This window comes from Arachis hypogaea, chromosome 4 (genome assembly GCF_003086295.3).
Source record: "Arachis hypogaea cultivar Tifrunner chromosome 4, arahy.Tifrunner.gnm2.J5K5, whole genome shotgun sequence".
Lineage (NCBI taxonomy): Eukaryota > Viridiplantae > Streptophyta > Magnoliopsida > Fabales > Fabaceae > Arachis > Arachis hypogaea.
The window spans coordinates 3,405,535-3,466,482 of NC_092039.1; the positions used below are offsets into that span (position 1 = coordinate 3,405,535).

A 60,948-nucleotide genomic window follows, 5' to 3' on the forward strand; every position below is an offset into this window, starting at 1 on the left:
CCTGCTTTGCATCTTCTGTTCTGCAAGAACCTTGGCCCTTAAGGCCTCTTCTTTATTGCAATCCATCAAAAGTTCAGATTTAAAACCCGACGTTAGTGGTATGGATAGGCGATCTGACAAACAGGCTACATTGATTAATTGATTACAGTCCTTGCATTCAGATTGACCCTGCAGATGATTTTCTACAGTTAGATCCAATATCATTATATCAACCAAAATTTTCTACAAGATGAAGAACTGCACAACAAACAGATTTCCAAAGAAATATTGCTTCTCCGGTCAACACTACATGTATCCACTTTTTGCTAGGAGAAAACGAACCATGTATGAAACAAGCAACAAAAATATTAAACAATTCCAGTGAAATTTGACACCTTTCTACCTCAATCCCACACAAAGTAGCTAAATTCCTCGTCCCCAATACAAAATAAATAACAGTAATAAACAAACAAACAAATAAGACCCAGAAATTAGTCACCATTAAAATTAAGCAATCCACAAATGAACTAAGAAACCGACTTGTATTCAAGTCAAGGTCAACAAATGCAAAAGAAGAAAATAAATTAATATAAATTAAGTAATCTTGAAGGAGTAAGACTGGGCAAAATTAATATAAACCCTAGAATTGGGAACCGTGAAGAAGAAAATAAACTAAGCATATTGGAAGAAAAAGAAGAAGATAGTAAACGAACTTGCAGTGTGATGAAGAATTGAAGTGAGTGAGTATAGCTACCAAAAAGAAGAGAGGGAGAAAATCTGCAAAACCATGCGACTGCGGTGTTATTTTCTTCCTAAGCCTTATTTTCTTCTTCCCAACTGTGTTGAACTGTCTTTTTTTTTTATCCCTTAAATGTAATTTATATTTATTCAATTAGTCTAGGGTTCATTTTCTAATGGTATTTGATGTGAAAAATTTTGATCCAAGGGTCCATAATTAGTTATGATGTACGGACACGCATACGGAATATAGAATATGTGAATACACACGGTATATATATAAAATATAAAATATTTTTTAAATAATTATAATAATATCTTAATATTTATTAATATTAAATATAAATTAATTTTTTAATTTTTTTAATTATATAAAATATTTAAAATATTTTTTGTTTTAATAATATATAATATTTTAAAACTCATTTTAAAAATATATATTAAAATTATAAAAATAAAACTGAATATATTAACACATGATAATATTTAAATATGTCCAAACATATTTTAAAAAAAATTATTTTTTAATAAGACACAATATTTTACCACTAAATTAAAAAAATATCCAAAATATATCCAATATCTAAATAAAGTAATTAAAAAAATATTCATACTCCATAAATAATTAGTATTTTAGAAAAGCAATTTAATTTTCTCTAATTTTTACTTCTCAACCCAATCATTTCTGTCACAAATTAGGGCTGTAAGACATATCAGTAATCAAGAAAAATAACTATGACTATGATATACTTTATTATTTATAAATACAAATTTTAATATCATAAAAGTCATTAATTTTATGAAAATATTTGATGATAGTGTAATGCCCTTAATATTTCTCATTGGAATACAAGTTTTCATCAACATAAAAGTCTAACCTGGCATTATATATATATATATATATATATATATATATATATATATATATATATATATATATATATAAACTCAATATTCTTATTATATGTAATTTAAACTATTTTATAATATGGTCTTTAATCTAATTTGATTTCAATGTCTTAATTAAAATTGTTTATTGTTTATCCTTTCTTTTTCTATCTATTATATCAATAGTAGGGATGATAATAAATGGAGTTAGATAAAAATTGTATCCAACTCTAATTCTACATATAAATTAAGATTTTTATATAAATTTAATTCTATTTTGTTTGCAGATCGAGAATATCTCAACCTATGATGCACTGACACATATATAAGAATACAACATGACACAAAACACACAGATACACGAATTTAAAATTTTAAAAGATATAAAGTTATATATATATATAATATAAAAAATTTTTAGATAAATTATAATGATATTTTAGTATTTTATTTATATTAATTATATAAAATATTTTAAATATTTTTTATTTTAATAATTAATAATATATATTATTTCTAAACTCATTTCAAGAATACATGTTAAGAATAAGGTTGGACACGCCGACATATGAGGTATTTAAACGTGTCCGAAGAATATTTTTTATTTTTTATTAAGAGACAGTTGGACACAGAAAATACGTGTGTCAAACGAGTGTCGAAAAATGTCGTGTCTAAAATGTGTCTGATACGCTGACATGTCAAATAAAAAAAGTGTCTGTGCTTCATAGAACCTAACCCTAACTCTACTGTTCTTAACCAGCGGGTTACCAAAAATATGTAACATTATTATATAACTTGATGATAATTTAAAATATAACTGATTTTTATGTAAAAAAAAAGTATTAAATTATCAATTAATAATCTTTTCTTAGTGGCTATGGATCTTTTGCATTTAGTGAGAGGTCATTGGTTCAACGTTCATTCCTACCCACACGCTACCCTACCTGCTGCGGATCGGGATGGGTACGGGTATATGTTGTCACCCCTATAAATAGAACATTTAGGAAATAATCCTGCTAGGTGGATAATGAGAACAACGGTCGCGTTTTCAAGCCCAATATTCAGTCAAAATATCCCAAATCCAAAATTCACTTTCACCTTTGAACTACTGCATAACCCAATTTCACCCACACCAAACCCTAAACCTTATTTTTTTTAACCGCAGCCTCCTAAAACGCAGAAAAAATCGAACTACATTCCACCGTTGCTACGCTGTCGTATCTCCACTGCGTCGCCGCCTCTTCATCGCCGTCGTCGGGATGTATCATCTCCATCCCCTCGCTGACTCTTTGTCTGCCTCGCGCCCTCGTTATCGCAGTTGAAAATAGACGTCAGTACAGCCACGGTCGGCCACTGGAATAACCCATCTCATGCCATCGCTTTCTTCGTAAAACTAGATTCGTCTCGCCATTAGTCCTAAGCCGTCCCCGACATCCCTGATAACTATTCTTTCTACCGTTTCTTTTGAACTTTTGCTTGAATTCTTCAATTGCTTGAACTTGATTTCTGAGTATTCCTTAGCTTGAATTCTATTTTCAGTTAGTTACTAGATGTTTATTTTATAAATTAGTGGATGTTACTTTTAGTTTGAATTATTGGATTTTACTTCTGGTAAATTATTGTAGATGTTTGAACAATTTGTTGTAACCGGAAAAAAACATGTGACTATTGCTGATTTGCTTAGTTTCATTTTTTTTGCGATGCTATATGTTTCTTATTTTGGATGGGTAGTTTTTAAAAGAAAAGATAAAAAAGTTACTGCTCAACTTGATCTTGGTTGAATTGATGTTGAAAAGTTACTGCTCAACTTGATATTATTTCTTATTTTTTAATGGAGTAAACACTTAATCTGATCCCTGTCCATTTTAAATTAGGACAAGGCGATCCCTCACAAAAAAAGTCATCAATGCCGGTCTCTGTCCATCCATAAAATAACCCATTGTGCCCCTCCCTTGTATCCCATGTCCATACTTGATAGAAAAATCTAATCTGTCAGTTATCGATGCTGATCTGGACGTTATTTCAAAGTTAAGTGCCAATGTGGATCAGGAGAAATGGATAGGGATTTATTTATCCCCCTGTCACATTCAAAAATCGCAACGTTTTTGGGTTAAAGAAGGAGGAAACATCGTTCTCACCCACATAACCCCCCAAATCCTAACCCGTATTTACAGAATAACCAAAACCCTTGTAACCTTCTTCACGCAAAAGGACAGATAGTGGTGGAAGTAGCTAGTGTTGGTGCTGACAAGGCCGCTAAGAAGGACTCGGACGATGCTTCTAACTGCGCAATGGACGGAGTCACTAACGTCGTGGAGTGGAGGTAGCTTTTGTCGCCGTTCAAGTTAGTAACGAATTTGACCATCCCAAAAATTAGCAATATCCAATCTCTATTCTTAAATTGCATGTTGATGCTGGAGTATTCAATGATGTTGAAATGGTTTTCCTGGTTATGCTTTTTTAAAAATGTTTTCGTGAATAGAATTTGAAGTTTTTAACTAATTTGTTAAATAAATAATGTTTCTTGTCAGTAGTTTAGATCACTGACATAGTGAGATAAAATGTCATGAACTGAATTTTGGTTAGTAGTAGTAATTTGCAGATGGATGAGTTTGAAGTAGTTCCTGTTTTTCATCATAGAGGATATTTTAAGAGGAATTCACGGGGTAAATTGAATTATGTTGATGAAAAAGAGAAGAAATGACCACCTTTAGACATTGATTTGGTGAACTTCTTTGATTTTGAAGCGTTACTGAAGGAGTTGGGTTACACAGAGTACAAGACTATGTTTTGTTTTGATAGTATAGCACATGACTTAAAGACTGGCTTACATGTAATGAGGGGTGATGTTGAGATAAATGACATGAGGAATAATAAGAGTAAAAATAAGGAGACAAATGAAATTTACATCTACTTTGATCATCCGGTTAGTGTGCCTGAAGTTGTGGATGAGGAGTTTGAGTGACTCATCATCCTCAAGTGAAGGGTATGAAACAACTAAAGACGAGTCATACAAGTTACCTCCTCTGGGATGTGAAGATACAAATAGCAGTGAAGATAGTGAGGAATAGAGAAGGAATGAGAGATTGAAGAAAAAGAAAAAAAATGGTATCACCAAAGAAGAGAGCTAGTCAGGACCCAGCCGGCGAGGTGAATTCTGGCTCAGATAGTGAGATGAAGTTTGGCCCAAATAGGAAATTAATTAGGTGGTCCATATAGTAGGGATAAGGTTGGATCAAGTAAAAGTGGTCCCTCTTTAACCCAAAAACAACGCCGTTTTTTAATGTGACAGGGGGACAAATCGAACCCTGTCCATTTCTCCTAATCCACGTTGACACTTAACTTTGAACTAACGTCCATATTAGCACCGATAACTGTTAGATCAGATTTTTTCATCAACTATGGATGGGGGATACAAGAGAGGGGGTAATGGGTTATTTTATGGATGGATAGAGACCAGCTTGGGTGATTTTCTTTTGTGAGGGGTCACCTTATCCTAATTTGAAATGGACGGGACCAGTTGGATGTTTACTCTTTTTTAAAGAGATGTTATTTGAATTTGTTGAAATAGTGGTTGTTTATTCTTCTTTTAAACTATTTTACATGCGTGGATATGTGGTTTCAACTGATTTACACCATGCTACTGCGTATGATTTGATTGGTTTTTCTAAGCAGAATATTCATTTTAGCATATATATAGATAATTATTGCAATTCAAAAAAGAGAATGTTTATTCAGGTAATACCAATAGTGTCTGACTTAATTTTCTATGTAGCTTGGGAGTTAATTAAACAATTAGTTCAGACTTAATTTAGTTGTTCCTGATTTCACCTAATTAAATCAGTTTTAATAGTATGCATTCATTATATTTTTCTAATTAAAATGTATTGTTGTTCTATTACTCGTTGGATGTTTGTTTTTAAATTAGATTGTAAAGTTTGGATTGTATGAAATCTAACCCTTTGTTAGTTCTTAACAATTTATAAATCTACCTGATTTATGTTCCGTGCAATACACATTTGACTGACGCTACTAATCTCTCACTCGCAACCAAATTTACCATATAGGATATCTTAAAGTCATTCAGATTGGAATTAATGTTAGACATCGTTTTGGGTCCTAAAAATTCATTGGTTGATCAAATGCAAAAGGTGTTGGAAGACCAAATTGAACCTTTGCACCGCAACCATCTAAGAAACAAGTATAAAGAGGTGAGAACACCATTCATACCACTAAGCACGAAGACCATGATACAATGAACTGAAGGATTACCCATGAAAAAGGTTGTTAAGGGAGAAAAACAACAGTCGAAAAAATTTGAATAGTAGAAACCTCTTTGATATGTTTTATTTGTTGAATAATTGGAATTTCTTTATGAGACACACTGTGATATTTTTCAGGCACAAACGTATGGATGTATCTTTTTTTTTTTCAACTTGAATGATTCTATTATTGCAAAATCAAGCAAAATTATATTAAATTCAATCCAAATCAAATAAACATCCAAATTAAAATGAAAATAACTATCTGTCTATCTAGTAAAATGAACATCTAGTCTATTTTAGATTGATCACAACTCACAAGTTCTAACATACTCATTAATTTTCTCATTTATTAGACACTTAATTTAATAGTGATATATATTTTATAATTTATTAATTTATATTTTAAGAAAATGACAAACTTAAACAAAATTAAGCGTGTTAGTAAAATTTTAGTTTATAATAAGCACCATACTCACAATGTTTTTGAACAAAATCTTATAACTTAATCACTTATATCTAAATGACATAATTCGAACACAACTTGAATTCAAGCAACATTAAATTAAATCAAATCCAAATCACATAATAAGAAAAATATGCAGAGCATGTGTATGTAACACGAAGCAAATTAATAAAAATATCAACATATACCTAAATAAACATTCACATTAAAATGAAAAACATTCATCTACATATATAGTAAATGAACATCCGACTTAATTAATAAGAAACAACTAATAAATTGACAAAAAAATATTTTACATAAAAACAAAATTTTAATCACCAATACAAAATAAACGCGTGAAATTCATATTTAACACAAATTAGCTATTCCTAAAAGAATTTAACAAAAATATAAACCCACCTGTTCCTACCCTGACCCAACGGTATGGCCCAGATCCAAACACACCAAAAGGCCCAATCCAAAGATTGGCCTTCGTTATTCACCGACCTCTTCAAAAGAGGTCGGACTCAACACAGACTTCTTTCCAAAGAAGTCGGGCTCAAGAAATAGCTGGCAGATAACACTTATTCAAATAAGTAACTGCCCATAAAATCTCTCTAACCACTTCTAGAAGCCATATCCCAACAATCCCTAGATAAAGGGACGGTTATCCACCTAAAAAGGTGGCACTACTCCAACGGTGGTTATTGGATCACCACTATAAATACCCTGACACTCCTCAGGTATAACCAAGTTCTAATACATTCTAAACCTGCTTAACCCCATGCTGACTTAGGCATCGGAGTGTCTTTGCAGGTACCACCCCCCATCTCTTGGAACACACAACTCGGAGGCGGCTCCCAGACGTAAACCAAGTCGGAGACCACACTCCTCCAGCGCTTGGGCCTCAAACAAGTCCAACCGCCGTCCGGTTCTAGGTAAGCCCCGAAACATTGGCGCCGTTGCCGGGGACCTGGAGCTCAACTCTTGATAATGGCGGATGATCAATAACATAGTCAGACAACCACTCGACATGAATAAGATGCAAGCATGTTAAAAAGAAGTTGGAATACAGTTTCTATGGATACCAGAAATCCCGTAAAAACTTCTCCCAATGGGCAGAGGATATCAAATAGGGATGATGATTCTACTTCTACAGTTAAATTGGATTAAAAGAGAAGAAAGCACTGTCCCAAGGCCATTGTAGAAAGCAAACCAAGATGAACTCGAAAGCCAATTGAATAAAAGAATTTTCAATTCAGAAAATTCAATTGGCAAAAGAAGTTACGTGAAAAAAAAAGACGAACTCGAAAGCCAATTGAATAAAAGAATTTTCAATTCAAAAAATTCAATTGGCAAAAGAAGTTACGTGAAAAAAAAAGGGACGAACTCAAGCCAATTGAATAAAAGAATTTTCAATTTAGAAAATTCAATTGGCGAAAGAAGTTACGTGAAAAAAAAAGACAAACTCAAAAGCCAATTGAATAAAAGAATTTTCAATTCAGAAAATTTAATTGGCAAAAGAAGTTACGTATAAAAAAAGAAGGGGAGAAAAGGGAACGTGACTAATCCCAACCTCTTCGTGAAATAGGATGGACAATGACATCTGTGCCGACTTACAATCTCGGAAAAGTCCATGATACCCACTCATGGAATGGAGCAGTTGCATGTTCCAAATTCACAGGTTTTATAAATAAATAAAATATCCCATATTAGTCAGTAATTGAAGAAAGAAGGGAAAACGTTGTTGATAAAAACAATGAAACCTCTCTTTTCAACTTATGCCAAAAAGTGCAGCATCAATCCATTTGAATGCAACCCAATCTGACAATGAAGTGATGAATCCAGTTTTCTCTTCATTGGATTCACATATCAATTACAACAGAGCAGTGAATAACACGAAAAATTCACATGGTACATCTTTCGTTGGTTGCTCACAAATTACATCACTGCCAATGAATATGGAAAGAAATATTCCTGCGGTAGAATTTGATGTTGTTTGCACACCAATAAAGATGGATGTCTTCCAGGAAGAAAACTGGAATCCGATCCAAAGAAAAAAGAAAGTCAGAGTGACAAAGGCCCAGTCTTCATTGGAGAGAATGATGGTCAGACTTTTCTTCAAAGGTCAGATGAGCCGGGAGCTCACAAAGAAAATTCGACCTCTTTTAGAGAGCTCACGAATAAAAGTCCGACCTCTTTTAAAGGTCAGACTTTACAATAAAGTCGGATGAGTTGGGAGCTCACCAAAGAAAATCCGACCTCTTTTAGAGAGCTCATGAAGAAAAGTCCGACCTCTTTTTAAAGGCCAGACTTTACAACAAGGTCGGATGAGTTGAGAGCTCACCAAAGAAAATCCGACCTCTTTTAGAGAGCTCAAGAAGAAAAGTCCGACCTCTTTTAAAGGCCAGACTTTATAACAAGGTCGGATGAGCTGGAGCTCACAAAAAAAAATCCGACCTCTTTTAGATCCCACGAAGAAAGTCCGACCTCTTTTAAAGGTTAGACTCTACAATGAGGTCTAAAACCTCATTGCTCAGAAGAATCCGACCTCTTTAGATCCGACAAGGAAAAAATCCGACCTCTTTCACGATCAACTCTACAATGAGGTCAAAAACCTCGAAGAATATCAGAAAGAGATTCCGACTTCTTTTAAAGATCAGGGTCTACAATGAGGTCGAAAACCTCCAAGCTTAGAAAGAAATTCCGACCTCTTTCCAAGCTTAGAAAGAAAAATCCGATCTCTTCTAAAGATCCAAGCTTATGAAGATAATTTGACCTCCTCTGAGGATTCAAGTCTACAAATAAAAATCCGACTTCCTTTTAGAGCTTACAAAGAAAAGTCCGACTTCTTTCTTGAGGTACAACTTCGAGAACCAGATCCCAAGCATAAATGACCACGAGAAGGTCATACGAAGAAATTTCTCAACTGATAACCTCGTCTTGATCCAAAATGACATCGGGCCAAAAGCGGACGAAGAAAAGCCAACACCAAAATAAAAAGATCCAACAAAGTCACTTAAGACTTGAAAAAGAACTACTACAACATACTCAACTTACTCGAAAACAATCTACCTAGATTGTGCCATGTTTACAACAAAAGGGATACTACAGCTAGAAAGCGCACCTTACTCCTTAATGCACACTTTTTCTGACTTGAAGTGATGAGATCCAAAGTGGCGCAAGAAGTTATAAATGCAAATCGTGGTCCGACCTCATTAAGCCACTTGTACTAAATCAAACTGGCAAGGGGCAAAGCCTAAAACGAATTGCACAAATAACTTAAGGACAACGTGATCATAATCAAACATCAACACGAAGAGGATGTAAACTCGACGTCACAACAATTTGTTTAAAACAAATTGAGAAAGGACGGCGATTTATAAGAATGCCTCCTCAAGCCAAGAGATAAGTATCCAACCTTACTAAGTTGACACAACAAGTATAAAACAAGTTATCCGACCTCCCAAAAAGAGAGTCCAAAATAACTTGTAAAAGTCACATAGCAACAAATAGTAAGATTCAAGAATGGCATGACTGAATACTCGAGTCCGACTTTATGAAGCTCGACCTCGAGTAGGGGCACTGGCTTATCATGAAAGCTAAGTCCAAAATTATTAAAAACTAAAGACAACATTCTACAATGATGCTAGAGCACAAAAGAAGAACGTGACCCCCTTCCAGAAACCTGAGTTGATGGCTACGAGATTCGCCGCAAAAGACCTCATCTTGATAAGAAAAAATATCAGGCTACTGAGTTCGGGCGAATGAAAGCTGACAACAAAAAGGATAGGACCCTACAAGATTACTGAGATCTTAGGAAAAGGTTATTACAAGGTGACTGACTTAAACAACACCGAGCTACCAAGGTCGTGGCATGCTTGTAACATGAAAAGGTACTAAAAACGAACTCTACTCCCTGATGTACTCTTTTTCCAACTTCATGATTTATTCCCAAAAATTAAAGGATTTTTTCTGAAGAAGAGTTTTTAACGAGGCATCGTAGTAGAGACTAAGGGATCATAGATAGTGAAAAACCCTTAGTAGCAATAAAAGTACCTTCGCAAATAAATAAAGATCTTTTATCTCTTATAAATTCCTTCTCGTTTTTCTTTCTTTCTACGAAACGCACCGACTTAAGCTCGACAAAGCGTGAAAATCCCATGAACCGACCTAGATGGTCGTCAGGATAAAACGACGAGGTACAAGTCGGTGTAAAGAGGTTATAAAAGTCGATCGTAATAAACTCGGAAATTACCTGACTTACAAGTCGGAAAAATCGAGAAAAAAGGAAACGCATCGCAAAAATAACCTAAATCATAAGAGCTCAATAAATCAAAAATTGAGTATAAGGAATACCAAAAAGAGATCAGGAAACCTATTGAAAGCACTAAGGCAAAAGGCTGTCCCGAGTTGTTAAGGAAAACTTAACTTAAAGAAAGGGACAGTCAGCCAAGAAAAAGGTTTTTCAAAACAAAGATCAAAAAGGTTTTTTCTAAGATTACTGAAATCTTAGAAAAGGGCTACTACAAAGTGTCTAAGTTCGAGGGTGAAAAACTACCCAGGTCGCAACACACCTCCAACATAAGGAGATAAAACAATTCCTTAAGAAAATTGATTTTCTACAATTAACACACACCAATTGAAGCTCGATAAACCGCAAAAATCACGGGCCGATCATATAGAAATCGCCTGGATGAAGCGACGAGGAACCAATTGGTGGAAAGAAGTTACATATGCGAATTGGAAAGAAAACACCTCGAAAAAAGCTCGGGCCAAACGGGTTGAAAAAGTTGTGTTTAGAACAAGTCGCAAAAGTAACTTAACTAAATATGCCCCTTAAGGCATAAATACGATCTAACAACTCGATCCACACGGATAACAAATGGATCGTACAAAATCTCAAGCCCACAATCTCATCTCTACAAGTTCTAAAAATAAACGACCTAGTCGTATAAAATGGAACAATTTCACAAAAACAAGTTGTTCTAAGAAAACTTGTTCTAGCATTCACAACAACATAAGGATAACTTGGATTAAACGAGTTATGCCAGTCAACCATATTTTCAACGAAATTGTGTTAAGCACAAGTCGTGTCTATCTAAAAGCAAAGCTTTAAAAGTGATTTGTATGAAAATGAATCACTTCAACCAAACGACTCGTATAGAAACGAGTTAAAAAGGAAGGATTGTAAACGTTTTTGAACAAAATCGAAACGTAAAAACTATCCTCCAAAACAACTTGGATAAAACAAGTTGTATCATACACAAGGACGACAACCTTGTAAAAACTAGAAAGGGGAGGGAATAAGCATATAATCCCTTCACCTAAGGCGCCAATTTATGCTCGACAAAGCGCAAAAATCACGAGCTGGCCTTTTCAATGGTTGCTCGGATAAAGCGACGAGGTATAAATTGGTGTCCAATGGTTATAATACGGCTTGATGATTTAAAACAACTCAAGCCCATGAGTTGAACAAAATCGAGTAAAAAATAACCATATGATCTAAGTAATTTAAATTGCGCAAAACAACTTGATATATAACGAGTTGTGCTTCAAAAAAGTGACTTGTATAAAAAACAAGTCATCTAGAAAACTCAGAATGAATGAGTTCAACAAAAAAAAGGCTTCATTCGAAAATCCTTTTTGCTTGATAGCTCGAGTCCGACTTCATAAAGCTCGACCTCGAGCAGGGGCATAATGGATAAAGCAACGAAGTCCGATGGTTATAAAGATGATCTGATAGTTTAAAAGGACTCAAAATAAACAATTTGTACTTGAAATAAGTTGTGAAGTCCTAAAAAACAGCTCGAATTTAAATGAGTTGTATGAAATTAGATCAAGAAATAGCCACGTTTTAATTAAACGATTTGAAATGGAACAAATCGTAAGACCTTAAAACTACTCGCATTGAACGAGCTAGATGAGGTTATACTAAAAAAATAATTACGAGTTTTGAAGTAAACGATTTGTATCAAAACAAGTCGTAAGAAATCAGAATAAGTTTCAGAAAGGTGATTTGTATTAAAACAAGTCATGCATCCTCAAAACAGCTCGAACTGAACGAGTTGTACAAAATTAGGATAAGAAATGTTTTCTGGTTAAGCACGATGTGCTAAAACCAGTCATACAAAGCCTACAAGCCTTAAATAACTCAGAAAGAACGAGTTGTACCAATCAGTCTTAGAAAAAAGACTTGGCCAAAAACAAGTCGTTTAAAGAGGGAAAAGTATTTATAGCACGCCAGGGGCATAAGGGTAAATTGACGCGATCATTAAAGAAACGCGCTGTTACCAATGTAACTGCTCCCACGTGTAAATGCGAAAACCCCAACAGACGCGACGTTTGATTAGACTTGGCGGTTAAGAAATTTAAAATCACGCCAGTTTTAAAAGTCACGTCAGCTACAGACCAAGTTCAATACTCGAATCCAACTCATAAGCAAAAGAGATTGGACTCGAGTAGGGGCACTGTTCCTACCCTGACCCAACGGTATGGCCCAGGTCCAAACACACCAAAAGGCCCAATCCAAAGATTGGCCTTCGTTATTCACCGACCTCTTCAAAAGAGGTCGGACTCAACACAGACTTCTTTCCAAAGAAGTCGGGCTCAAGAAATAGCTGGCAGATAACACTTATTCAAATAAGTAACTGCCCCTAAAATCTCTCTAACCACTTCTAGAAGCCATATCCCAACAATCCCTAGATAAAGGGACGGTTATCCACCTAAAAAGGTGGCACTACTCCAACGGTGGTTATTGGATCACCACTATAAATACCCTGACACTCCTCAGGTATAACCAAGTTCCAATACATTCTAAACCTGCTTAACCCCATGCTGACTTAGGCATCGGAGTGTCTTTGCAGGTACCACCCCCCATCTCTTGGAACACACAACTCGGAGGCGGCTCCCAGACGTAAACCAAGTCGGAGACCACACTCCTCCAGCGCTTGGGCCTCAAACAAGTCCAACCGCCGTCCGGTTCTAGGTAAGCCCCGGAACACCACCAAATTTTTGTGATTTATTCTGTCCAAAAGATATATCCAACTCTATGTTTCCAGCTATATGTGCGGTGCCGAAAAAGAAGACACAATAAGGGATCACCAAAATACGATGCGGTGGCGGGATAGTAGCCGGAAGAATGTCACATTAGCTGCGGCGGCTGCAAAGGAGACGCGAGTCAGCAACATTTGCGAGGGTTACGGCTTGGCGGCAATTGCGGTTTCGTCGATCAGCTTGGATTGCAACTCTCTTCGGTGGTGGTGAGAACTGCGTATGGTCACAGTGCAGTTGAAGAGAAAGGGTCACAGTGTGTTTTATAACATATTACTAACTATTTTAAAGTATTCAAAGTTAAAAATTTAAATAAATCTAATTAATTATTAATTTGATTTAAGTAATTTCTATTTTAAACTATGGGAGAAGTCCTTGAATGTTCTCACCGATACATTGCCTAATTCAATGTACAGGCCGGCCCATAACCACAATCAATTTATAAAAAAGGAGAAAACTAAAATTGGGGCATTCCGAGAATTGAACTCGGGACCTCTCGCACCCTAAGCGAGAATCATACCACTAGACCAAATGCCCTTTCTTTATTCTTATGTCAATTAAAATTTTAATTTAATCAGCTAACCCCCAATTTTTTCCCTCCAAAAAATTTGGCACAGAACCCTTATTCTTCGCGCTCCACTTCTCTTTCGATGATGATGAACCATTTTGTGCCCTAATTTGAATAAAGATTTTGCAGCAATGGCTTCTTCTAGGGAAGACAAGAACAAGAACAACAACACATACAGCAGAGACACTTCGATTCATGAAGAATTCGACTTCCTTGATACTCAGCCACTCGACATTCCTCACTCTCCCTCTTGTGGGTTCTCTTTTTCCGTCTTCACTTCTTCCATTACTCTCTTCAAGCTCACTCTTTTCTCTATTTGTTGCTTTACATTAACCGCATTTTTTCCCATATAATGTTTTATTTATGTTTTTTTTTTGTTTTTAATAAAAGTTTAAATTTGACATTTTTTGGGGATTTATTGTTACTGTGTTCAGGTGATGATGAATCGCGCTACTTCGAAGACACAGAGCCTTTTGATGATTGCGATGATGATAATATGGAAGCTGAGCCGATGAACCTCGCAGGCGAGACTCAGGTGTTGGATTTCGCCGGTGAGACTCAGCCGTTGGATGATTTTGACGGTGCTGCTCTTGTTGATGACTGCACACAGTTGCTGAATGAAGAAGGGGATGTTGGATTTGAAAGTGGTGGTGAAGGTGAAGTCGAAGGCTTAGATGGAACTCAGGTTTTAGAGGGTGTGGATGATGATGCGGATGTCTCCGACGGTGGTGATCGTCAATCTGCGTATAACAAGCAGGAGGGAGAGCATGAAAGATTCTCTGATGAGAAATCGTTTGGGAATATTGATTCTATTGAAAATGAACTCAACAGATCAGGTGAACCCCTTGAACTTTTCTTTTAGGTACATTAACATTGGTGTATATTTGGGGCATTTGATGGATTATTGGGCATATGATATCACTGTCACAAATCTGATCTTAGAGTCTTGGTGCTGATGCCTTTTTGAGCTGAAACCTCATTGGCAGCTGTTTGTTGTATACAAGTGTGGTGTATCATTGTTTCTCCTGTTCTACACTGTTTTGTATATAAATTTAATGTCACTGTTCTTTTGGTTGCGTTGGTAAAGTTTATTTTATTTATTACAGGTTTGAAGCCACCACGATTTACTTATCTGCGTGTTGAATCTTTAAGGAAAGCTGCTTTAGCTGCTCGCAATGTGGCTTCGAAAAAAACTTCAAATCGGACCAGTTCTGACAAGGGCAATAGCCAGTCTTGTCAAGAGCATGTGGTTGTAAAGGATAATGATGAATCCTTTCCCAGATGTTATGGGAAAGTTGAAGAAGTTAATCGGGAATGCAGTGGTGCGAAATACAGCATGGAGATAGAGGGACAGAAGAACAAAAATGCAGACAAGGTTGCTAGCTCAGCAGTGAGGAAACTTTTCAATGATGCTTTGCCCATTGAAACTAATGAACCTTCTCTTGAAAGCAATGATTTTGATGGAGTGGATGAGTTGCCTATCTGCCATGATGGGTTAAGCTATGTCAACTCTCAAGAACCTGGAGAGTTGTCGCAGCTTAATGCTCTTGATTTTGTAGATAGGTTTCTCCACGATAATATCATGGAGTTTGATCAAGATACTAACCGTGTTAAAAATACTACAAGAATAACAACCACCACGCCTCTTTCCGCTAACTGTGCTAAGAATGTGGAGGAAAAATCAAAGTCAGTGGCCAATGGAAAAGGGCAACAAAATTTGGCCAAGAGAGTTACTGATAGGGGCAAAGATGCAAAAGCTGCAGTCTTTGACTGGGATGATAGCCGTGAGGATGAAGGTGGGGGAGACATATACCTTAGAAGAAAAGAGGACTTCTTTTATTGTGAAACTCGTGGATCAAAATCTTTGCCAGTATCCCAGAAGACCAAATTCTGCAGGCCAAATAATGATAAAGATGCTGAGGAAAAGTTAAATATCCCTAGTAGGAAAACTCGTGCAGTTCACTCTGATTCAAGGTTAGGGAGGCATAATCAGAGAGTATGGGATAATAATGTAGAGGAAGCAACAAGAAGAATAACAAGGAACCTTGCTAAGGAGTTGGGTGAACAGCTTGATGCCTATTGTTCTAGAGGAGAGATGGAACCCAAGGCTAATGCAGATGTACAGGAAACGATGGATGTAGGTCTTGATACTCAAATGGCTGCTGAGGCTATGGAAGCTTTATGTGGTGCTGAATCTCTTGCTAATGATACTATTTGTAATACTAGAAGCAGTTCAAAAGGTCAACACAATCCTGTTGGATCTAGGGATAGTTCAAGGCAGTTTGACAAGAAAAGGAAAGCTGAAGTTAAGTCAGATTTGCAAACTTCAAGTTTATCAAAGAAATGTACAGAAGTCGGACAGTGCAAAAAGGGCAATATTGTTACAAGATCAAAGATGACTAAGCTAAATGCAGAAGCCATACAAACCTCAGGTGCTAATGAGAATGGAAGAAGAGGAGTTTTGTCTCCAATGGTTGATCAAAGAAAATCAACAGGTGCTTTGAAAATACTTGATCATGGTGAATTAAAGATTCATGATAGCAATGACACAGCAAGTGGAAGGAGTAGAGTTAATGAAAAGCACTTACAGGATGAGGTTTATCATTGTACACCAATCGCTCGTAGAACTAGACAGTCTTTAACGGTAAATCAATTTAGTGGTAGGATTGGTTCCCTTGAGAAGACTAATGGGACTGTCCTCCATGCAGATGAATCACTGGATCCTAATTCTACTCCAAAAGCAAGTACTGCAGGCATTAGCAATGAGATTGAAATGGATGCATTAGATTGTCCTAGAAGAAGGAGATCACTTAGGATTAGGAAGTATTCTGATCATGATAAAGGATCTGAGAATTTAGTAGATTCATCTAAATCATCTGTGCCGCCCAAAGGAAAATCTAGTGCTGGAAATAAACAATCAAGTATTCATTCTAGGAGTCCTATTGATTGTAATGTTATAGCTGAGAAGGATGAAAATCTGAAATCGTATGGAAAGAATATTGCAGCTGTCCGGTTGTCTAGCAATAATTTTGAAGTCACCAATTCAGATGAGTCGCCAAAAGATTGTCACAAATCCTCTGACTTGGCTTCTGCGACAACGCCAGCTAATTGTAAGACACCAATGAATGATGCTTCACCTGTTTGTATGGGAGATGATTATTACAAGCAATCTTGCAATGGAAATCTTTCAAGGTCATGCCTTCACAAAGTTTTCCGTAAGGAGCTCCAAAGAGAACTCCGTAACTTGAGTCCCGTTAGCCCGGAATTAACAACTCCGTCTAAAGATTCAAGGAAGAGGAGGGATATGACTGATGTTCGAATTCTGTACAGCAACCACTTAAACGAAGATATTATTAAGCATCAGAAGAAGGTAATGATGTCTTACCTTCGATACTGTCAGTGTTACTGAAACATAGTCGGGTTTTAGTTTAATTTTGTTTATGGACTTATTACAGATTTTAGCACGACTCGGCGTTTCTGTAGCATCCTCCATTGCAGACGCAACACATTTCATAGCTGATCAATTTGTACGTACAAGGAATATGCTAGAAGCTATTGCATTTGGCAAACCAGTGGTCACACACTTATGGATTGAGAGCTGCGGACAAGCTAGTTGTTTTATTGATGAGAAAAATTACATATTAAGGGACGCAAAAAAGGAAAAGGAGTTTGGTTTCAGCATGCCAGTGTCACTTGCCCGTGCATCCCGGCATCCACTTCTAGAGGTGAATGAATCTATGGAACCAATTAAGTCTTTTAACCATTAATTAATGCATGTGGTTCACTAGTTAAGATTTGAGCAAGCTTATTATTCTAACTGTTTTGTACAAATATCTGTTGGTTATGTATGTGGGCATGCATGCATCTGCACTTGTGTATGTTAGAACAACTCTAGCAATTTTTTCCTTCAAGTTCTACTTGCAATAGCTATGACCCGATAGTTTTCAACTTGATAGTGTTAAAGTCCCCTGTTTAGTTGTTCGTGTGACAATCATTTGTGACATGGCATTGTGCTGCATTGTCTGCATAAAAGCATTGCCTGCAAACAAGGGCATGTCATTAAATTAAAAGCTAACTCTGATAAATAAGCTTGTGTCACATCCGCAAAGGTATAGCTTCCCCTATTGCTGGTTGACAAGGGACTTAATTCCTTGTAACTGAACCATATAAACAAATTGCTTATGGGTTAAAATAATTACTTCAAAATTAAGTGAATCATAGTTGAACTTTCAGAAGACTTGGAGGCACAACAACAACAAGAAAGTCTTATCCCACTAGACACAAAAGCTTAATTAATCAGATTTAAAAAACAAACAGGCAGTTTTTGGCTTGTTCCCTCTGCTAAATGACCATTACTTTCTGCAGGGTCGAAGAGTATTGATCACCCCAAATACTAAACCTAGTAAAGAGATTATTTCAACTTTAGTGGGGGCAGTTCAGGGCCAGGTATGAATCTCTCTCTTTAAGCATTTACCTTGTTTATACCCCTAAGTCGTCAGGGGATAAAAAATGTCTTTAGAATTTGGATAGTTCCTTGTTGCCGTGAATTTTCTTTTGTTTCTATCTCACTGGCAAAGAAATTACTTGATAACTTAATTGTAATTTTTCATTTTATTATTAATACTTATTGGAGTACATTGATGATTTTTAACCATGAAATTGGTGGGTTATTCCCTCTTCCCCACCCTCTTTTCTGAAATATATGTTGACATTTCTATGCATGCAATTCAACTAGTCCATGTTTTGACTGCAACCTTTGGCTTGATTCATCTTAATATCTTTTTCTTGTAATTCTTGTAGGTAATGGAGAGGATCAGCAGATCTGTTTTGAAGGAAAATAAAATCTTAGATGATCTACTGATCCTATCTTGTGAAGAAGATTATGCCTCTTGTGTGCCTTTTCTTGAAAAGGGTTAGAATCTGTCTCAATTACCTTCAAAAAATTATAATCTGCCTAAAAGCCAAAATAAAAAATAACATGTTCTGCACATGCAGGGGTAATGGTGTACAGTTCAGAACTATTGTTGAATGGCATAGTTATTCAGAAGTTAGATTATGAAAGGTTGGATTTTTGTTTCTTCCGCTCTTGTATATTCAACTTAAATCTCTCTAGTGGGAGAAATGTTTTCTGCTTCTGATGACTAATGTACTGCTACAAATTACGTTCCCTATATGATGGGTCTTATGATTATTATGTGTCCCTGTAAATGGCATTTCATTAATTCATTCCTCTTATGCACTTTTTGGTTGCAGGCATTGTCTCTTTGCAGAGCAGGTGAAGAAAACCCGTTCCAGCATATGGCTGAGAAAAGATGACAGAACATTTCTTCCTGTTACAAAGTGCACTTAACTTTTTAACTTAATTTTTGTTATGATCATGTATAGAATTTAGGTCTTGTAACTATTTTCCAAACATTTTTTTCATGTAGGATAGATGTTGCCCCTTTATATTTCATCCTGCTGCTGTAATTTTGTGTGATGCTCATAACGGACGATGTCAGTGGTAACCATGGACCTGGGTTGTGTATGCACGATGAGATGTACTAGTATATTGAATTACTAGTATTGTTTTTAGTTAAAGAAAATCCATTGCAGTTCATCTTAAACTCTATCTAACAGCAGAAGTTCCTGATCTGGACCCTATCTAGTAGCTATAGTTTATTGTTCAGCATTTATCAAATTACAAAGTAAATAAATATCTTTAGCTAATGATGATGGTCAGGTAAGTAGTTAGGCAACACCTTATAGCTGCGCTGAGGAACCTTCCGAAGCATAGCCAAAGCCAGATCAATGTAAAGTGGGAGTTGGACTAGTGCGAAAAATGACACAGGCAAACAAGTTGCAGCATATATGGGGAAAACTGCATATTTCAGTTCATCTTCAATGATGAAGTAATGCCCTGCACAGAATGAGATCAACACCGATGCTATCGATGCGAAGAGTGTTGTCAGCCCCACAAGAAGCTTTCTTGGCAAGTCAACAACAAAATCCTTCTCTTGGAACCGAGATGTGAGTACTGAGAGAAACAAAACAAGGGATGTGACAGAGGAACAGAGTGCAATGAGTGATGCTACAGCAAAGACGTGGAATGCAGGTCTACCCCTTAGAAGTGGTATACCAGTGTTTTGATCAGGACCACCTGGTATAGCTGTTGAGGTTGTGAATGCCACAGTTGCAACAAGTGCTGCAACCACTGAGCATGATTCTGCAGTTTTGGTGAGCCATTTACCACCTTCTTTCACAAGTTGCCCATGTGTACTAACAAAGACTTGCTTTGCTGTTTGCCCCTTCCTATTGTAGCGTTCATAGAAATTTGGAGGCATGGAGTTCTTAACAAGCTGCAAAAGCCACAAGGATCATGAGTCATTGTTTCAATGCAACTTTGAATTGTTGTTAAAACTATTATTTGCCAATGAAACATAATATTATCTGACCAGCAACATTCTAATTTGCATTACCTTATACCATTTATATTCCCACTGCATTTGCATTGCAGCACCAGGGACACGCCAAGGCTTATGGCTTCTATATGTAGCAGCAAGGTGCAATGCACTGTTACCCTGGCTGTCTACTTGGCGAAATGCGCTCTCCTTGGTTATGTCAGACTTATTCAACATATTATACACATGGGGCTGCCGATTCTCTATAGCCAAAAGAACAACATTCTTGTTATCGGAATCCACATCCTGTATAGCCACTGGAAATATATCCAAGATCTTCTCAACCATCTCAGTTATTCCCATTTTTGCTGCAATCAATATAGGTGAATCTGTTCTCCTTTCTGCATAAATTCCATTCTGCATACCACTATCTGTTTTCCCTTTTCCCTGAGGAGTTCCTCCATTATACGTGTACTTGTATAATGAAGCGCGCTGAATCAGTTCATTCATCACTTGTTTTGCCCACATGTGCCTCGCCTTCCTCCTTTGGATTTTGTCTATCCAAGATGATCCTGCAATTTGCCACTCAGTGAAAAAAGGGGTAGCAACTTGTTTTCTTTTTCTTAATTTCTTGTGAAACAACTTATGAGAACTCTAGTGCTTGTGGATATATATATTACCTACACCACAGATAAGTAGCAATGCCTTTATTGTAACTGTTAGAATCCGGATAATGGTTTCCCAATTTGGTGGAAACCGGTTATATTTCGTTTCTTTCTTTGTCATCTCTTTCTCTGCATGTGTATACACACACTAGATGTTAGGAAATGAGTGTAAAATGCCCAAAAAAAAAAAACACCTAAAGTTGAACCAGCTGCAACTGTAACATTTAACATGCAAGCCACAAAAACTGTGATTAGTTAAAGATTAAATTTGCTGTAATCAATACCATATCTGATGTAGGATTTTCTTGAGAAATTCTCTTCATCATCAGTTTCAGCTTTATGACTATGTTTTCCAAAGGCTGTGTCATAGTGTAAATTGACAAATTAGTACAGTTAAACTTGGCATATGCATATACTAGACATGGTTGATTAACTCACTCAGAGCTTTAGCTGCACGCATAAACAAAGACACAAAGCTCATGCATGTCTTGTAGTTCATTGGATACTTAGTTTTCTGCTGATCTCTCCGATTGTTATGTATTTCATTTGCTTCCTCGCTGACATCATCAACAATCAAACCTGACAGGATCACGGTTTATTAGAGAGGAAAACTAAATTTCATAATTTTATATTACCTTTTTATGTTTTCATTCTCATTCATTTTTTTTTCTAACTTTTTTTTAATTATTTACAAACTAAAGAATGAAAAGATGTAGTTTTGTATAATTCTAATATAAAAATATAAATGAATTCAAATCCCTAAAACAATGAACTATAATTTGTATAATATTTTAGTTGAATAATTATACAAAATTATATACAAATTGTCAAATAAATATTCTGTAAAATATTTTTAATATAAAACACTTCAAATTTAATATTAGTTTATATATTATCTAATCAATCTCTAAATAGTAAAACACTTATTAAAATATACTATATAGTATAATTGATTTATTTTTTCGAACATTGAGTGGGTCTCACTCTAGTTACTATGATTAGAATAAAGGTAGGTAATCCACCTTATGGCTAGAAATTTACTTGTAGACAAATAGGGGAACTCGTATGTTAGGCTGCGTTTGGTTATAGAGACAATGTGTTTAGGAACACTGATTAGTGTATTTTGTGTCCATCCTAACAGGAAGGATACGAAAATATTAACAAGGGACACAACTTATTTTTTAGTTTTTCTTTCATTATTCTTGTTAATTTTTTATAATTATATTTTCTATTATTATATTTTTCGTCTCAAATCTTTTGAATGAAAAAAAATGAGAATAAATTAGATTTTTATAATTTGTTTTAGTTTATCACCAAAACAGGATACAAGAACGTAAAATTTTATGTCTTTGTCTCTTATGTCTTATCCTCAATGTCTTGTCTTATTCTGTCCTATTTTTAAAAACAAACACAGCCTTAACAACGGTAGATTTTAATTATTCTATTGATGAACTTAATCAAAGAAATTCACATCAGACCTACATTTAAATTTAATCTTTTATATTTTTATTTCTAATTTATTATATATGTAAATCTGGAACAAATAAGGTCTAAACATTATGTGAAAAAATTCATTTTAAATATGTAATATTAAAGCCATTAAGAATTTTAAAAGTAGAAAAGAAATGCTTAAGTTTCCTAAAATCATGTTAGCTTTGATAAAGAAACAGAATAGTATAGAAGTGTGTAAGAACGTAAGTGTTCTCACAATTATAGACAAAACGATCTAAAAACTCCATCCTGGTGCTGCTTTTGAAACAATTAGGCTTCATGGCAAGGATATGCAGAGGTGACCACCCATCCTGGTTTACAGAATCCGCAAGGTTTGGGTACAAGTCAATTATTTTAAGTGCTAATCCTGTCAAATTCATCAAAACTTTAAATATATTCAATGAAATACAAGTGCTAGATATGATCATGAAATGTTTTTAACATGATGTGTATAAATAATATACTAGTTGATATCAGTATATCCAATGTTATCAAACTTGACTTGAGCATTTACGAGTTAACTCGAGAGTTCGATAATGTGGATCACCATTTAACAAGTGTGGATCAAGTTTGGATCTTAGTTATACAAGTGTTAGCTGTGATATAATTAACAAAAATGTATCTAGATTTTGGAGTACCAAAAAGTTAGGTGACCAAATGAGTACATAAATGTCATTTAATTTTAGTATGCTGATTAATAAAATCAAAATGAGTATGCATAACTAACAATAGTTAATATGATCAAACATGACAAAATTGATGACAATGCATGAGACACTAACCAAAATATTCACTTGAGATGGTGCAATGAAGAATGGTATTTCCATTGTTCTTTCTGCAAAGTGAGTAGTCATCTTTGTTTTGTTGGTGGCCATAGAGACAAAAGAATGCATCCTTCTTACCATGAATCGCTGCCAAGAAGAGCGGCGTCTCGCCTTGGAAGTTGCGCCAAGAAATGAGTGTAGGGTCCCTTCTAGCTATATTGTAGCAAATTTCCATATTTCCAAGCTCAGCTGCAAGATGCAGAGGAGTGTTTCCCTTTGAGTTCTGCAACTTTAAGATTGCAAGACACACTTCTTCTGTGATATTATCCAAAAGGGTTGTCACAAAATTGGTTTGGCCTACATAAACAGCAATGTGTAACACTGTATCTTCTGCTCTTGTTATCTTTGCTTCTAATGTCAATTGGTTTTTCTCATAAACCTCTAAGACCTCTCTAATCTGACCCTTAGTGGCATAACGAAACAAATTTTCAACCTCAGAATTCTGCTCCATTTTTTCTGGTGTCAAAATAACCTATCTATGTCCCTCTAAGTTGGAGTATATGATCAATATAAACAAGCTTAACAAAGGTTATGTTAAAGTTACATATATACATGCAGTCCCTTTGCTTATTATTATAACATTGATTTTCCCATTTGTTAAATAATGATTTCTAAGTTAGCATCCAGGAGGAAGCAAAGACACTATATATTGCAATTAAAGCACATGGAATTCAACTAGTCCCAAAAATTTGGTGAGAATATAAACTGAACAAGTAAAGAAGAAGTGGAAGCATGATAAGAAATAAGGTTTTATATTAATACACTAGACATTTACAGTACATATTCCTGCATAATATCAAAAGCAATGCATGTCTTTTCCTGAATTTCATATATTATCAACTTGCTTTAGTCCATTTGTTTCTGCTATAACAGAAAAACTTCCATTTCTTTCTCTGCAAGATAAGCATTTTGCTGTCATGAAGGAAATATATTCCAATGTACTTTAAACATGTCTAAGTTGATTAAAGTTTATTAGTTATTGTAAAAGTGGCACATACTTGTTAAGATCGTTATATTTATGTTGAATTAGGTACTTCAAAGTTATTATTTATTTCTGAAAAAGAACTGGGGGGAAACTGAAGAAAACATGTAGCTAGATTTGCTTTTTTAAACTTTTATAGTTGCATCCAACCCACTCTGACATACCAATACCATCAAATTAACTTGTAAATTGTTGTGTTTAGATCCCTTCCTTAAATCAAGGTTACAAGTTGAATTTTATGATTCAAATTTTCCTAAACTCCACAAATCTATCTATCTATCTATATAAAAGTTGATACCTATATTTTCTTGTAACTAAAATGACATTTCTTCTACTTATTCTATTGTCACATAAGTTTTTTTGTCAGTTATATTTTTTATAGAATTTTAAATTAATTTTTTTATTACCCTTTCTCATTTAATGACATTATCTAGTATTATCTCCTAATTAATAATAAATTTAATACCATTATTAGTTTATTTTCTAAGAAAAAAATGTCATATTATTTATCATTAATTAATTCTATTTATTAAAATATTATCCTATGTATTAAAAATTATACTTAAACAAATACTTTTATTCATATATATAGATTGATAGAATTAATTTTTATTATACTACAGAATTTACTATGATATAATGTTTTGTTTTAAGAGTTAAAAATATTACTTAAGCAAATACTTCAATATATATATAAAATATTATCAGTGTAATACACTATAAAACTTATTATATTTGTTTTAACAGCTATATAGATTATTTTATAACTAATTAATTTTATTTATTAATTAATTATTGATTCTATTTATTAAAATATTATTCTATTATTCAAAATTCCTCTATTATCATTTTAGTTATCTAAAATAATTTATACAAAAAGTTTATAATATTAGTTTTTCACATATTGTGCGGATCTAAATCTAGTTTAGCCAAATTCTAGAGTTTGATAACCTTGAGTTAGAAACAAGTTAACATTTTGATTCTCTTACTTTCCTGAATATACACTTCATGAGATTTATTTAGCAACAAATATATCATATGGTAAAGGTCCAACAGGTAATAATACTACTACAACAAAAGTTTAAAATAAAATCTTGAAGGTCATCATGTCATTTAGGTACATAGAAAATCCATGAAGCTGATTCACTTCTTAGGAGATTCAAACTGGAAGGTTATCACTATGAGAGACCTGAAGTCTCCAAGTAACATATTGGATATATAAATAGTTGAGGCTCATAGCAATTCCAAAACCCAAAACTGATGAAAGTAGTATTGCATAGATGGCCTTCAAATGCAACTGCAACAAAAGGTCACAAAGCTTTATTTAGCACATCATAGGTACACTGTAAAAGTTAAAAATTTTACCTAAACATAATGTTGTAACTTCTTACATGCAAAATGTATACAGGTTATAAATCAGAAAACATCACTTGCTATTCTATCATCTATATGCATTATGCATTCAACAAATCTCTTCATCCCATTTTGGCACCAAAGCAAAGGCTTTTACAATTTCTTCCCCCCTCTTTTGCCCTTGTCTTAAACAGTACTGTAACTACATTATTTTAAAAGACAAGCATGCACCATTAGAGACCACAGGATAACTAAATACAAATAAATGCAGTCTTTTCTACAAAATCTAATACTTTCATTACTGCAACCCAAGAAATATAGCGAGGCAAGAGTTTTAGCCATTAGCAGGCATTTCATTTGTCAATCCGGCCAATATTACTAGGAAATTATTACCAAAAATATGAACATTCTCACTCACCATGGTATAAAACAGATGCACGGTTATAGCCACAAGAGCGAACTCAAGAGCAGCATATGTCCATATATACTCTCTAATTGCTGCACGTAACACAGGTAAAATTAAATTAACGTTCAACAATAAACCAATTTCAGTCTGAAGATATGAGTTTTTACCAAGGATGACTGCAAAAATAGATGCCAGGAGGCCCAATGTAAAGGCAAATGGTGCTGCTATTATGATGGCTTGAGTCTTCAACTCAGGAAGCTACAAAAAGGAACATAGAATCAAATAAAATATGCATATATATTTACTAGACTATGAATATAATGTATTCTGGACTCTATCTAAGGGGTTAGAAGTTCACTTATAGTATTCTCTTAAAAGATGTAGGCATACCAGGAGCTGTTCAATGAAGAAAAAGTAGCATATTGTGCTTATCAGGACGAGCACCACAAAGTCTTGCCAGGCACTGAAAAATGGAAATCAAGGTCAAGTGAATAATAATAATATTAATAAATTTAAGTAACTTATTTGGAAAAGACTAGAACTGGAATATTTGAATGATTAAATGTTTGGGAATGCACATAACTCAAATTTATCCCGAATGAGTTTCCAAACTGAACTATCTTAGCAGCAATATTAATTATGATTGAAAATATCATTTTAAGACATAAAAAAAAATCAACTCTGAGAATAAGTAACTCTCAAGGACCAATTCACCCTCACGAAAGAGCGCTTTGGGCTCGAAGAATGGACTATGCCCGGGCCTATTATTTTACCTTGTGCAACTTTTCTACAGAAGAACAGAAATGACAAGGGTTCAGGGTCTTGACTCAGAGACTTTGATACCATGTCAAAGACCAGCTCCCCTCCACGATTAAATTCTAGGAGAAAGTTTAAGATTCATTATATATCTAAAACTGAACCCATGGTATATGGACTTTGAAAAACTTGCAGAAAACAAGGAAACCTAAAACGGGTAATGTCTAAGGTTGCCATTTATAAGAACAGAAATAACAGATAACTTAATTTGAGAGCATAGATTTTCAGATTACTTTATTGATTCTGAACTTGAGTTTAGTTGACCCTGCACTTGTCTATTTTGCCGTTGAATAGAGCTGGAAACACGAAGCAAAGTTACGGGTAAATTCTGAACCTCGTGCCCACATACTTCACATTTCTTATTTCCCTTTGTGCTAAACCATTTTATTGCACATTCTTCATGCACCAATCTCAGGTCACCTTTGCAACTACATTCCATTTTCAAGGTATTTCTTTCATCGCAGACATCAAGACATATCCTGCACACTGCTTCCTCTTCAGGAATTTCTTCATCATCAGCACCTTCTGGTGGCACGGGAGTTATCTGATCTGATTGACCAATAAAAATTGTTTTAGTGTGTTAAACTATTTTGTAGAAGATTTAAAGTGACAATAAGCTAAAAAATGGCACTCTAACTAAAATGTTACTAACGAGACAACAACTCAGGAACTAAGTAAAATATCCCAGCAGTGTGATAGACTCGTACTCATAAAAGTGGCTGTCATTTTGTCTATTATCAACATACAACATTTTCAAACACTGGCAACCAATTGAGATAATTTCTAACCCATAAAAGGATGATGACAGGAACCACAACACTAGGTGGAATAATAAACACTGATTAACCCATTTTCTGCTTGAAATGTGAAGCTTGGAAAATGGATTAGATTTCTTCACTGTGAATTTAAAAATAGAAAAGTAGGACTACGAAACTGGAAGTACATAAAGTATATATGACTTTAGTGAGGCCTTAGAGGAAACATACCATCATTTGTATCTTGCTGATCCTGTTCACTACGGGTAGAAAAGGAGATGGATCTTACAATAACAACATTTCTCCCAGGTACAGAAAGGGACCTTGAAACCTTGGAACGACCAACATCTTTCTGCACAAAAGTTAACAACAGCCATTTGAAAATATAAATAAAGTTCCTCAAGATGGGGTAAACCTTAGTTCATGCAACTGTTGTTGTATCATATGCTTTAGAAAGATCTAAACATGAGTTTGAGTCAGTAAGCTTTCAAGTATTCCTTTAAAACCTTGTTGAAAATAACATATCTGAATATTCTAGTATTTCCTTTCTTTTCTCTGATAACAGGTTTCACACAATGTAATGTTACAGAATACAGATGATTTAATTTTAACCTATGAATTCAACCTTTCCATAGTCCAAGTTAGAGGTATAACTCACATTAATTTTATTTTAGAGAATCCATAAGCAATGCATCACAATGAAATAAAAGAACATTACATGTTGCTTCTGTTCAGTATAAGTCCTTGCAGAAACAGGTGTTGAAACCGAAGGAGACAGATTTGATGCAGGAGTAACAGGAAGAGAAGTGCATCTTTTCCATGCAGCGTCAGATATCGAATCCATATTAGAACTGTCCGCAGATGTCTTCGAGTCTGAATTAAGGAGGCAGCTTCTTTCGCCATCTGTTACATTAGCTTTTCTTTTCAAGCTCAATGCCCGCAAAAAACCTCTTGATGATGATATCCCTTTGGAGAAACTTTGAGAATGGTCCAAAGCCCTTCCACTGCCAAACCCTACAGGTCTAGGTGGAACTTGAAGTGAAATATCAGGACGTTTCCCACTTGGTCTATGATCTGAAACTTCTTTGTTCGAACAGTGGTTAATCTGCAAGTAACAGGGACAATTTCAAGCAATTTAGTCCCAACAATTTGGCATTATATGCCAAAGCACCACAGATAATATAACAACAAATGCAATAACTAAAATGCAAGCACTTCAAGAGATAGCATGCCAACAAAAATAGAATGATAATTCTCAAATTGTTTTCAGAAATTAACTTGTTTCACAGAGAGGATCTGGATCCGGAAGTTGAATAAACCATCAATGTCGAAACTCACATGAACAAAATCAATAAATTCCTTAGTGGTGACTTATAGAGCAAAAAACAACAAGATACAATCTAATAAAGTTAAGAAGAAAATTGACATCTTCCAAAATTCTTCACAAACTACATTATCAGCTAGAACTCATATCTCAAATTCACGGACCTCCAGAAGCAGTTACAATTAAAAGGCATATGAACAACAATCAAAACTACATTCCAATCATGCACAATTCAGGAAACAAATAAAAACCTAGGCTTAAGTAGGCATAGAATAAGCTCAAATTGAGAAACCCCGTAACGGCTTAACTTCAATTCAATCAAAATACACACACTGAGACACACACATCTCAAGATCAAGTGATAAATTTAAAAAGTTTAAAAGCATAGAATTTTACACAGATTTAGAGATGAATCATGAGAATAGAAACCTGGGGTGAAATCTCAGAGACTTCATCAGTGGCTGCTGCTTGAGCTGCTTGCATTATAGGCAGCACCAAAGATCTCACAATAAAAGTTGGAATTTTGAAATACACACAAAAAAATAAAAAATAAAAAAAATAAACAGGAAAAAAAAAACCGAAGAATAAAGAATAAAATCCAACAGAGATAATTTAGTAAGCAAAAAGTAATCTGAAGAAGACCACGGTCGTTGTGTGAGAAGCAACTGAGGTATGATTTATCTATTTTTTATTTTTTATTTTTTATTTTACACGCACAACATTGTCATTAATTAATGAATGATGTTGTTTAAAACAATAGTATAATAATAATAATATATGAATATTTAATATAATTATATAAATAAATAATGAAGCTTCAGAATACAGATAGAGGTAGTTGTACCGTATACTACACGAGTGAGTGTGTCACTCACTCACTGTATATTGTAATGTACGGTCCCTTTCACTCAAATATGGATTTTTCAATGTGGTCATATCTCTTTAAACAAGTGTATAACTTATAAGAAGATTTTCAAATGTACTGTTATACTAGTGTAGTGTACCAGGGGTTTTTAATCGTTCATCTTACTTATATATATTATATATATTTTTTATTATTAAAATGAACGGTCAAAATTTACTAAAATACCAATATAACAGTACATTTGAATTTTTCCTAACTTATATTGTTAAATGTTAAATAATTTCATTTACTATTTTTTCGGAAAAAAAATATGTTCACAAAAAATAAGTATCAAACCGGTTAAAATAATTTATTTCTCTCCAACTCTTAAATTAATAATATTAGAAAAATAATAACTTAACATTATTTTATTTAACTTAATATTGTATATATTTATATATTTAATATTATTCAATTATTTCAATAATAATTAAAAATATAAAATAAGAAATATAAAATAAAATACTTTTTAGATTATTGTAGATTAATTTTTTTATTATTTTTTAAATATTTGATTGTTTAAAATGAAAGTGAAAAATAAGGTTTTTTTTTTGTTAATTAAATGGTGAATTAAGTTAACTTGTGAATAGAAGTAGAAACAAGTCAGGTCAGATTAGACTTTATTTTTAATAGACATAACTTATTATATAGTTAATTGGCTTGAATCTCACTTACAGTTAGTTATAAATTTTGTTTAAAGTATGAAATTTAGCCTATTATTCAACTTGACCTGACCTAAAATCTATTAAAAGACTTGCTAATTTTTTTTTACAAAAATAAAAATATTATTAAAAAATATTATTTTTTAATAAAATATTTGTATGTAATATATCATATTTAATATTTATAAAAATTTTAAAATTTTTAAATATTTAAAATATATAAAAATATTTATAATTAAATATAATAAATTTAAAATATTTTATAATTTTATTAATAATAAAAAATTATTTATATATATAATTATGTGTTAACAGATTTTTTTTTTCACTCCTACTTGTGAGTTTGATTTGTTTGCTTTATGCAATCTTACTTTGGTAACTTTAAAAAAATAATAATAATAAAAAAGAGGTTTTTCTTTTCATGGAATATTGTCACATCATAGGCAGGACTTTCTCCCTGTGATGCTTCCAAGTTGCTTCCAATTTGTCAATTTTCATACATGGTTTCGCCAATGTAAAACGTTTTGCTTTTGCTTCATAGAAAAGCTAAATGTGTTCATCATAACCCGTAAGACCTTTATTCCTCAACTTGGTTTTTCTATTACATTTACATTTTTTTTTATTGCAGAGTATATACAATAATACAACATCTTTTCTTTTCTTGATTATTTTTTCTGGTATTTCTTTTTCTTTTCTTGATAATAAATTAATAATACAATATCTTCTTTCTTTTTTTTTTGGACGATTCAATGTATTTTTTTTGGTCTAGATACAATATCTCTTTTATATATATAACTGATATTTCATAATGGGCCAGGCCCACTGTATATTTCTCTACCACAAGTTATAACTGCAAAACGCCAGTTTTTGTAAACCAATTTTAAACTCCTCGGCCCAAAAAATGAAAAAAAAAAAACAATGCAAATTTGTCTAACTTAGGGATGTTGAAAAAAAAATTGAGAAAATAGAAAATAGAAAAGAAATACTGCTTTCTTTAAAGGTTTTTGTTTTTTAATTCTAATCTAAAAAACCTCTGTATTATTTTATCACAAATCTTTAAGGTAGTGAATTGATGTTAATTTAGTTAATTGTAGAACAAAAGATGAAGAGATCAGAGAGTAGAGATATCTTCTTGACTCAAGCTTGGAGAACCAAATGCAATAATTCCTAAACAATATTAATAAACAGCAATTATTATACAACATGTATATGATATATAATAATACATTCTTAATTGAAAAAGATTGATCTGAAAAACGAAAATGAGACAAATAATAATGGTGAATACATACCTGAAACAAGGAAAAAAGGTAAATTAATAACATGGGCTATGCTTTGGTCTCTGTATATAACATGATCACTTATATTTACAAAACGTTAGGAATGATTTAAGTATTTAACTAAGAATTTTTTTTTTATAGACTCTGAGTGTAAAATCATTTTACATGTATATTCAATCACATAACGTCACATTAGCAAAAATAACTATCTTTTTATATTAACCACGTGAATGGTCATAAAAAAAATAGTTGTAATTGCACGATTATGTATAACGTTTTATAACGGATAGCCCACGGCAATACAGATTTCCCAAAACACTTTGTCTTCCACTTCATTCACATTAACTTTGATTGATTCCACTTCTTCATCATCATCAACAAGGAAATCAGGCGATGAAGAAGAGAATTTCATTTCTTTTGATGAAATACACATATGTGAATCATTATGATGATCATTGTTGTCAGATGTGCAAGATTCAGCATCATCATTATTAGTAGCTTCAACAGGGCAAAGAGTGATAAAGAATCCTATAGTATCTCCCTCAGAATCTGCAGTATCCTCAATCAGCAAAGAAGGTGACAAATCCATCATCATATTAACATTCATTTGATCTACTTACTTTGATATTTGATATGATGTTATTCTTCTTCAGAGTAAAAAAGAGCAGCAGCTATATACACATAACACATTATTTGTATGTTTTATGAATGGTTTGCAGCACTCGCTAGTTGAAGGGTACTACTCATATAGTACTATTTATTATGATGCAAATTTAATTTATTTATTAAAGAAAATAATGATTTGTTCAAACTATGTTTGTTGGTAAGATTTGTTGAAGTCACATCTGACATCATCAGTCATTGATTTTTAGAGTCGTGTGTAGCTAATAGCTATAAGTTAAGGTAGTTGGTTTTGAATTGGATGAGGGGTAATTTCAGTGCATGAATGTAAATTACACACGTTTCTTATGCCTTGCACATATATTTAGCTTGTGTTTTAAGTTTAATTAATTACTGTCTTTTTCAAACATAAGTTGGCCAAAATAAATATCAATAAAAAAAGTATTTAGATTTTCAATTTTATTATTTTTAACAAATTTGAATTAGTCTAGTGGTTAGTTTATTAATCTGCTTAAATAAGTGTTAAAAATTTAAATTTCGTCTTGTACATACAATAATTCATTGGCAGTGACATATTTCTCTTTATCTGTCTCTCACTATTTTTGCTAGAGAGAAAAATATTATCCACATAAAAATTTTAAGATATGAAGAACAAGTGGTAAATTTTATGAAAATATATAAATTTTTAATTAAAATTTTAAAAACATTGAATTTAGTAAAATAAGTTTATATGTTGATGATTAGGGATATGACAAAGTTTAATAATGCAAACTGCACCCAAGGAACTGCCGACGCTTTGGTGTCAAATCATAATTAAGGTGAGTTCATAGTGCTTTAATTTGTATATAATGGTTATGTGAGTGTCATTACCATATTTGCTTAGACTTATTTATCCCTAATCACATGCTTAATGTGCCCTTGTGTACCAAGCTACACTAAGATTTACCATTATGAATGATTTGAAGAGATCATGGAAGATCCATAATCACCGGTAATTAGCATTATCACTTGTCAAAATCATACGTGTAGTGACATGGATGTGTTAATTAGGTTTAGGTACAAAGATAAATGAGTTAGAAATTTCCAGATTCTTTTTGTTACCTGAAAAGATGACGCCCTCATTACGTCATTCATTTCAAAGCCCTTTTGTTAATTATACTCCTTGTTAATTTTTCATTTTTATTTTTTAAATATATATATATATATATATATACACACTAAAATATTATATATACATTAAAAAAATCAATTATTAAATTTATTATTATATATTCATGTATAAATATATGTATTATTTAATTTATTTTTAACATATATTTTATATAAATAACTAATTTAATAATAAATTTTTTACATATACATAATATAATAATATAGTTGAAAATTCATTAGTGGGGAAGGTTATGTGTGATTAAAACAATCCTCCATGCTTGTGTGGACACTCAAAGCTATACAAAAAATAGTTCATCAAAGTCAATTAAGAGTGAATCGGATGAGTCCATCTCTTCTACTGCGGTACTTGTACTAGAAGAGGGAATAATGTGCACGTTTTATTATTCAATAATTTTTTAATAACATAGATCAAGAGATAGATTTATTACTTTGTTAAATAACTTTCAAGTCACAAATATAAGCTATCTTTGGAAAAAAAAATATACATATAAAAATCATTAATTTAATAGTATTTAAGACAATTTACATTTGAAAATATTATAATAAATATTTAGCACATAGTTAACTTTTTTTGTAGCACATAGTTAACTTAAGTGTACTATTGTTCATACCCTGACCCAACGCTAAGATTCAGGTCCAAACGACATGTCCAATCCACAGGGTTGAGCCTCACAGTACACCGACCTTCTCCTGAGAAGTCGATTCTCACCACGACTTGCTCTAAGGAAGTCGGAAATGAGGATTAGCTGGCAAATGATAACTGCCCCTAAAATCTCTCAACCCACTTCCAGGAGGCATATCGCAACTTCCCTAAGATAAAAGGACGGTTATCCACCTGAGAAAGTGGAACTACTCCAACGGTGATTATTGGTTCACCACTATAAATACACTGACACCCCTCAGGTATCTCTAAGTCCTAATACTCTCTAGACCTGCTCACACCCTTGCTGACTTAGGCATCGGGGTGTCTTTGCAGGTACCACTCCCCGTTCACTCACGCTCACAAGTCGGACGGAGGCCCCAAAAGTGCGAACCCATTCGAAGGCTTCCCTCCTCAAACGATTGGGTCAACCTAACGAATCCAGCCCATTAATCTTCGATTACCCATCGTCACAACTATAATACATTAGTAGAGAGCCAGAAAGAGAAAAAGAAAGCATTCTTAAATAAAATTTAATTATTGCCTCCTTATTCTTTTTTTTTTTTAAATAGAAACGGCGCGTGGGCCGAGTGAAAAAGAATGAAATTGTTAAGCCCATTGCCAGAAGCGTCTCTATAGGCCCTTACCAAAATTTAGTTTCATCATCCATCAGGCCCATAAAATCTTTGGACAAGCTTCACTAAATTTTGTACTTGTAAATAATAACAATAATGGATTTAGCTAATTTGTGCAATAAAATTACAAATTAAAAGAATTTTTATTAAAAATATAAAAAATTAATTTATTTATTTTTATTTATTAAAGAAATATTTAAAAAAAATAGTTATAATAGTCTTAACATGTTTGAATGATAAAAACTAAGATACACAATATGACAATACACAAGACTTGTTCTCTAAAAAGGATGAATGGAAGAGAATTAGAGAAAGAAACTAATAAACTTAATTCGTAATTAGAAATACAAAAATAAAATAAATATTCATTGGTAACAAACGTGTCTAGTGACTGGTTGTGAGAGTGGCACATTTTTCCATGTGATGTCAATGCATTTTGTGCAAAATTAAAGAGTTTGAATGTTTGATTGAACTACCAATAAGTTATTACTTAGTAACGACTTATTAATATTTTGATGGCACTATTGAATTACCTGATTTTGATGCCAATACCCATATTCCTACCTTGTTGGGTATAGTTTGATTTGATTTTATCTTGAGGTGCGTCATTTTCTTCAATTCCCACTAAAATTTCCAAGCTCAACTACTTTTTTTTTCCCTTTATATTGGTCAGCTTAATTTCGTGGTCAAATCATTCAATTTTTTGTATTAAGGACCGATTAAAGTTTCAAAAATTATTTTTTTGAGTTTTTTGAAAAAATAGAAGTATTAATATTTGATACAATTTCTAAAATTAAATTATAATTTTTTTAAAAAATATTTAAAAATTTATAAAAAAATAAAAAATGAGTTTTTTCATAATAAATCTTTTTTATAAATTTTATTTAATTATATTTATAAAAAAATTAAATTAAAAAAAATAAACACAAAATAACTTATTTATAAACTACTTTTAATATAAATATTTATTGTTTAAACTATATTTTAAAAAAGAGTTTAGCTAAATTACTTATCCAAACTAAACCTAAATATAATTTCGCTAAATAACCAACTAAGATACCAATTCACTTACGCAGTTATGCTAACTACAATGTGAGCCACAACCCGAAAAAAAAAAGAGAAAAAAGGTTCATTCTTGTTCGGAAGAAAAATGATTTAGAAAGACCACCGTAAAAAAATTTCAAGGTATAAGGCTTTTTAAGAGTTGGTATGAGAATATCTTAATAAATCTATAAGTATGATAAAAAAACAAATATCATAAATTCTTTTTTTGGGTAACCTCCTCCGCGTAGAACTCGTAGCAACAAATTATAAATAGTGGTAAAAATAATTACGTACACATTAAAATTAAAATTAATCACAAAAATTATAGTATTAAATTTTGAATAAAATAACAATTAAATTTTTTAAAATTTTAAGTTTAGACTAACTAATATTGAAAAAAACAAATATTAATTTAGTCCTTTATATATAGTAACAAATAATGAATACGTTAAATAAATAAAGAGCAGATAGTTATATGTACTATTAACTATTATGTTGTTTATATATGCAGTATACTATTAATTATTGTGTTATTTATCTATCAATTTATCGCATAAAATTTAACACTGTTATTTGTATATACTCTTAACTATTGTGAAGTGTTTATTTATAAAAAATTATTATGTAAATAATAAATTTTTGAGCAAAATTTTACTTGTTTTAATAAAATTCGTAATAAATAAAGAATAATTAGTAAAAATTCCTTATATGAAAATCAAAAGATAATTAATATTTTAATTATCTAAAGCTATATCGTTTCTATATTCGAGATATATACATTGTAGATAATAAAATATATGATAATTTTATTTTATTTTATATTATCTATTAATAGAAAAATATACATATTTATTGTTTTCAATTGATTTTTTTCTAAAAATTAATTAATCCTAAATTAAATTTTTTGTCACTTTATTTTTAAATATTTAAATATATATTATTTTATATATTTTAAATATTTAATATTATTTTTTTATAATTGCAAATGTGATGCATGAATAAGTGCCACACTGCCCCTACCCCACATTCATATTGGTGCAAATGTCCTCTGATGGCGTGGCGTATTTAGTGCATGGATCTCTTATTATTGCATGTGTGACACACGTACGTAGTCATTCCTAACTCGATTATATTTGAAATGATAATGATAGAGTCTCTGATAAAAAAAATGAATATCCATTTCAGCTTTTGATTTTTTTTTAAAGATTATGAGATTTTTAATAAAAAATATTTTTTTTATTTTTGATATTTAATTTTGTGGCATTAATTAATTTTTTGTTGTTGATGATCTCTTTTGAAGTAACAAAGTATATTTGCATGGTACATTAAGCAATTAATATATCCATTAAGTATTGATAATTTTTTTTTGAAAGTTTCATTATTTTTTAGGTAATTATTAGAGATTATTTATTTTTTTATATTTTTATTTTTTATATATATTAACTAAATTTAATGTGTAAAAGTGGTTAAATGTTACTAATGTTTAATTTTTTCATTCATAAAAATTAAATATAATATATATTATGAGATTTAAATAATTTTGATAATATAATATCTTAACAACCTTTTAAACAACAGTAAACAAATTTTAAAATTATTAATATTTTTTATTCTTACGCAATAAATTTAGTCAATTGTATATGGAAAATATAATAAAAAATAACAAAAATTATAAATTAATAATTATCTTTAAAAGACAATAAAATTTTAAATAAAAAAAATTATCAATTCTAATTAGTACTTAACGAATAAATAAATCAGCATATCTTATGTAGATATATTTCATTAATTCAAAAAAAAACAAATTAATTAATTAGTGTTATACAAATAAAAATTAAAAATTAAAAAAATATTTTTATTTGTTAAAAATATAAAAGATTAGCAGGACTATTTATATTTTTTAAATAAAATAAAGAATAAAGTAATAATTAAATCGTTAAAGATGTTGAATTTGGATTAATTAGTTCTTTAAAAAAAAGTATCAATTAAGTTCTTCAAAATAGTAAATGGTAAATATATATGCTTTTTTGTCAATAAATAGTACGAAACAAAGTTAAATTATTCATGTATTTCATTATTTATAGTGGTGCATATTTTGTTATTGTCACATAAATATAAAAATGATGTAGTTTTAGATAATAAAATATTATTATCTTTTAAATTTTTATATACTCTTTATCAACTGCTCTTTATTTATCACAAATTCTATTAAAATAAATGAAAATTCCAAAAAATTTAATCTATATATTTATCTTTCATAAATAAATACATTAAAATAATTAACAGTAGTCAGTACATATAAATATTATCGTTAAATTTTAATTGATAAATTTATAAAAAATTATTATGTATCTATTATTTACTATTTTAAAAAACTAAATTTATTATTTTAAAAAACTAAAATAATATTTCTTTTTTAAAAAACTAATTTATTCAAAATCAAAATATCCACTAACGTAATTATCACTTTACCCTAAAACAAAAATACGAGAAAAGACGGGACCAAATCGTAGTCATATGCTTCATATAACTGTGACACGACGTTGTAAAACATTTTCATGCACGCATTTCCTTGATCAATATTGGAGGATCCTAGGTGAGAAATAAATGGAAAATTCCTAATATATAAACTCCTAATATATATATATATATATATATATATATATATATACATTATTTTGTAAAATATATATATATAATTACATTATTTTGTAAAAAAATACATTATCCATTATAAAAATAAAGACGAGAAAAAAAATTATTTTAATAAACACTAAATACTAACAAAAAATTAATTAGCAGAAGAGATTAAAAATTTATAGAAAATAGTACTCTATAATTTGAATCATTCTTTGTTAAAATTTTCTTATTATTTCTATAATTATTATTGCTATCAGTTTTTTATTTTCAAAAACTTTTTAATTTTTTGTCCTCTATAATGTCCAATACAGAGATATAAAAAAAATTATAAAAGATTGTCCTCTTCTAATATCTTTATTTATGCAAATTTTATTATTCCATTTTATACTATAACATTCACAAAAAGAGAAAAAGACTAAATTTTAGAAATAAAACCATATTATACCAAGATATAAAGGATTATTTCATTGTCATTTTTACATTTTGAACACATTATTAAAATATTTAATATCTCTAATATTTTCCATCATCTCTTTATTTATATCTCCAACAACTTTTTCGTTTCAACTATTAATACAATTGTGAATAGTCTTCATGTCATTTTTCTTTTATTATTTAAAGGAATAAAACCTAAATTTTTTTTTATTTTCTGTCATGGTTAAGAAAAGTAATATCAAGAAAAAAAAATTAAAAAAATTGCTTCTAAATTAAGAATAAAATTATGATATATATAAAAAAATATTGATGACAGCACAAAAATTTTATTAAATTAAAAAATCTAATAGAACAATTTAAAAAAATACGTACTCTTACTCCATGTGAGAAACACAAAAATTTTATTAAATTAAAAAATCTAATAGAACAATTTAAAAAAATACGTACTCTTACTCCATGTGAGAAACTTCATATATATATATATATATATATATATATATATATATATATATATATATATATATATATCCAATGTATCCATACACGTTTAAATATGGATCTAGGTATAGTAGGGACAAATTCGTGAATCAACATTGAATACGATAAAATACATCAAATATATCCTAACTAAAATCTTTTACTCGTGGCTTCCAAATTTTAGTGAGATTTATGCACACTTTTTAAAACATTTAAAATAGTTGAAAATAGGTTGACTACAATTGATCAGATAATCTAAAAGTGGCATGTGTAACAGAATTAATATTTAGATTTAGTTAATATGTATTTTTATTTTTTAAGAATATATAATAAATTTATTAAAAAAATTTAAATATTTTTATTTAATAAATATAAAATAAATATATTTAATAAATATATTAAAAATTTAAATTTTTATATTTTTAATAATTTTTTTAATTTATAAATTTAATATATATCTATAAAGTACAAACACAGAATAGATAATATAAAAGATTTTGCTTTAAATTTTTTTTTCTGTAATTTTTTTTAATAGGCTGATCTTAACAAATTTAATGTTGGTGCAAATTTTGAGCTATGGGATAGAAATTTAAGTTTTGTTTTATCTCTTTACTATTATTTTGAATTAATATTTAATTTAGTCTTAAATTTATATGTAAATTTTATATTAGTCTCTACAAATTAAATAAACACCACTCTTTTTGTGTTTGTTTTGTATCACTCTTTTTGAGAGATGTTGTTTATTTACTTTTCTTCTCAAAGCTTTAATATGACATATTTTTAGATTATTTAAATTAAAAACTAAAATAACTTCATTTTATATATTTTGATGGAATATTTAGATATTTATATCAGTATTTTATTAATGTTTGTATGCCAAAAATTATTCTAAGAACTAACATAAGTTATATTCACAAAATTTAAAAATTAAATAAAAGTAATTAAAACTTTAAAATTAAATAAAGTGAAGTATATCAAAGAAAAAAAAAAGAATATAGATAACAAAGCACACATTGATAATCTTATTGTTCTACAACCTTAGCTTCAATGTCCACTGATATAATAATTCCCAATGCTAAACAACATTAAGATTTTACATTATTTTTGTATACATTATACAAGGGACATTAAGGCTAACAACATTTGTACAAAGTTGGAGATGATAAGGCATGGTAGATTTTATTTCATATTTATGACCTCAAGTGCTTCTCTTGTTTGTCCAAGGATTTTGAATACGGCCCCTGCTACGTGAGATGGTGTGAGACCAGCCAGAGATAATTGGTCAGAAGGCGAACCATGGTCAATATAGCAATCAGGTAGAACCATTGGCCTCCACTGCATTTTAATATATACATTAATAATGTGTATTTTGTATTTTAATATATTAATAATATAATTGATAATTAAAAAATTAATTTTATCTTATTTAATATTTAAAGATAAAATTTGATTATTTTAATTTTTTTTGGTGAAACATTTTAGTATTATTATTATAAAGTATGCGTTGATACCTTTAAGTTTCCATCAAGAAGGCCATCAAGGGCCATGAACTGAGCAACATGAGAAGCAAATCCTCCGATGGATCCTTCTTCCACGGTGATCAAGACCTCGTGAGATTTCACAAGGCTGCGAATGAGGGAGTGGTCCAACGGCTTGCAGAAACGTGCGTCCGCCACCGTCACTTGCAAGCCGTGGAGTCCTAATAAGGATGCAGCGGCTAAACAGTTCTGAACAGCTGTTCCATAGCCCAAGAGGGCAACCCTTTCGCCTTCAATTAATACCCTACCTTTTCCAATCTGCTTAGGTTTCAGAACAAAGACATTAAATTGATTTGAAAATTAAAATAATTAGCTTTTAATCTTCATAATTCTCATTTACCTCGAGAGGAGTTCCTTTGTTCCCTGCTGGTAGTGCAACGCCAACACCATTCCCCCTCGGATAGCGGAAACAACTTGGTCTATCATCAATGGCGGCGGCAGTAGCAACCATGTGAAAGAGCTCAGCTTCATCAGACGGAGCCATCACCACCATGTTTGGGAGGCATGCCATGAAAGTTACATCGAAAGAGCCGGAATGTGTAGGACCATCGGCTCCAACTAATCCAGCTCTATCCATGGCAAATCTTACCGGAAGATTCTGCAGATCCACATCATGCACCACCTATGGAACACAATACATTGAGTTATGAATCAATTTCAAAGCAACAACATGCTATGCTATGTTACCTGGTCATAAGCTCTCTGAATGAATGATGAGTATATTGCACAGAAAGGCTTAATGCCTTCACAAGCCAGACCAGCAGCAAATGTAACGGCATGCTGTTCTGCTATCCCGACATCGAAGCATCTTCATGGGAAGCGTTTATGGAAGAAATTTAAGCCAGTTCCACCTCCCATTGCAGCATGGATTGCAACTATGTCTTTGTCTGCTTCTGCTTCTGCAATCAAAGCTTCTGCGAAATAACTTGTGTATGACTCAGTTTTAGCCGTAGCCTTGAACTGTTTTCCAGTTGCAGGGTCAAACTTAGCAACACCTGCAAAATGAAATCAATCACAAATATTTTATGTTACTAAAGGATTATTGTTTTTTCTGCAGAATATTTAAGATACAATCTTCCAGTCTACTTCAATGTCTTCCTAATTCATTCCTGTTTTTATTAAGGCGAGGTGGGTGGCAATAAATTGACATGCAAAGAATTTTATGTATGCAATCTCTAATGGCAGAGTGGAATTTATTAGTGTTAGGCTAAATGACCAAAAGGTGATAAATTCATTTGGTGAGTCTCCATTACCATGGTACTTGTCTGACGCTTTTTCTGCATAAGGATATCCACGACCTTTTTCTGTTATAACATGGATTAGCACAGGACCGGTTGTTTGAGTACTTTTGGTTTCTTTGAGAACGGAAATAAGATCATTTATATTATGACCATCAACAGGGCCAATGTAATAAAGTCCAAGCTCTTCGAATAGGGTAGATTTCGAGCCATTAATCATTCCGCGAGCATATTCATCAACTTTTGCAGCCAACCCATGCATGTGTCCGCCAATTTGTTTAGTTACACCCTGCGAAAAGATCACATTGAGTACATAATCAGTTTCACCAAAGCCAAATAAATATTTTTCATTAGTGACTTATAATTTGCTTACCTTTGCAACTTCTCTGAGATCTCTGAAAGGCCTACTTGATTGTAGCCTGTTGAGAGCACTACTCAACGCACCTACTGGTGGTATGGGTCCATCAAGAGTTGCAGTTGGGAGAGAGACCTGTTTATTGTCATTTAGTATAATAACCATGTCCGAATCAAGATATCCAGCATTATTCATTGCTTCATAAGCTTGGCCAGCGGTCATAGCGCCATCGCCAATAACAGCAATTACAGTGTTTTTTTCTCCCTTCAAATCCCTCCCAACAGCCATTCCTATTCATACAATAATGAGATTTTCAAATTTCAATAGCATGGAAATTTCTATGTCAAATAGAAAATAGAAAATAGAAGAATTATTACCAAGTCCTGCTGATATGGTCGTTGAACTGTGACCCGTGCTGAAACAATCATATTCACTCTCAGACCTTTTGGTAAACCCACATAATCCATCTGTTTGCCTTATGGTATACATTTTATCCCTTCTACCGGTGAGAATTTTATGAAGATATGACTGAAAAATTCAATCAAAATGTTTGTTTATAAAGATGACCATTAAAAAACAAATTTTAAAGAAAGAGTAAAATCAAAACATACTTGATGACCAACATCCCACAAGATTTTATCCTTAGGAGTATTGAACACATAATGTAGAGCAACAGTGAGTTCCACAACACCGAGGTTTGATCCTAAATGACCACCAGTTCTAGAAACATTGAAAATAAGGTCGGATCGCAACTCTTTCGCCAGTTGTTCCAATTCCTGTATAAATTGTTCGTATTGTTTTTAAGTAATAAAAAAATTTTATTTAATTTATGATTATTTTGTTATAAATTCATGCAGGGTAATTAAAATAAAATTAGATGGTTTGTTTAGATATTATTGTACCTTTGTAGAGAGATTTTTCATATGAATGGGATAGTTTATAGTGTCTAGTAGTGGTGTTGGTGGTCTCTGAGAATGATAATCTTCTGTGTCAGATAGTGATGCATGAACACCACACCATTTTTTTCTCCTCTTCTATAATAATGAATGAAAACCAAAAATTAAAAAACAAAGAATGAAATTGGATAACTAGTGGAATACACTTTTAAGTAAAGAAACAAATAAACAACAAGAAAATAAGGATTTTCTAACCTGATTAAATCTGTGCTGGGAATGATAAAATTGATTAACACCCCATTGAGATGACGATAATAATGATGTTGCATAGTGGAGAGGAGAAGAGAATATACACAGAGAAGCCATTGTAGAACAACAACACTACTTAAAACTCTAAAAAAATTGTCTAGAAAGACATGCACAATAAAGGGATCAATGATGGTGTGCATGCATATACATAAACACTAGTGAAACAGTAGCAATTACATGCACAACAGAAAGTGAAAGTGATTTGTATTTCTGAAAATATGTAGATGAATAAGAGAGTGGAAGTACAATGAAATGAAGGTGATAGGAAATCTATTTCACCTTCAAAATGGCATTGGAGTTTGGTTATGATATTGTCTAGGAATGAGAAGTGATGACTTTATATTGTTTCAGTATTGATTCTAGTGACGAGTGTAGATTTTTACTTTGTGCGTTGGTGCGAGTTGTCTCTGTTTTTTGTATTGGACCACACGCACTCAAAATCACATTTAGGATAAATTCATCCATATAAATTATAAACAGAAAATGATGGTGAATAGCTAGATACAGTTAGTGAATTTAATTTTAATACATTAACAAATTATGTTGTATGGCTTTCTCTTATATTGAATATATTTGAGTACACTCTTTATCATATTAACTCTAAATTTTTCTGGCCTGAATTTTCTTTAATTTATTTTACACAATTACTCAATTTATTTTTTTTATATTAATCATATTTGCTCATTATAAATAGAAGTACCAAGATTTCAATAAGGAGATACCTAGCATGTGATATTGAACTATTGATATATCCCTTTCTTATCTATGATATGTTGTTATATGAGTTTGGTCACAGTCATTATACTTGGCACAGTAAATTATAAAATACATACATGGAGACCAATGAATTACCCTAGAAGTAATAACCCATTCTTCCATCACATGCACTTATAATTACCACCTATAATTATATTATGTCTATTCTATTTTTTTCATATTTTTCTTTATTAAGAATTAATAATAAGATGTATTTATTTTGACTATGTATTTTATTAAAAGAATGATATATATTTTTATAAAAACACCTATTATATTAAGTAAAATTCTAATAAAAATAAGTTTTTTTTAAATTGAATTGTATAAAAATGTTGAAAATGACAAAAAATAAAAAAATCAAATTGATGTTGAGATTATTCCAAAATCTAAGATTTGAAGAACTAATAAATTGAATTGTTCATTAAATCAGATGTGATATTGACAAAACATTAGTACAAGACATTCAACAGAGACAACAATGCAAAATACACGATAATGAGACAATATCCTATATTCATCTAACAATCTAATTATTTTTTTTGCTGGGATTCATTTTAACTTTTTTTTTTCTAAAGAAAAAAAATATTGTAATTAAAAAAATTATTTAATTTTCACATAAAAATCTCATTTTAAATTGAGATGTACTAATGTTATTTTATTTTTCTCATAAAATATTAATTTAATAATATTATCAAATTTATCATTTTATCTACAATTTTCAATTTTTATATATTTTTCTTCTTTCTCCTTGGTGAACAACACCAACGAATTCCGTTGGCGAATCTCCTTAAATCTATCCATATCCCATAGAAAATCAAAGAAAGCAACTCTAAAAATAAAATACATTTAAAGAGTGAGTTTACAATTTTTTTTATGGCAATTTTTTAGGTTATTTAAAGAGTGAGTTTACTTTAAAACTTCAAATTTTATTTTTTGATACAAATTTTTTAAATTAACATGTGCAAAATTATTTTTCTAAAAGAATTTTGCTAACAATAACATCTATTAAAATTACTTAAAATAAAAGTGTTTACATTTTTTTTAATAAATACGTTATAAAAATATTAAAAACATCTTTTTTTTAATATTGACATTTTGTCTTCAATAGCTAAATCATGTAGAGAAATTAGACGATAAACGTAACGTTATCCAGCACGAGTACGGTCGTTAATGGGAAACAAGTTAGGAATGATCTTATTCAAGTGAAATGAGTTTGACGCAATTGACTAGCACGAGAAATTTCTTTCTACTTAGTTTTTTTTTTTTTTTCAAAAAGAATAGTTAAATCATTCAAAAATATTTAGTGTGAAGTTAGCCGTGAAAATTGGTATTAGCTTAACAAAGAGAATGGCAGAAACCATAAACAAGACTATAAAGGCAGGAAGACTGATGAAGGAAATCAATTTTTGTAATGCACTTATATCTAGATAACTAAGTCAAACAACTCAGTTAACACTTTAACTTCAATTTGTTTTTTACATAAAATAATTTACAATAAAAAGTTGGTTAGCTATTTAAATAAAAAAAAAAAAAACTTAAATGGTTTCGGATAAGGTAATATTTGCAAAATTTAACTCAAATCACATGGAAACACGACCTTTTCTTGGAAGTCTAAATACATTCAATTTGGCCACTGTCATTTAATAAGAGAGTAAGAAAAATCTTCTACATGCAACCAGATTAAGATCCGCTTTCTGTCGTTGATTGTCCTGTCTTCTTCTCTTAGCTTCTCCATTGATGATATACAACTAGCGGATAGTGAAGAACCAACAAAACAACAGTGTTCTTCAAAATCTATAGCAGCTAGTTATAACTTATAGGGATGTTCTTCAATACCTGTTGCAACTAGTTATATTGATGATTTAAACAAACATATTATAGATGATAACATTTCTGCATGTGACCTTTAGATTTAAGTAATTTCAAAAAGATGAATTTTGTTCTGAATTAAGAGTCTCTATGTAATAAAGTTAAAATTGAAAAAAAAAAAAGAAATATACTATAGCAATATATAAAAGATATAACTATTTATATTTAAATAATATAAATATTTTAGGTATTTGTTGTATTAAAAACATAAAAAATATTTTTCAATAATTTTTTAAAAATATTTTTTTATAGTACTCCTAAAATGTATTTTTTAAATACATGTTAACAAGATCCATATACAGAGTTAGGAGTAATTTGTACTTTTGATGCAGAAAATCATTTTTACTTATATATTTTATTTTTTATTTATACAAAAAGAGCTAAGCTTGTAAGATGGAATAACTTACAGAGATGCATGCAACAATTTATTATTTATAGATTTTTTATTTTCACTTAAAAGAGAAATTTAAAATAAATAATGCCAAATACCACGTTTTATCTTAGATGATTGAAATTATAGAATTTGGCTTGCTGTTGGTGTTTAAATTTAGAAAGATATATAAAGTTAATATTTAATTAAATAATATTCATTAATTTTTATTAAATAATTATTTTTTTAGTTCTTATTTTTTTTAAAAGTTTAAAATTTATGATTATATTTAGAATTCAAAAATTTAAAAAAATAATTTTAAAAATAAGCATTATTAATTGAAAAATAATTAATTTTTAATTAAATTCTTTAAATTTTATATAACGGTTTATGATTTGAGTGTTTTTAGAGTTAACCAACTTGTTTTTAATGTGATTTGCTCATAAATTTTAAAAAGTAAGTGTCCTTGTAATTTCTTAGAACATATATTTAAAATATATTTTTTTAAAAATAGACTACAAATCTTTAGTTTTGACGTACTGTTTTACTTAAATTTTTGTTCCATTGTTTACAACAAATAAATCAATAATTTTTTAGTTTTATATCACAATCTTAATTTAAGGAGCATGTACGACTCTTTTTGTGGGTATCTCAAGGTCTTAATTGTAGTTTCAAAAGTAAAATTAAAGATAAAAACAAAACATGTATGATATCAGAGGTAAAATAAAATGCAGAAATTAAAAGAGAAAATGAGAAGAAGATGAAGAAGAATAAATAAAAAGTAAAGAATTTTGATTAAAAATAGAAAATAAAGTACAAATTTGAGTTCAAATTTCAGAGGAGTTATTTAAGATTCCCAATTTTACTCTGTAATGCAGAACTAGGAGCGTTTTGGATTTTTAAGTGGATTTTTAAGTGTAGCAAGCAATGTGACGATTCTTCATCATCCCCATAAAATGTAGTTAATGACTTAGGAAACTTCCATCCCTCACGCAATTCAGTTTGTTGGATAAATTCGAAAAGGAGATATAAATTGAAGTTGATTTGCAAATCCAACATTAAATCCCAATCTTTTTAGAATTTGTTGAATCACTTGATTGACATCTTGTTCCCGATATTATTTTGCCTAAGTCTTTTCAACATATTATATTATGAGCATTCTGACCATGTCTAGAAATATAAACATCATAATTAGAAATAACATCATTTTGGTTGACATTATCGAATCTTAAACCATAGTTGTCATTTTCTTCTAAGTTTACTATGGTAACAATTCTATTAACTTGCATGTTTAACTGTTCAATTCTAATATTTGTGTTTTCTAAGAAAAGACTCAAAACAGTCACATTTGTTGAATTGACATGTTCACTAGATCATGGTAGCTTTCACCCATCTGTTGCCTAATGTTTGCTAAAGATCCGACAGTTTGACTAGATTGATTAACAGCCATTGCTCTTAACATGTCAGGAAACAAACACAGGCCTAAAATTTTCTGCTCTAGTAGTAGTAGGTGTAGTAGAATTATATGTGCTGTTATTTCTTAAATTAATGGCAAGTGGCAAGTTCTGTTGTGATATATGTGAACTTGACACCCCGAAAACTAGTACATTTGACATGACATGCGAATTTTGGTAAGGAAGATTTTGAAATATTGAGTAGAGAGGTATAGGCAATCCTTGTGTCACCATGAAGGGGACATACCCCGGTGACAACCCATAAGGCGGCCACCCCACGGTATTTATGTGAGTTGCATTTAACCCTAGATGGGCATGGCTAACGCCATCATGCCTTACTAACGGTAAGGTAGGCTTTGCGTTTGAAATCACAGGAGAATTTCCGCACTCATTTCCTCTAGTCTCTTCACTAGAAATAGAAGAAGATGCTGTTGAGTTGATTTTTTATTTAGTCTCTAGAAACACAATCTTACCATTATATAACCACATGCAATTCAAAGCTCCTGATTTTTTTTTTGACAAACTATAATGTCAATTTGTTTTACTCAAATTTTGTTAATGTTTAAAAGAAAATGTGGGTATCTCAATGTCGCAATTGTATCGTCAATAAGAATTAAAAATAATTGAAAGTAACAAATAAACAAAGAAATATAAGGTGTTGGAGGCAAAATAAATTACAGAAATTAAAACAAACAAAAAATTAAAGAGAAGATGAAGAAAGAAATATAAACGTAAAAAGAAGAACAAGTAAAAGTAAAAAAAATTTATTAATAAAAACAAATAAAAACAAATTACAAATGTTTAAGTTTAGAGAAATTACTTAAAATTCTCAATTTTACTCTATAATACCAAAAAACATGTACTATCAACTTATTTTCCCTCGTTACAATTAGAACTCAACTTTCTTTATAGTTTTCAAACAAAACTTTAATATTCAATATTCTTATGACACTGATTAAAAATATTATAAAAAAATTATTAAAAAGTTATTTAAAAAATAATTATTTTATAGTTTTTATATTAAATATATGAAATACTTTTTTAAAACTTATTATTGTCTTCTAAACAAATAGAATTAGAATACTTTTTAATTAATTATTGAAATAAAATTTCTAAGGTTTAAATGAAATTAGTCTTTTCATGTCACAATAGTTGTTACAAAATAAAATAAATGAAAATAATATTAGAAAATTATGTAAATATATAGAATTGTTCTTGTTTTTTTTCAATTAATTGAATAAGTATTTAATTTATTATCTTTCTTAAAATTACTTAGTATGAGTAAAAATTAATTAAAGAAACTTAAAATAGAACAAATATTTTAAAACTTTAATAAATAATATACATGAAACACCCACTGTAGAAAGAGACCTAGCAGATTGATGTTTTTGTTTGTTTACTCTCGAATTTGGAACATGGAAAACATATTTATGAAGATGCTAATAAAAAAAGATTGGATCCGAATTGTAAGTAAAATACTACCATAGATTAGGGTCCACTGAGCTGTTTTCAAAATGTCAAGCCCAATTCAATCTGGGGTCACTCTATTGGGCTAACAAGATTGCTTAAATTTGGATTATGAGCTTAATCAACAAGAGCTGATTGTGGTTGGAAAAGGTCTTTAGTGTGTCAATCTGTGACCAAAATATGATTACTATTATCTGAACTATGAGAATTTCTTAGATGATTTAAGTAAGAATATAACTAATTTGTATCTTAAAGAGTACAATATTAAAAATTTTAAACTTTTTTAAGTATTTAATGAATTAAAATTATAAAAAAATTATATTTTCAAATACTTTTAGTAAAATATTTTATTTATAAAAAAATACTATCCATACACTAAAATTATTACTAAAATCATCCACTAATGTATTTATATACAAATACATATATAATTTAATTTGTTTTTAATGTGTATTTATATTCTAACATATATTTTATACCGTTCAACTACACATCAAAGTATTTTTGGTAACCATGTCCAACCAAATTGGCCCAAACTCAACAAAAATTACTTTAATCACATCAGGGTGTAAACACGCGCGTTTCAATAACGCAAAACATATCCTTCTTCGCTTTCGTCTTTGCGTTCTTTCTTTCATTGCGTTCTTCTTTCTTCTTCATCGCTTTCCTCCTTCTTCATATTCGCATTCATTTTTCTTTTTTTTTTTACGTTCTTCCTTCTTTTTCTTTGCATTCCTCCTTATTCTTCGCGTTCCTTCTTCTTCTTCATGTGTTTTCTCTCAATCATCATTCTTTTATTGCTACTATTATTGCTGTATTTTTCTTTTCCTTCTTTTAATTGAGGTTTATTTGGATCCATAAATGAATTCGATGTGTTTTTATTGATGATTGAGTCTTATTGACTGTTTGTTCAAAATTGATTTAATTTCGGTTCATTTGTGAATTAATTGAAGTTCATTTGATACTGCTGATAAGTATTGACCAAATTTTTCATTTCTTGCGTAATTTCGGTTTATTTCTTAGTTTAATTGAGATTCATTTGAATTCAGAAATAAATTGTATGTGTTTTTGTTGATGATTGAGTCTTTTTGACTGTTTGTTCAAAATTAAACCAATTTCAGTTCATTTGTGTATTAATTAAGGTTCATCTGGTACTGCTGATAAGTATTGACCAAATTTTTTATTCCGTAAAAAGTAATTTTAGTTCATTTCTTAGTTTATTTGAGATTCATTTGAATCCAAAAATAAATTCGATGTGTTTATGTTGAGTAAATTCTAACACAAAAGAAGAAAAAGATCGTGATAAGACAATCAAGAGCTTGATAAAAAAGTCAATACATAAATGAAGAAGCTTTAAATCTGTAAAAATAGAAGAAAATAGACTCTTTAATATTGTAGAATAAAGGAGCCACTGGTTAGAGTTTGTAAAAAAAGAGAAGAAATTTAGAATTTCATAAAATGAATGAGGATAAAATGATAAAAAAAATATTTAAATTTATTTCTATCACTCCTGTCTCACCATTTTCTTAAAACATAAATTACATATATGTTATATATATTTGTAAGTAAGCGTGTCCTTTTTATTACTGTATCTCACAAATTAAATAATAAACACGTCTCACTGTATCTATGTTTTGGTATGACATGACACGCACATCAAACAAACAGAGTGTGATATAACAAAAATTTGAAGTAACTAATGTAAATGTTAACCAAAAGGGAGTAGCATCCACATCATTAGAGGTGGCAAACGGGTTTAAACTCGTCGGGCCAGTTCGCGTAACTCGCCAAAAAAGATAGGTCGGGCTGCAAAATTGGGGCTGCCCAAATAGTAAAAGTCCGCCTAACCCGCACCGCTTAAACCGCGGGTTTTTGCTGGCTTACTCGCTGGGCTTAGTGTTTATTTAGTGAGGGAGTATTTTTACAATTTTTTTGTCAAAACCTAACTTTTCCCAACCTATCTTACAAGAATATGAAGATACAAATTGAGTGATTTGAATTATATTTATGTTATTTGGGGACAATATTTATAAGGATCTTGCTAGGGAGACAATAGACTATTTGTACAATGTGTATAATAGGTTATTGAGTTACAAAATAAACATCCCCCATACTATCTAGAATAACCATCCGATGATCGAACTCTTGACCTTTCGGATCTAGCGCTCTAATATCATATCATGATACCACTCATCCCAAAAGCTTCAACTGATGGAAAAAAGGTAACACTGATAATCATATCTCTAATACTCCATAAACCTCTATTGTACACATTGTACAAATATTCCATTGGCTCCTCATACTTTTCCTATTTATAATTATGTTTTAAATTATATTTATTTTGCTTTGGAGAGAATATTTATACTTATGTTTTTGATGAAAACTTAGTTTATAATTATGTTTATTAGATATTTATAATTACAAAAATTTTTATGTTTATGAATATAAAAAATATAATTTTTTATGTTTTTAAAAATTATAAATTTATTAATATAATTGTGAAATTATATATATTATTTAGTAGTTAATAACAAAAAAAAACTTTAGCAAGCTTAACCTACCAACCCGCCAGTCCACAATTAGGCGAAACGGAGTAGACTAACCCACCAAAAGACGGGCTTCTGATAAGCGGGACGGACTTCTCGACTTGCTACTCTTGCACATCACACTATTAATCGTTTTTGCATTAAGCAAAACTGGTATCTTCATCGTAATAACTTCTTTTTTTTCCCCAGCTGTAAAGGGGTTAATTCACTCCGATAGATATCAATCAAATTAAAGTTTAATTTGAACCATAAATGATAATTAGCAGGAGAGTGCAGAGGAGGCTATTCTCTATATAATCTATATTTTTAAATCTCAATAAAAAAATATAATAAGGTAATATCCAAGAAATATTATTTTAGTCTTAATATTTAAAATAAATTTTAATTTTATCTTTAATATTTGAAATCTCTTATTTTCAATTTTTCGTTATATTTTAATGCCTTGACTAAAATAATAATTACAGTGATTTGAGACTAAAAGTTATAGAAAAGTATAATAACAAAAAATTAATTAAAGAAAAAAAAGACAAAACAAAATATTTAAAATAAAAATAAAAAATTTTAAACATCAAAAACAAAATTAATATTTAACTCAAATGTTAAGTCCAAAATATTATTTTATTCTTAGTATATATTAGTGTCAAGAAATATTCTAAGTTGATTCAAGCATTAATAATAAGCACCTCCAATATAAATCATCTCTAAAGTGTAGTAGTACATTGGGACAATTTGAGTGGCATCAAGAACTTGTCCAATTCTGACTTTGATTTGTGGTGTGTGAAGGAAGTTGCTTAGGAAACAAACAAGCAACAATAGGCCCTTAGTCCTTACACTTGCATTATTTGATTTATATGCAATCATAAGATGCCTTTGATAGCGATCCTTTGCTTTATTATATTTTCTTTAATTTCTTTGGTGGTAGGTTATTGTCAATGGGTTTCTATATTACTTCAATCAATAAATTACAAAAGACTATGAATCTCTATATCATGTCATGTCAGACTTTTATCAAAGTTTAGGCATAATTATTATCAGGTTAGTGATAATTATACAATTAAAATAATATTATATGGTATTTTGTTTGAAAAGAGTTGCACACTCTACTCTCAGGCTTAGCTTCTTTTACTTATTCAATTCAAAGCTATGACTTTTCCTTTTAAAAAAATTTTATTTTATTTTATTTTTTAGTGAAAACTCAGATGCAGTTAACTTTACGTCAAATTGATAATTAAAAATTGTTAAATAAAAATTTAGTCAAATTATTTAAAGCATTTAACAAGCTCTTAATTATAAATGCAGAAAATCTTAATCTTAATATTGTATGTATATATATATATATATATTCCACGTGATGTATAGTATTATTAAATTTTCTTAAAATATTGCTAATGGATAGGAAGACATTTTACATAAAATGGATTTAGACATTTTGAACTGTTTTAATTTTAATTTTAAAAACATGTTGGTAAACCGGAAGAAATTCACATGAGCCAAGTCATTTATTTAAAAATATTCTGAGTAAAAAATGTAAATTTTAATCATATATTATTTATTTTATCATATATAAAAAATGTAAATAATATAATAAAACGGACAGATGATGATTAATTAATAAAAAGTAATATTTTTACATTGACAATAAAGAGTTACAATCTACCAAAAAACTTGCAAAATAATTAACATGATCGGAGTTCTTATATAAGATTTGATTATCATATATATCAATGTTAAGAGTGTTACTCTCATTGTAGATTAAAATCATTAAAACAGACGAGTTATAAATAAGTCTTCATATATTAATTAGGAAAAATAATACTATTTTAGACATGATTTTTTACAATTATATATTTGTACGAATTTATAGAAAAAAAAAGACTGATATTATTATTAAAATAGAAATGATAATATCTACTTTCTATTAATTAATATGTGACTATCAGTTTCATATTTTTATCTAAAGTGATCGAGAGTAATTCAACCCAATTTAAGAATAAATATTTTAGTATAGATATAATTTAGGTTTGGGTAACAAATACACAAGCATACTTATGTTCATTAATAACAAATTAAATTTATGAGTCATATAATTTTTAGTTTATTTAGTCAAAATTTATATTTAAATCTTCATCAGTGTTATATTTGATTCCATATAATTTCTATAAACAATGAGAAAAACATCATATAAAATGGTCATAAGCTTTATTTTTAGTGTATTCAGAACTAAAATACAAATATTTATATTATATATGGATAATTGGAAAAGAGACAAATATTAAGAAAAACATTTTTTAACATAAAATGTGCTCCAATCATTTTTCTTCTTGAAAAATTAGAAAAAATGAGTAGGCAAATAAAGACAAAATATTTTTTCCGTATGAAATTTTTTATTACAAAATCAGTTTTTAAAAGTTTATTTTGGTAGATAAATTAACTATTAAATTGTTTTCTTATATGAAAAATCTAATCGAAAAATTTTAAAATGATTAAAGGAAAAAATAATTTGTCTAATTTTTTAATACAGTTTGACATAATTAATTTATTTAACAAAATAAAAAATAAAAATTAATTAGAAAAAAAATACAAAATATTCCTTAGTAGTTAGTAGAGAAAAATATGGCTTGAAAATGTCGCCACTATGACCCCATTTTGTTGAGTTTGTGTTCGCTAGAGTCAAAACAAACCCAACCGCCGCCACCAACCGCCACCATCTATCTTACCTTCTCCGCGAACCAAAACCACTCCGTCACTCTCAACAATTCAATTAGGGTTCAGTTCCTTCATCAATGGAGCCCCTCCCTTCTCTCCCTTCCCCTCTAAACAACAACAACAACAACAACAACATGGACGATTCTTCTTCAATTTGGGATCTTACTTATCTTCTCGATTTCAACCTCGACGATTTACCCCTTGACCCTCACCAACCATCTCAACCGTTGGATTTCGATCCTCCAGCTGCTCCCGATCCACACAATATTCCTCCTCCTTCTCCTCTTCCCGCCAACGACAAGGTTCGGAAACGCGACCCGAGGCTCACGTGCTCCAACTTTCTCGCGGGCCGGGTTCCATGTGCGTGCCCCGAGATAGATGCTCAGATCGAGAACGAGGGTCTCCCCGGCAAGAAGCGCGTGCGCACCGCTTCCGCCGCGCGTGGCTCACCCCCGACGGTTTGTTGCCAGGTTCCTGGCTGCGAGGTCGATATCACGGAGCTGAAGGGGTACCACCGGAGGCATAGGGTTTGCCTACGCTGTGCTAATGCTGCCACTGTTATGCTCGACGGCGAGGCCAAGAGATACTGTCAACAGTGTGGCAAGTAAGTTTTTTTTTTTAAATTTTATTTTTAACTTTACCTCAAATTTTACGTTTGAATTTCCGGGACAGGTAAATTTCATGAGCAATTTTTAAGTGATAGAAATTCGAAGGGAGAATTCTGGAACACGTTACTTGAAGAAGCAATTCGAGTCATGATAAGCATAAGAAACGGTGCATTATATGGTCTAGCTCTAGCATATCTATAAAACATTTTTTTTTTGCGGGGATTATGTCATAAATCATGCGAAATGGAGTAAAGAAGTTGCTTATGATAAACATATGTTATTTTCAGAAAGAATAGAAGCTTAGTATTCGTCAAATTCTCTATGATTTGCACCTTTGTGCAAAATTTTAAATATTAGAGTATGATTGTGAGCTAGGAAGTAGCAAATGTTGTGTAAGTAGTATCTGATGACTGATGGTGAGCTAGGTAGAGTATGTGACAAGATTTTGGATTGTATTTGTTGGATACTTGTTGACATTGTAGATAGTAATTTAATGCTCTGATTGTGGGTCAATTGTTTGACAGGTTTCACGTGTTGTCGGATTTTGATGAAGGTAAACGTAGCTGTAGGAGAAAGTTAGAGCGCCATAACAATAGGAGGCGAAGAAAGCCAGCAGATTCAAGAGCTGAAGCTGCTCATGAACCTCTACCGGTTGCACAAAATGAGGATTCAAATAATGACGGGGAAACAGGAAAAGGTTTAGGTATTACTATGCCAATGGTTTTGTGACCTTTTCACACCACTTCCTTTTTTTCCACTATTTCATTAAATCCCGTGTCTATATGTTAGAAGAATGCTCATTGGCTGCTCATAATAATAATAATAGAATGCTTGTTGGCTGGGTTTGCATAATGCAGATTCTTCAAATTTGAGTTGTGAAATAAATGAAAAAGAAGTGTCACTGGATCTTGAAGATGAACCAGTTGCCAATCTTAACTCAGCTCCTGATATGCAGAATATTACAAATGACAGTGTTATGACTTTTCTTGCTTCTGGGGAAACACAAGTGAATAGTGGAAAAGATGCTTCCAACCTCTCTAATTCTCCTTCGTATTGTGACAATAAGAGTGCTTATTCATCTTTGGTTGGTTGCCACACCTGTTTGTTGGTTGTCTTAATTATTACTTTGGTATAAGAAATTGTTTTTGTTGTTTGCTGATTGGAAGTTCATTTGTAGTGCCAAACAGGTCGGATTTCTTTCAAGCTTTATGATTGGAACCCTGCAGAATTTCCTAGAAGGCTACGCCACCAAGTATTTTAAGCTTTATTACTACAGTTTAGTATTTAAAAGTGTTAACCTAACATGCCATTTAAGTTTTCGTAACTGATTAACAAGCAGTTAAATGCATTTATAGATATTCCAATGGTTGGCGAGTATGCCTGTTGAGCTTGAGGGATATATCCGCCCAGGGTGTACCATCCTGACAATTTTTATCGCCATGCCAAAGAATATGTGGATAAATGTAAGAATTCAACTCGACGTTCATCATGTTATATGTTCTAAGCTCATATTTTTAGTAGTTTGTAAACCAAATGCGTTGCTTTTTGTTACTGGTAAACTGCTCCCATATTAAACTATATTGGTCTGTTTACTCATTCTTATGGTTGCTCTTCTTTTCCAAATTGAGTTGGTTCTGATCCTCACATGTACTCTAATATGTTTAAGATATCTTTTCCCTTTTTTCTTTTGAAAAGAGGGCCTCATATCTCACATAGTTAACCTGACCAAGTCGGGGCAAGACTTGATTATTGTTGATGTGTTTGTGCTTCCTTACTTTTCCCCCCAGAATTTAATTTATTCTCTTTTATGCACCAGTTACAGGAAGACCCTATGTACTATGTGCGCGATCTTGTTGCTCCTGGAAAGTTCCTATCTGCAAGAGGCAATGCACTAATTTATCTGAATGATATGTTCTTCCGCATTATGAAAGGTTAGTCGTGATTCCATTGTTCAATCATCAGTGAAGAATCTTCAGTTAAATGCATATATGTTTGCATGCATATTTTTTGCATTATATGTGTGGTTAGATCAGTGTGTATTCAAGTTGATCTGGTTTATTTTATACTATGGTTTTTGTTTCACCTTGTGACAATATTAATGACTATGTTTGATGTGTATTCCATCTTTGCCAATAGAAGTAATGGGATTTTCTATTTCTTTTGAGATGTAATATTTAAGTGTTTTCTTAAAAAAAAAATCAGATCTAATTTGTGAATCTTTAAATTTGTTTGAATTCATCAGCATATTTCATGGTTTCAGATGGAACTTCTGTGACAAAAGTCAAGGTAAATATGCAGGCACCAAGGCTTCACTATGTTCATCCCACATACTTTGAGGCCGGGAAACCTCTGGAGTTTGTTGCTTGCGGAAGTAACTTGATGCAGCCTAAGTTTCGGTATGTTAAAGTTACCTCGTCTAAACATACGTTGAAATAGTTGCTTAATGAATAATTTACACAATAGACATTATGCTTTTGTGTACTTAGCAATGTTGGGGTATGCACCAATGACAGAAGAGAGACCAGGAATTTTATGGTTTGGTAGAGAGAGGTTGAAATATCCTTTGTGCTCACCGAATGTAAAGACTAAGTGATTTGTGTTTTGAGAAGAATTTAGGCATTGCATAACCTGAAATTGACTGTATACGTTGTCTTCATAGTGTTTATAATTGTTTGTTGTGGAGTGGTGGGTGCATGTGAAAGTGCTGTTTCAGCGTTGTTACCGTGTTTTTAATGTTTCATCTCTGTACTTGGTAGTTTATTTTCTTTTTCACTGGCCAATATCCTTCTGGTTTTAATGAGGTTGTCATCATGCCAGGCTTCTTGTATCTTTTTCTGGAAAGTATCTGAAGTGTGAATATTGTGTTCCATCTCCACATAACTGGACTGGGAACAATATGTCATGTGCTTTTGAGAATCAGTTATACAAGATATATGTCCCTCATACAGAGGAAACTCTCTTTGGGCCTGCATTTATTGAGGTGGGCATTCTCTTAATTTTGTGTTTTCTTTACTATGTGATGATGACGTGGATTTTTTTTCCTGACCATGATGCTTTTTGGCCAGTTGAATGTGATTTCTTTTCTTTCTGATTCACTAAATTGTGCCTTTTTATACAAACAAATTTAGTTGGATTATAATATTTCAACATCTGTGCATAAAAAACGTCAATATTCAATCATCTTAAGGAATAAGGAACATAGAATATTGTTTTTTGTGGTTACTGTTAAATACTTTAAAAATGATACTGTTTACATCAATATACAATACGGAGGCACTTTCTTGAAAATGATGCTCTTATATTCTTCGCCTTTTGTTATATCATATTTCTTTCTGCTTATTTTAGGTGGAGAATGAGTCTGGTTTATCAAACTTCATTCCTGTTCTCATTGGGGACAAAGAAATTTGCAGTGAGATGAGGACATTACAGCAAAGGTTAGATGAGTCTCTTCATTCTAAACAATTCCAGTCTACATCTGGTGGTTCTATCTGCAGCTTGTGTGAAGATTTTGCACATAGGCACACATCATCAGACTTGCTTGTAGATATAGCATGGTTGCTTAAGAACCCTACCTCAGAAAATTTTGAGAGAATGATGACGGCTTCACAAATTCAAAGATACTGTTACTTGTTGGACTTTCTTATATGCCATGATTCAATACTGATTTTGGAAAAAATATTACCAAAGTTGGTGATCTTTACAGAAGGCTTGAAATCAAATATTGTGATTAGTCGGACGAGTGATGTTGATGTGACACAATTACTGAATTGCATGCATCTTGCTAGAGATGTTATTAATCAGAATCATCAGAAAGGCAGAGGCATAGTTGTGCATTCTGAAACAGAAGGCTTTCGGATTGAAAAAACCTGCAGCCAAGACAGCTTGCCATCAGTTTCGAGAATAAAAAGTCAGGTTAGGATGACCCTTCTTTCTCCCCCTTGCTTCCTTTTTTCTCTGATTTTGAAATATATACCGTGTCTTTTACATTAAAATGCTTTATATCTTTCTTTGGTCATTTTCGTACTCTATACAAGAGAAATGAAATACAATTGAGGAGTTTCCTGTTGGGATCAGCAGTAGACTTGATTTATTTAGTGGATACTCACTGTTTTGCGGTTCTACTGCAAAGATTAAGTGTATAATTTCTTTAATACTTAATCACAACTCCTGCTACGATCCCCTTGATGAATTATTGGTAGATTGTTGAATAAATTAGTTCGATATATGGTTAATCAAAAGTGATGTGCTTGAATTTGTGTGTATCAAGCATTTCTTGCACAATTACTGCATGACCTTGATTTGGGTTTAATTAGGAGCATGGTTTTCTAATATTGGCCTTTTCTTTCAAATGGTTTCATGAAGTAACTAATAAGGGACAGCTTCCATCTGATGCCTGCATAGACTGAAGGATCTAATGAAACTGCAACTGACCTTAGGTTCCTTGTTTTGCAGGATGTTCTATCCAGAACGGATTCAAAGTGTGGAATAATGAGAAGCCCAACATCTAATGACAAAATTGATAGGATACCACTTTTGAAGAGGGAGATTATAATGAATATGGAAGAGTTGCCTAAACGATCCAGCCGGCGATATGTCGGTAGGGGATTCTTGAGCTCTCGACCGGCAATGTTTGTGATTGTTTCGGTTGCTGTTTGTCTTGCAGTATGTGTAGCCGTCCTTCACCGGGGGAGGGTTAGTGAGTTAGCTGTATCCATTAGAAGGTGCTTGTTTAACTCTTAGTAGATGTTGACAAGTTTTTGTACTTGCTCCTCTATTTGGTACATATTGTTGTAACACTAAATAACCAGGGTCCAGGGATGTTGATGTTATTACTTATTAGTGATGGAGTGGGTGGTTCATTAATGGAGGCAGGCTTAACTGGACCTGTTTCTGGTTTGTGCCATATTTGTCTGGTTGGCCCCCAATGGAGCCATAAGGTATAAAATCTAACACAATTTCTAGGGGCTAGCTATTTTTAGGCAGCACTATACTTTGACCGAGTTATCTTCTACTTAATTCTTTCCTTTTTCCCCCTTTTTGTTAGCTATAAAAGTAGTATTTTAATTCTACCAGCTTAGGTATATTTATAAATATGTAGTGGTGTGACTGATGTCACTTTACATGTTGTGTGCAAAGCTATATAAAATTCATATGGCCTTCATGTGAGTGTGATAGATAGTTCGTTAAATATTAAATCTGAAAGTAATATTGTATTAGTAATTCAAACAAATACACGCATAAAACCCAAAAAAAAATCATTTGAATGCAAACATGTGAATTTTCTCTACAATTATGAATTCTCTAATCTATGGAAGAAGATTAAATATATTATAAATTTTTGAAAGACCAAGCAATGTTACTTTTCTTTTTCTTAGAAAGGTGTCCTTTTTCCC

At 31.4% G+C, this 60,948-nt stretch overlaps 5 protein-coding genes, 1 non-coding gene and 1 pseudogene across 8 annotated transcripts in view; 2 read left to right on the forward strand and 5 right to left on the reverse strand.

Moving 5' to 3' along the window:
• Positions 1 to 839, reverse strand: part of LOC112795785 (uncharacterized) — a 3,922-nt gene extending 3,083 nt beyond the window's left edge. The window contains exons 1-2 of the mRNA XM_025837938.3: positions 734 to 839; positions 1 to 168 (exon numbers count right to left, since the gene is read on the reverse strand). The exon at positions 1 to 168 is cut by the window's left edge and continues 3,083 nt beyond it. Coding sequence (XP_025693723.1) covers positions 1 to 66 — 66 coding nt within the window. The 5' untranslated portion in view covers positions 67 to 168; positions 734 to 839. The remainder of the gene's footprint in view (positions 169 to 733) is intronic.
• A 12,994-nt stretch (positions 840 to 13,833) lies between these two features.
• On the reverse strand, positions 13,834 to 13,905 carry TRNAP-AGG (transfer RNA proline (anticodon AGG)). Its single transcript has one exon. It is a non-coding gene; the product is annotated as a tRNA-Pro (tRNA).
• A 67-nt stretch (positions 13,906 to 13,972) lies between these two features.
• Positions 13,973 to 19,542, forward strand: LOC112795790 (uncharacterized). The gene is made up of 9 exons (XM_025837951.3): positions 13,973 to 14,188; positions 14,371 to 14,772; positions 15,043 to 17,306; positions 17,392 to 17,661; positions 18,302 to 18,382; positions 18,737 to 18,848; positions 18,932 to 18,998; positions 19,190 to 19,276; positions 19,366 to 19,542. Exons 1-9 carry the CDS (start codon positions 14,068 to 14,070, stop codon positions 19,403 to 19,405), a joined length of 3,444 nt encoding a protein of 1,147 aa, XP_025693736.1. The 5' UTR covers positions 13,973 to 14,067; the 3' UTR covers positions 19,406 to 19,542.
• LOC112795791 (uncharacterized) lies at positions 19,339 to 23,817 on the reverse strand. Its single transcript, XM_025837952.3, has 7 exons — positions 23,255 to 23,817; positions 22,690 to 22,839; positions 21,420 to 21,560; positions 21,266 to 21,340; positions 20,997 to 21,110; positions 20,395 to 20,888; positions 19,339 to 20,274 (listed from the first exon to the last, which is right to left on the reverse strand). The coding sequence occupies exons 1-7, from the start codon at positions 23,745 to 23,747 to the stop codon at positions 19,642 to 19,644; spliced, it is 2,100 nt and encodes a 699-aa protein (XP_025693737.1). The 5' UTR covers positions 23,748 to 23,817; the 3' UTR covers positions 19,339 to 19,641.
• Positions 23,818 to 25,267: 1,450 nt separating this feature from the next.
• LOC112795793 (uncharacterized) lies at positions 25,268 to 29,868 on the reverse strand. 2 transcript variants are annotated; one of them, XM_025837953.3, is made up of 8 exons: positions 29,362 to 29,868; positions 28,327 to 28,713; positions 27,840 to 27,960; positions 27,087 to 27,402; positions 26,428 to 26,500; positions 26,205 to 26,295; positions 26,050 to 26,129; positions 25,268 to 25,575 (listed from the first exon to the last, which is right to left on the reverse strand). In XM_025837953.3, the coding sequence occupies exons 1-8, from the start codon at positions 29,413 to 29,415 to the stop codon at positions 25,438 to 25,440; spliced, it is 1,260 nt and encodes a 419-aa protein (XP_025693738.1). In that variant the 5' UTR covers positions 29,416 to 29,868; the 3' UTR covers positions 25,268 to 25,437. The 2 variants fall into 2 exon arrangements, with proteins under 2 accessions (XP_025693738.1, XP_072090971.1); XM_072234870.1 differs by having other exon boundaries at positions 29,329 to 29,678.
• A 10,549-nt stretch (positions 29,869 to 40,417) lies between these two features.
• Positions 40,418 to 44,124, reverse strand: LOC112795794 (1-deoxy-D-xylulose-5-phosphate synthase 1, chloroplastic-like; annotated as a pseudogene).
• A 10,537-nt stretch (positions 44,125 to 54,661) lies between these two features.
• Positions 54,662 to 60,677, forward strand: LOC112795796 (squamosa promoter-binding-like protein 7). Of its 2 annotated transcripts, none has more exons than XM_025837957.2 (10): positions 54,662 to 55,551; positions 56,080 to 56,258; positions 56,413 to 56,639; positions 56,733 to 56,807; positions 56,911 to 57,018; positions 57,372 to 57,486; positions 57,816 to 57,951; positions 58,373 to 58,535; positions 58,901 to 59,467; positions 60,008 to 60,677. In XM_025837957.2, exons 1-10 carry the CDS (start codon positions 55,025 to 55,027, stop codon positions 60,293 to 60,295), a joined length of 2,385 nt encoding a protein of 794 aa, XP_025693742.1. In that variant the 5' UTR covers positions 54,662 to 55,024; the 3' UTR covers positions 60,296 to 60,677. The 2 variants fall into 2 exon arrangements, with proteins under 2 accessions (XP_025693742.1, XP_025693743.1); XM_025837958.2 differs by having other exon boundaries at positions 54,842 to 55,551; positions 56,080 to 56,252.
• The last annotated feature ends 271 nt before the right edge of the window (positions 60,678 to 60,948 follow it).

Bases quoted from the DNA above. Each gene is read 5' to 3' on its own strand.
- LOC112795793 (XM_025837953.3), bottom strand. From the start codon at position 29,415: ATGCAAGCAGCTCAAGCAGCAGCCACTGATGAAGTCTCTGAGATTTCA. The intron at 27,961-28,326 runs GTAATGTTCTTT...ACTTTTGTGCAG, and splicing joins ATACTGAACAGAAGCAACAT to AAAGATGTTGGTCGTTCCAA. The intron at 26,296-26,427 runs GTATGCCTACAT...TCCTTTTTGTAG, and splicing joins TCTTCATTGAACAGCTCCTG to CTTCCTGAGTTGAAGACTCA.
- LOC112795796 (XM_025837957.2), top strand. From the start codon at position 55,025: ATGGAGCCCCTCCCTTCTCTCCCTTCCCCTCTAAACAACAACAACAAC. The intron at 56,808-56,910 runs GTATTTTAAGCT...ATGCATTTATAG, and splicing joins CTAGAAGGCTACGCCACCAA to ATATTCCAATGGTTGGCGAG. The intron at 58,536-58,900 runs GTGGGCATTCTC...TGCTTATTTTAG, and splicing joins TTGGGCCTGCATTTATTGAG to GTGGAGAATGAGTCTGGTTT.
- LOC112795790 (XM_025837951.3), top strand. From the start codon at position 14,068: ATGGCTTCTTCTAGGGAAGACAAGAACAAGAACAACAACACATACAGC. The intron at 14,189-14,370 runs GTGGGTTCTCTT...TACTGTGTTCAG, and splicing joins CATTCCTCACTCTCCCTCTT to GTGATGATGAATCGCGCTAC. The intron at 17,307-17,391 runs GTAATGATGTCT...GACTTATTACAG, and splicing joins TTATTAAGCATCAGAAGAAG to ATTTTAGCACGACTCGGCGT.
- LOC112795791 (XM_025837952.3), bottom strand. From the start codon at position 23,747: ATGGAGCAGAATTCTGAGGTTGAAAATTTGTTTCGTTATGCCACTAAG. The intron at 21,561-22,689 runs GTGAGAACACTT...TGATCCTGTCAG, and splicing joins AGATCGTTTTGTCTATAATT to GTTTGATTGTTGATGATGTC. The intron at 20,889-20,996 runs GTAATATATATA...GGCAAATTGCAG, and splicing joins GCTACTTATCTGTGGTGTAG to GATCATCTTGGATAGACAAA.